The sequence below is a fragment of the Sceloporus occidentalis genome, unplaced genomic scaffold (assembly GCF_023333645.1).
Source record: "Sceloporus occidentalis isolate IW3139 unplaced genomic scaffold, rSceOcc1.0.p SCAF_311, whole genome shotgun sequence".
Taxonomy (NCBI): Eukaryota; Metazoa; Chordata; class Lepidosauria; order Squamata; family Phrynosomatidae; genus Sceloporus; species Sceloporus occidentalis.
Genome location: NW_028317291.1, coordinates 264553 through 336641, shown reverse-complemented (window position 1 = coordinate 336641; position 72089 = coordinate 264553). Strand labels below are relative to the sequence as shown.

At 41.1% G+C, this 72089-nt stretch overlaps 3 protein-coding genes across 4 annotated transcripts; 2 read left to right on the top strand and 1 right to left on the bottom strand.

Moving 5' to 3' along the window:
• The first annotated feature begins 4076 nt into the window (after positions 1-4076).
• Positions 4077-19922, top strand: LOC149274913 (lon protease homolog, mitochondrial). The gene is made up of 18 exons (XM_089505107.1): positions 4077-4181; positions 8635-8723; positions 9131-9250; positions 9829-10048; positions 11446-11507; positions 11651-11780; positions 12270-12353; positions 12435-12655; positions 12835-12973; positions 13715-13893; positions 14149-14236; positions 14511-14633; positions 15293-15409; positions 17098-17238; positions 17372-17537; positions 17682-17890; positions 18246-18410; positions 19773-19922. Exons 2-18 carry the CDS (start codon positions 8653-8655, stop codon positions 19920-19922), a joined length of 2385 nt encoding a protein of 794 aa, XP_089361233.1. The 5' UTR covers positions 4077-4181; positions 8635-8652.
• Positions 19923-26382: 6460 nt separating this feature from the next.
• Positions 26383-32379, bottom strand: LOC149274912 (large ribosomal subunit protein eL36). Its single transcript, XM_089505120.1, has 4 exons — positions 32367-32379; positions 31353-31446; positions 31015-31149; positions 26383-26473 (listed from the first exon to the last, which is right to left on the bottom strand). The coding sequence occupies exons 2-4, from the start codon at positions 31443-31445 to the stop codon at positions 26384-26386; spliced, it is 318 nt and encodes a 105-aa protein (XP_089361246.1). The 5' UTR covers position 31446; positions 32367-32379; the 3' UTR covers position 26383.
• Positions 32380-52608: 20229 nt separating this feature from the next.
• Positions 52609-71013, top strand: LOC149274911 (lamin-B2.L-like). Of its 2 annotated transcripts, XM_089505114.1 has the most exons (13): positions 52609-52839; positions 57229-57365; positions 60743-60899; positions 61167-61292; positions 61380-61550; positions 62962-63087; positions 63295-63515; positions 64513-64642; positions 64709-64849; positions 65200-65307; positions 67157-67276; positions 67673-67771; positions 70972-71013. In XM_089505114.1, the coding sequence occupies exons 1-13, from the start codon at positions 52609-52611 to the stop codon at positions 71011-71013; spliced, it is 1809 nt and encodes a 602-aa protein (XP_089361240.1). The 2 variants fall into 2 exon arrangements, with proteins under 2 accessions (XP_089361240.1, XP_089361239.1); XM_089505113.1 differs by having other exon boundaries at positions 64513-64849.
• Positions 71014-72089: the final 1076 nt, after the last annotated feature.

The following is a 72089-nucleotide window of genomic DNA, read 5'->3' as shown; positions in this document are numbered from 1 at the left end:
GAATAATGCATTTAAAATAAATTATGAATTGATTTGCATTTTACTCAGTGAAATAGGTATTTGACTCCTTTGCAAAACATGACTTAATACCTGGTGGCAAAACCCTTGTTGGCAATAACAGAGGTCAGACGTTTCTTGAAGTTGGCCACCAGGTTTGCACACATCTCAGGAGGGATTTTGTCCCACTCCTCTTTGCAGATCTTCTCCAAGTCATTAAGGTTTCAAGGCTGTCGTTTGGCAACTCGAACCTTCAGCTCCCTCCACAGAGTTTCTATGAGATTAAGGTCTGGAGGCTGCCTAGGCCACTCCAGGACCTTAATGTGCTTCTTCTTGAGCCACTCCTTTGTTGCCTTGGCTGTGTGTTTTGGGTCATTGTCATGCTGGAATACCTATCCATGACCCATTTTCAATGCCCTGGCTGAGAGAAGGCGGTTCTCACCCAAGATTTGACAGTACATGGCCCCATCCATCATCCCTTTGATGCAGTGAAGTTATCCTGTCCCCTTAGCAGAAAAACACCCCCAAAGCATAATGTTTCCACCTCCATGTTTGACGTTGGGGATGGTGTTCTTGGGGTCATAGGCAACATGGCGAGTTAAGTTGATGCCAAATAGCTCGATTTGGTTTTATCTGACTACAACACTTTCACCCAGTTTTCCTCTGAATCATTCAGATGTTAATTGGCAAACATCAGACAGCCTTGTACATGTGTTTTCTTGAGCAGGGGGACTTTGCAGGCGCTGCAGGATGTTAGTTCTTCACGGCATAGTGTGTTACCAATTGTTTTCTTGGTGACTATGGTCCCAGCTGCATTGAGATCATTGACAAGATCCTCCCACGTAGTTCTGGGCTGATTCCTCAAAGTTCCCGTGATCATTGTAACTCCACGAGGTGAGGTCTTCCATAGAAACCGAGGGAGATTGACAGTTATTTTGTGTTTCTTCTACTTGCGAATAATCGCACCAACTGTTGTCACCTTCTCACCAAGCTGTTTGGTGCCCATTCCAGCCGTGTGTAGGTCTACAATCTTGTCCCTGACATCCTTGGACAGCTCTTTGGTCTTGGCCGTGGTAGAGAGTTTGGAATCTGATTGATTGCGTCTGTGGACAGGTGTCTTTTATACAGGTAACACGCTGAGATTAGGAGCACTTGTTATCTGTATAAAAGACACCTGGGAGCCAGACATCTTGCTGATTGATAGGGGATCAAATACTTATTTCACTGAGTAAAATGCAAATCAATTTATAATTTATTTGAAATGCGTTATTCTGGATTTTTGTGTTTTTATTCTGTCTATCACTGTTCAAATAAGCCTAGCATTAAAATTATAGACTAATCATGTCTTTGTTAGTGGGCAAACATACTAAATCAGCAGGGGATCAAATATTTTTTCCTTCACTGTATGTCCAAATAGCACATTGGTGCTGACTACTGACAAGATGTAGAAATTAAACCCCTCCCAAACGTGGCTTTTAAGCCCCAAACAACCCGACAAACCTACGCGTGGGTGGTATCACTGTACTCAGAGTTGCTGATCACATATTGGAGTTAGTGATGGGAAGTTCGGATCATTAAAGTGAATCGGATCATTTCGATTCGTTCACTGAAATGATCCGATTCATGATCCGAATCTTCGGATCACTCAGTGTGACTCACAGGAGTTACTGTTTTCCAGTAACTCCGTGCAGGGACACTAACGATTGGCCCCGCCCCTTTCATTATGAATTCTCCCCCCTGCCTCCAGTGATGTCAATCATTGGGATTCGAATCAGTCAGATAATATTACCATACTGTTATAAATAATACATTAATAATCACTGCCCCCAGGATTTACATTCCCCTTTACCTGCAACTGCACCTTAAGCTAACTTTATTAAATTAATTAAATTAACCCTCACCATTAAATTAACCCTAAACACCCCATCAACCATGTCTGCCCCTAAAATTAACCCTTAACACCCCATCAACCATGACTGCCCCTAAAATTAACCCTTAACACCCTATTAAGCATACCTGCCCCCAAATTAACCCTAAACATCCCATTAAGCATAACTGCCCCCAAATTAACCCTAAACACCCCATTAAGCATAACTGCCCCCAAATTAACACTAAAGACCACATTAAGCATAACTGCCCCTAAATTAACCCTAAACACCCCATTAAGCATAACTGCCCCCAAATTAACCCTAAACACCCCATTAAGCATAACTGCCCCCAAATTAACACTAAAGACCCCATTAAGCATAACTGCCCCTAAATTAACACTAAAGACCCCATTAAGCATAACTGCCCCTAAATTAACACTAAAGACCCCATCAACCATACCAATTTATCAGGTAATTTATCTGGAGTGCATGCAATTAATTTAGGGGCAGTTATGGTTAATGGAGTATTTAGGGTTAATTTCAGGGGCCGTTATGGTTAATGGGGTCTTTAGGGTTAATTTCAGGGGCTGTTATGGTTAATGGGATCTTTACGGTTAATTTCAGGGGCAGTTATGGTTGATAAGGGTAAATTTTATGCTGATGACTGAGGGTTAATTTAATTAATTTAATAAAGTTAACTGTAGGTGCACTTATAGGTAAAGGGGGGCAAACTTATGGGAATCTAAATCCTGGGGGCAGTGTGAACATTCTTAATGTATTTATTTATAAAAGTATGGTATCAGTAATATTCTCTGTAAGATCCGGATCCCTGTAAGATTCGAATCATTTGAATCATTGAATCATTCGAGTCTTCGGATCATTCGAATCATTGAATGAGTCTCTAACTCTATGAGTCATCGTTCCTGTGTGAATTAATGAGCTGTAACCTGACCCCAGAGTCTGTGTCTGAGTGCTCTGCAGATGACTCACAGCTCTAGGATCAGGTTACAGCTGAATGATTCACAGACTGAACCCCTACAAATGAATCGTTCAGTCTACTGAACCGATTCATCCGGATCACTAAAAAGAACCGGATCAAATGAACGATTCGTTCATGATCCGGACATCACTAATTTGAGTGTTGCTTGACAGTGACATATACTAGGAGCTATGAATTCATACCTGACGTACAAAGTGTGCTAAAACAGAAAAAAAAACCATTACTGCCACAAACATTGACAAAGTCTGGTGGTAGAATTTGTGTGTGGAAAATACCACCATTTGAAATACCCAGGGGTGTTTAGTTTTCAAAAATAACTGGGTGGTGTTTGGCTGTGACATATCCCAGGAGCTGTAAAATTATACCCGAAGTACGATTTTTGTGTGTGTGTGGGGTGAACAACAAAAAATACTTCAATGATGCTTTCATACGCGAGTTTGTGACAAATTGCTAGGTATCTTGTTGGATTTGTTATTTAAATGCTTTGGTCCTGAAAAAAAGAGGCTTAAAACGTCATATCCCAGGGCAGGGTGGGAGGTGAAGGTCGCAGTTATTCAAAAACTGACACAAAATTACGGTGCTTACATAAAGCTGGCATTGCAAGGCCGTTGGAATTACATATTACCAGAACTTAACATGGCGACACAGGCTTCCGTTGAGCCAAGGCCTATGAGGAAACAGAGACTTTGGAATCAGATAGGCGAAGCAAGGGCAGAATTTGTGGCATCATCACAGTGCGACGGAAGCAGCGTGCTCGCAAAGCGGGGACGGGGAAGGAGAAGGATCGGGATTGGTGTTATACAATGACAGCTTATGTTTGGTTGGGGTGCTACAGCCGATGGCTGGGGGTTCATAGGTTAGGCATTGGCAGCGCTCGGGAGTGTCTTTCCAGTTGGACAGTCCCGAGAACTAGAAAGTCGTACACGGTAGTAAACCAGATAGGTTCTAGATCTTGTTACAACCAGGTTACATCAGCGAGGATATCGCTTAGCCGGAACCTCAGGGCAGCTACCACCTCTTTCTATTCGGTTCAGCGACACCAGCAAGCAGTGCGCAGCCGTGCCTTTCATGACTTCGGAAACCGTGGAAATAGTGCTTTTTCTGGGGACGATGGTGTGGAGAGCGGAGGCAGCGGGGAAGATGAAGGGGGTAGTGGAGGGGACGAGGGAGGCAGCAGTGGGGTAGAGAGCGCTGAGTACACTGCGCCCCTTGTGACAGCTCTTACCCCGTTGATTGTCCCAGAGGTCTTTCCTAATGTCCCTGTGATCGCTGTGTCCAGAAATCCAGTGTTTCCCCGTTTCGTCAAGATTATAGAGGTACGGTGTTATTAAATAGTATTATGATTCATAAGGTAATGGGAATGTTAATATTGGGCCAATGTTTGTTGAAACACTGATTTATGTTGTTTTCAATCATCGTGTTATGTAGGTGTTCAGAATCACCATACACTTTCCTATTGTGTCTTCACCCTTTTTGCATTTAGCTCTTTCCGGGCTTCAACTGATATGATGATGAAGTTCAAGACCCATGGGATCTGTTCACTAAACATGAACATTTTAACTTGCTGACTAAACTTCCCACGTGGGTAGGATGGGTAGTGCATAGTTGAATCAGTGTGGTCAACAATATGACACTCCAGCCACATATGCACTTTAAACCATGGTAGTCAAGTAGGCAGTCCCTTTTAAATGTCCATTGTTCCCACCTGCACACACATCAGGGAATTCTGCGTAATTGTCCCATATGCATTTGCTTCTTTCCTCAACCCCACAGCTTTTTGTGTATGCAACTGAATGCATCTCTAGACACATTATATTCTTGCCTCCAGTCAGCTGCAACGCTGGCTCGGTAATGCGTTCCGGGAGGTTCTAATGCACGTGCGTAGAAAGCGATCCCATAGATTTCACATGATATGTCGGAACTGGAATGTTCCTTTTAAAGGGATGCTTTGGTCGTTATATGATAACTGAGATCCCTTTAAATTGTCACCTTTAATATTATGATGTCTTATAAACCTCGACCAATGGAACAACAAATATGCCTTTTTTACGTATGCTCTGTGTCCAGGTGTAGATATTGGTCTGTTTCATCCAGACCATCATGGACATTTTGGTCAACTATGGCATTTACACAGAAGTAGCATTTCCCATTCATCAAAACTTTGTATCATTTGTATTTCTCTAGTCACATATTGTTCCAAGTTTTAATCATTAACATTAAGGGCATGCTGTTTCAACTGACCGACATACTATAGGTTATCCATAGCCAACCCTGACAAGTTTCACCTCCAAAGCAGAGTGAGCTAGGCCTTCATAATACAGTGAGGGGAGTGACTTTTAAGAAAATTCCCTGACTTGCCCATCCATTGTGCAGGGCCACTCAGTCTTTTCTTGCAGCCCACTGGCGTTGGACCTGATTTCTGGCATGTCAGGCATCCGCACCAGGCCATGTTATATGTGTGTGCCCACAGATTTTTTGAGTGCCACCACAGGCTCTCATTGCCACTGCCTCAAGTCATTCTGTTCAGGATTGAAGCTGGCAGCACCTCATACTGCTGATACACTAGCCCACGCTGCTTCAAACTTAAGGTCAGGGACCAAAAGAGGGTCACGAGATGCCGGTCACTATGCTCCTCTGCCCTTATTATACGGAGTACTGAATTGTGCAATAGCATTTAACACTGTGATGGCTGTTACAAAGAATCGCTGAGATAATGAAATACGAATAAGGATCATATGCCACTGTATGCTGGCACTGTCTCATGGGCCAGAAGTTGCCTGCCCATCCTGTAATCACACAAATAAGTGTGGAATGTATGTGTTAGTCCAATGGGTCACAAGATCAAACATTGGAAAAACACAGCAGTAGCCTACTAGACAACTGGGCTGTCTTTGCATGTGAAATGTAAAGGCTTAGAAGCTCTATAGAGCATTTCATATTGAATGAAAATGGTGGTCCCAGATAATAATTTTTTTTTAATGTACTTTAACGTGTGTGCAATTTTCAGAGCTTCCAATTGTTTCAGTGGAGCCCAAAATGTTATTTAATCATTACATGATGAGGTACTGGGTAGCCTCTGTCACTGTCCTATATACGGTTTCATGGCAGATTTTGGGCTCTGAATATTTACATGTGAACTGAGGCACCGCTTGATTTATGTGGAGTGGAAGCCGGTGTTCTGTTTAATATGACTACGTCCTTGGACTAATGGCTGTGTGCCAAGCCTCAAGACCTTGGATGGTGGAATAACATAGTGTTTGCATTGATATCCAGGCCTGCTCCTCATGCCTTTTACGTTAACAATTAACGACTAACAATTAACACATACATGATATGTAACACGTGATTTTGATTCAAGATTGATTTCTATCTAAAATACTTATTTTATATATATATATATATATATATATATATATATATTAAAGAGGAGCAACACTACCATTGACACTCCAGCCATCATATGTCTAGCAAAATACCCTTGTGTCAAAGTGCTCCCACTGGATTTATTAGGAGTGTCTGTTACTGTCCATATGTTTGTCTTTCACTTTCTTTGGACACCATTTTTTACTCCATTCTAGGAGTTCACTGGGGTGTTTTTCTTGATTAGTCTTTAGAAATAAGTAGGGCTGCAACTAACGATTATTTTAATAATCGATTAGTTGGCCGATTATTTTTTCGATTAATCGATTAATCGGATAAAAAAAAACAATATGCAAATTTTTTGTTTAAAATAATTTAATGAACTGGATGTTAAAAAACAACTTAAAATTTACATTAACATTCTTATTTTGTTATGATGTAATAAAAAAACAATATTTTCAAAGTACAAAAACCCAAACACAATATTTATGAAACAAAATAACCCCAAACATTCTGAAAAGAGGTGGACTATTACTGTTCAAGAAACTTTGCACCCAGCACTTTGCACCCGGCACTTTGCACCCAGCACTTTGTCCCACCCCTGGCACTTTGCACCCGGCACTTTGCCCCAGCCCTGGCACTTTGCCCCAGCCCTGGCACTTTGCCCCAGCCCTGGCACTTTGCCCCAGCCCTGGCACTTTGCCCCAGCCCTGGCACTTTGCCCCAGCCCTGGCACTTTGCACCCAGCACTTTGCACCCAGCCCTGGCACTTTGCACCCAGCACTTTGCACCCAGCCCTGGCACTTTGCACCCAGCCCTGGCACTTTGCACCCAGCCCTGGCACTTTGCACCCAGCCCTGGCACTTTGCACCCAGCCCTGGCACTTTGCACCCAGCACTTTGCACCCAGCCCTGGCACTTTGCACCCAGCACTTTGCACCCAGCACTTTGCACCCAGCCCTGGCACTTTGCACCCAGCCCTGGCACTTTGCACCCAGCCCTGGCACTTTGCACCCGGCCCTGGCACTTTGCACCCGGCCCTGGCACTTTGCACCCGGCACTTTGCACCCAGCCCTGGCACTTTGCACCCAGCCCTGGCACTTTGCACCCAGCCCTGGCACTTTGCACCCAGCCCTGGCACTTTGCACCCAGCCCTGGCACTTTGCACCCAGCCCTGGCACTTTGCACTGTGCCCCTGCACCCAGTCTCCAACTCTGCCCTGCACCCAGCCCTGCCCCCACATTCTGCCCTGCCCCCACATTCTGCCCTGCCCCCACACTCACACCCTGCACCCACTCTGCTCTGCACCCACACTCACACTCTGCCCTGCACCCAGTCTCCAACTCTGCCCTGCACCCCCACCCCCACTCTGCCCTGCACCCCCACCCCCACTCTGCCCTGCACCCAGTCTCCTGCCCTGCCCCCACACTCACACCCTGCCCTGCATCCCCACCCCCACCCTGCCCTGCACTCAGTCTCCTACCCTGGCCTGCCCCCCCCACCCCCACTCTGCCCCCCCCACCCCCACTCTGCCCTGCATCCCCTGAAACCCCACCCCCGCGAATCGCTCTGTGCGAATGGAGCCACTCGCACAGAGCGGTTCGCTCTGTGCGAATGGAGCCACTTGCACAGAGCGAACCGCTCTGTGCGAACGGAGCCACTCGCACAGAGCGAATCGCTCTGTGCGAACGGAGCCACTCGCACAGAGCGAATCGCTCTGTGCGAACGGAGCCACTCGCACAGAGCGAATCGCTCTGTGCGAACGGAGCCACTCGCACAGAGCGAACCACTCTGTGCGAACGGAGCCACTCGCACAGAGCGAACCGCAACTAAAAGAAGGCGCGTGTAGCGGAAGCAGGGAACGCTCGCGGAGGTAAGTAAAAGGAGCCGAGTGCTCCAACAACGAATTGATCACTCGATTAATCGATAACGGAAATCGTCGACAACGATTTCCGTTATCGATTATTATCGATTTTATCGATTCGTTGTTTCAGCCCTAGAAATAAGCAGTGGTGAAAACAACTGTGTATATCCTGCAAGATGTATGTTCAGTCACTTATTCTATCAGATGGCTTAACATGGCATTAAAAATACATAAGGGTTGTTTAGTTAAAGCGTAGGCAGTTTACAGGGTTGCCTCATACGGCTAAATCTAAAATATAAAAATTGAGTTTAGACCTAGTGGATTGGTTGTGGAGTATTGACAAATATTCCTCACATTTTAAATTACTTCTCGTACTCGGTGTTATTGATGACCGTATTCCCCTCTTGGAAAAGGTACCGTTAGAGGAAAAACAATTCCCAAGTTTGAGAAAACTATTTTAACGTAAGGGGTGATTGGCACTCGTCAAAGACCTAAATAAATGACTGCTTTTCGACAAATGAGACGTAACTGTTTCTTGCCTTCAAGGTCAAAAATCCAAATCTGATGGCAGTTTTAAGACGGAAAGTACGCTTGGCACAGCCATATGCTGGAGTATTTCTCAAAAAGGATGACAAGTAAGTTTTTAACAGATGACTGATGAACAAAATGAAAGTCTTACAGAACGTAAGCAATTAACTGACATTATGGTAGCTGCTAGTCAACCCAGCTTTGCCCACACATACTTACATATTCATTGTGGCTGTTCTTTTTTTCATGCATGTCTCCTGATGAAAAATGATTCTACTTAGATAAAGCATTACTTGCACTTTTACATTTTCTTATTTCTTCTGTAAGCTTAACGTCATAACAATCTTTGTAAGACCTCCATTACATTATATGGCAACCACCTATTAGTATCTTTTTTGTTGCTGGCAAAAAAAAGGCCAAATTTATAATTAAATAATTATTTTTTTTGGAAAGGTATTAAGCATGCAACAGTACTAGGAGTGATGTCTCTAGTCACCTTTTCTTTTCTCCCCAGTAATGAGTCAGATGTTGTTGGAAGCCTAGATGAAATCTATCAGACTGGAACCTTTGTTCAGATCCATGAGATGCAAGACATGGAGGACAAGCTGCGTATGATTGTCATGGGCCACAGGAGGTTGGTGCTTTCGACATGAGATTTCTGATTAGCTTGAGCTGAGAGGTCAAAAATATATGCAAATTTCTGGATTTCTCAATCATTTACAATTACGTACAAACAAAAAAAAAAACACATTTTAGAAGACATAATGACCCCTGCGAAATGTATGGTTTTGGAATCTGTGAGCACCAAGGCCATAGTACATTAAAATTGTAACGGGTCCTTTATTTCAAACATAGACTAAAAGAAATGGCCCGTATAGTTGTCCTTCTATCCTTCTTTGGTGCCCCTCTTTTTATAGGAGCTCAAAAGTGTTGTGTGTAACCGCACTAAAAGTTACATAAATAGCTGTCGATAGGTCACAAATGCACATAAAAATGTTAACTGAAACTCTGTCCCTAGCCAAACCCTTAATGACAACCCCAAAACAAAAATGTCCCTGTGTTCAGTTGAAGTGTTGTGAGGTGTGAAGGTGATCTTTATCATAGGTTTATATGTAGAAGAGCAGAGAAAGATGATTTGGGTATGGCTCATGGAATATTTTCAAGATATGTTTTTGCATGATAACAAAAGGTTGCTTTTGTTCTTACATTTAGAATACGTATCAACAAGGAGCTTGATGTGGAAGCAGATGGGGCCAAAAGTGAAGAAAAAGCAGAAGGGAAAAGGAAAGGACGTAATTCAGCATCACGGCTAATCAAGGAGATGGAGAAAAGGGAGCAGATGTTGATTGATCCAAATGTGCCCACAGGGGTACTGATGGTGGAAGTGGACAACGTGGTTCATGAGGAATTCCAGAACTCAGAGGAAGTCAAAGTATGTTAGGCCTTAATTATTTTTTGGTTTATACCAATAATTCCTTTAATTTGTATTTTTTTTGTGTGTCTTAAGGCAAGTAACTACCGTATTTGCTTGATTATAAGACGACCCCCCAAAATCAAAATATTAATTTAGGAAAAAAACAAAAAGCCTGAATATAAGACTACCCTATAGGAAAAAGTTTTACTAGTAAATATTAATTCATGTAAACTATTTTTTCATATTTCATAAAAGCTATGATTGAGAAAAATATATTTTTTTTTATTTCCTTTTATTTGCCAACCTGCCCCCTAGTTATGCACATCTGCCCCCAGGCTTGCCACTCTGCCCCCAGAAATGCCTTATACCCCCCTATTTGCCATTCTGCCCCATGATGTGCCTTTTAACCCTCTATATGCCACTCTGCCTCCAGAAATGTCTTATACCCTCCTATATGCCACTGTGCCCCATGATATGCCTTTTAACCCCCTATATGCCCCTCTGCCCCATGATATGCCTTTTAACCCCCTATATGCCCCTCTGCCCCATGATATGCCTTATACCCCTATATGCCACTCTGGCATATAGGGGGTTAAAAGGCATATCATGGGGCTGAGTGGCATATAGGGGGTTAAAATGCATTTCTGGAGATATATATATATAACTGCTAACAGCAATCACACTCCTATCAAGCCAAGGCAGCCAGTACATGCTGGAACCTGGGGATGATAGTAGTGTGATTACAGCCTCCCTATGCCATGCTACCACCCCCACCCCCCTTACACATCCATGCTATCACACACACACTCATTCACAAACATTTAAATACTCATTCATTCCATTAATCACACATACTTCACACATTAATCACAAAAACCCTCCCCCACCCCCTTACCTGAACTGCAGATCTCTCACTTGCAGACTTCTGCAGGGGTGTGGCTGTGCGAGCAACTTCTCTGGCCCCGCCCCCAGAGGAAGGGGGGGGGGGTAGAGTTATGTGAGGAGTTATGTGCTAGCTTCCTGTTCTCCTGCTTGTAGTAGCAGAGACGCTGCTCGCGACCAAAGCCCGGTAAGCAGCATGGCCCCAGCACATATTTTTTTGGGGGTCTGATTAGAAGACGACCTCTATTATAAGACGAGGGGTATTTTTCAGGGCATTTGCTCTGGAAAAAGCCTCGTCTTATAATCAAGCAAATATGGTACTTGTTAAGAACCAGATGATTCATTTGCTACATATACTTTGTGTTCAATAACTGAAGAATCATGTAACAATCTGTATAGGACATCATAGTTCCATGTACCTTTCTGTGTATGCCACACACTGTGCCTTTTTCACGTTTTACTTTCATATCCCTTCTTGTCAATGCTTCGTACACCTGAAGGATTTTTTTCTCCTTTTATTTTCTGTTGCTTAGGCTCTAACAGCTGAAATAGTGAAAACCATCCGTGATATCATAGCACTAAATCCTCTTTACAGGTTGGTTACAAACATCTGCTGTAACTTATCTTTTTAAATCATGTACTGCACAATTGCACCTTAGTTCATTTTAACATTTCCTGCTGGTATGATGAAATATTCTCTAGAAATATTTAATATATTTAACTATTTTTCCTGTACAGAGAGTCAGTCATGCAGATGATGCAGGCTGGTCAAAGAGTGGTGGACAATCCGATCTATTTAAGTGACATGGGGGCAGCACTGACTGGAGCCGAGTCCCAGGAGCTGCAAGATGTCTTGGAAGAGACAAATGTAAGTAGCACCATTAGGGAAAACGTACAGTTATTAAAAGCAGAAATGTGAGAGAGAAACGATTTGTGACCACTCATCATCCTCAATTACTTCTTATTTCTGGCTGTTTACCATCTTGAAAATGGGGCTTCGTGGGACACAACCACCTCTTACTAAATTACTTTCATGTGTTAACCTTATTTGCATGCGCCTACCCAGAATCCCCTGTGGCTGTGGCAGCACCATGAGATTTCTGAGGGAAAAAGACAAGCCTTCTGGCCTGTCTGGTGTCTGTAGATGAGTGTTTAATAATGCTTCTACTACCCCCTTAATTTTAAGTGGAAGGGTTTTCCATCACCTTTACCCACCACAACTTTTTGTTAATGTTTTTAAAACACGGAGATGTGGCCCAAGGTGTGTTCTTTAATTAAGGCAACATAAAACTGATAAACTAATTAGGAAATGGTTGTTCTAGCCTTCTATGACTTATATTATTTTATCCTTTTGAAGATACCAAAGAGGCTGTACAAATCACTTTCTTTGTTGAAGAAGGAATTTGAGCTAAGTAAACTTCAACAGAGACTTGGCCGTGAGGTGAGTGAATAACCTTAACCTTTCTAGGCCCCGCTTTGTTCTTGAATTAGATGGTGAATTCAGTTTCTGCCTGTCCTGCAGGTGGAGGAGAAAATAAAGCAAACGCACAGGAAGTACCTGCTGCAGGAGCAGCTGAAAATAATCAAGAAGGAACTCGGTTTAGAGAAGGAAGACAAGGATGCCATTGAGGAGAAATTCCGAGAGCGTTTAAAGGAGCTCACAGTTCCCAAGCATGTCATGGAGGTCATCGATGAAGAGCTTGGCAAGCTGGGTCTACTTGACAATCATTCCTCTGAATTTAAGTAAGAATCCTTTCAGTGACTTGATGCTCATATGGTTTAATACTAATTGGTAGTATTTGGATTCAGTAAGTGTCATGCTTACCTATGTGTGTCCATTGTTTGTCTTTTAAGTAGAATGCGTGTCTTTATATTGAATGTTCTCTCTTGCTTGATGGTACATTGTTGGTTTCTGTACACAGTGTCACACGAAATTACCTAGACTGGCTGACATCCATTCCCTGGGGCAAGTATAGCCAGGAAAATCTGGATCTGAAGAGGGCAGAGGAGGTTTTAGAGGAAGACCACTATGGAATGGAGGATGTGAAAAAGAGAATATTGGTACAGCAGCTCTCTCTGAGCCCTTTTTTCTGTTTCCCAAGAGTCAATGTTTCTCTTTGTAGGGGCGTTGGCCTCCAGTTATGTTTGTGCTTTACATTGTAGATACATTTGTTTAATAGCTTGACTAGAGTTAGTTGACCTCTGACTTTAACAGCCTTCCCTTCCATTAGTCTACTGGGCTACCGAACCATCTAGGCCAATAGATGTAGCATATTAACACCTTCATGACGTTTCATGACATTATGAAAGCAAGTACCTTCTGACCTGGAGGGAGTTTTTATTTTTATATATATATATATATATATATATATATATATATATACACACACACACACCTTTGAAACAGCAATGCATACATTCTAATATTTGCATTTTAATTGGCACAAAAATATAGTTTAGATTCCTTGTGTACATATAAGGTATTCCTAAACTCAAGACACCAAAGATAATGTAGTTTGGTTTACTCAGCTACTTTACCAAAATAATTGGTGCGTTTCTCATTTTTGTTCATCTTTTTTAGGCATAATATTCATACTAAATGTTAGGCTATACATATTAGTATGTTCATGTAGGTTAGAGAGCTTCAAATACAAGCACAGTGAAAACTGTTACAAAAATACAATTGTAATTGCTTTAATTGCATATCTATAATCATGTAACTGTTAAGTGGTCCTAATTGGTTGAAATTAAACCATCAAAAAGTTTTTTACATTTTTTTTTTTTTTAAATAATTTTATGCAGGAATTCATAGCCGTCAGCCAGCTACGTGGAAGCACCCAGGGAAAGATCCTTTGTTTCTATGGCCCTCCCGGAGTAGGAAAGACCAGCATTGCTCGCTCTATTGCTCGTGCACTGAGCAGGGAGTACTTTCGGTTCAGTGTGGGGGGTATGACAGATGTGGCTGAGATTAAGGGACACAGGTGGGTGTCTATACATTGGTTTCTGGTTTTCTCTGATAACTCACTCTTGTAATAGTGGATACTGCCCTCATATCTCATAATCTCTTCTGTTTTGGAGTAAGATGTGCATTAGACAATAATATGTAGCAGGAATTGATGATTTGCTAACTTGTTGAGTTTGGAATTACGCTCTCCAAATATTCTCAGTGTATAGTTTGTGGTTGAAGATATCCACCTATGAAGTTCAATGTTTTTGATTTGTTCGTGTATTTATAGGAGAACATATGTTGGGGCTATGCCTGGGAAAATTATTCAGTGCCTGAAGAAAACTAAAACTGAGAATCCCCTGATTCTTATTGATGAGGTAGGTTCTCCGGTGTATGCTGTATAAAAGAGGGACTGGTAGCTTCCACGTGAGCTACCTGCTGGCTACACCTAATCTATGTCTTATGCTAGCTAAGCTATATTTTAGATCCACAATGCTGATGGCAATCTGGGGAAAGCCACAGTTTCTCTATCATAATGCACTGTTTAAATAGCATCTTTCCTCCAGCCGGTGTTTTTGAATGTTTCTGTGTGTGTCTAGTATAAAATATGTGTATATATATATATGTGTGTATGACTATTTTTTCATGTAGGTGGATAAACTGGGCCGTGGTTATCAGGGGGATCCTTCCTCTGCACTTCTGGAACTCTTGGACCCGGAGCAAAACTCTAACTTTCTTGACCATTACTTGGATGTTCCCGTCGACTTATCTAAGGTGAGATTTACCATAGCCTATCAACTTAGACATAACAGGTAGGTTTCTATCTGTTGCGTACATATTGTCCTATTAGCTTCTACAGATACTACTTCACAGATAGCTATGGCATTTTTTTTGCCACGACTGTTGGACAATAAGAGTGCATCTATAATTAAAATAGTTTGTCCATGTGTTCCATGGGAAATGTTTGCGACCAACTGTAGAGAAATCTAGCAAACAGAGTGCCAGAAAACAATACTGTAGTAATATGAAGCTATATCTTTATGTAAGTGAAATATTTTGTATAGCTGGGTATATATAGTTGTATATCAACCGTGGATTGTAATCCATTGGCAACCTAAAAAAGACACATTGAACGTGATAGTATTTACGATCCAATCTGCCTACTTATTACCTACCCTAAGGCCTCAAACCTAATTTGCTCCTTGGCTTTAGTTGTGAGTAAGATTGTCCCATACTTGCTTACTTCTCCTTGCTATGGTGGTGCTGGTGGTCAATATCAGCCACTTTTACAATGTGTTTGTGTCATTTTCTCCAAGATAAACATGTTGAACTCCTTTATTGTTTTCTGAAATGTTTTCCCATTCAGTAGGCTTTTATCTTTTTTTTCAAAAGGAATAAAAGACTAACTCAGATATACGGCATTTTTTTGTTAGGTTCTCTTCATTTGCACAGCTAATGTCACAGAGACTATTCCGGAGCCTCTGCGGGATCGTATGGAGATGATCAATGTCTCTGGATACGTGGCCCAGGAGAAGCTGGCTATAGCTGAGGTGAGGCACTCGCTGTGGTTTTACTGTAAATAACTCGCCTCTTTTTAACCCCTTAAGGACAATGGGCTGTCCCTAAACCCATTGAAAACCATGCATTTTGAGCCCGTACATGTATGGGCTTTGTCATTAAGGGGTTAAACTTTTGCATAGTTTTAATGTACACATACTTGATTAAAATGTAGTGATTTTTTTATAGAGGTTTCCTTCACCTATTTATATTTTGTGTATGTCGGCAGTCGCAGTAAGTAAGCGTATTTCACTTAGACAAAACCGTTCTATTCTAGTATGTTAAGTAAATAAACCTTAGCAGATGCGTATTTTTTAACTCTTCAAATTTAATGAAATAAAACCGTGCAGACTTGCTTTCTCTCTTTTCATGGCAACAACATATCAGTTCCTGTGTTTGTGCCAAATGACAAGTTATCCCGTTATATGAACGAGGAGCTTGTGGAAATGGGGGTACACAGCTACAGTGTGAATGCTTGATCAGGCATTACCTTCTGGTAGGTGTCAACGCTGACACACTCCAGTATACTCTTGCTGGCTAATTGCACACACTGGTGATCGGAGATGAGATAGGGAGAAACAATATTTCTACCTTTTCCAAGAAATATATATTATGTGTGTGTATGTGTATATATATGTATGTATATATATGTGTGTGTGTGTATGTATGTATGTGTATATATATATATATATATATATATATATATATATATGTATAAAAAATATATACAAAATAATATATACAAAATAATAAACTACACATTGAGATTATTGACATCGTGGCATCACTGGCATCCATTAGTATTTGAGATCTATATCCATTTCTCACTGAAAATCATGCAAAAGAAAGAAAAAGAAAAAAATGCCCTGAAATCCTTTTGCCCTAGCACTTCAAGTAAAAAAAAAAAAATATATTTAAAAAAAAAAAACAAAAAACCTTCACTACCCCCAAACCCCTTAACCTAGTAGTAGTAAAAGTAATTCACCCTAATGTGATGTAAGGGATGGAGGTGGCCCTTTAGAACATAAAAAAATGTTTGTGGGGTGTTACTGTAATCAGTGCATGTTACTGAACGTAAATTGGGCATCGTTCAGCCGTGGTAACTACTGTGTAGAAGAAATCATAAGCAAAAGCAATTTAAAAAAAAAATGTATATCTTTTTTGGTTGCTTACATATTAGTATTCTTAATTATGTTTTCTGTGGTTTCAAAAGAAAGCCCTGCTTGTGCTATAAAAAAGGATGTGTAATTGGCGGAAAACAGGAACCTTAATTAAACGAACATATGGTAAAATGGCAAAAATTTGTCATCTGTACTTCAGTTCACTGCTTATTTCTTTACCTCCTAATATACCGGTTGCTTTTAATTGCTCACTTAAGTAATTAATGGTCCACTTCATACCTATTGTCATGTTGCATGCATACTGAAAACAACCTCACATGGCCCCCAATGCATTTTTCTACATGCAAATGACTTCCCGAGTCCAACATTCATTAAAAAAAATAAAAATGCATTTTGACCGTGTGAACACTACTGGTAATGGATGCAGAAAGAACAGAGCACTTTAAGTAAACATGTGCACGCCTCTTTAAACTGATAGCTAGTTTAGCTTTTCCCAACGTTTTCAGAGGTTTTATTACTAAAAAGTCGCACACTTATGCATCCTTGCTTCCTGTCCGCAGAGATACCTGGTACCACAGGCTCTAGCAATGTGTGGGTTGAATGAGCAGAAGACCAGGATTACATCAGAGGCACTGACCGTGCTAATCAAACAGTACTGCAGAGAGAGTGGTGTCCGAAACCTCCAGAAACAAGTGGAGAAGGTGAGAGCGAAGACTAAAAAAAGTAGGCCTTCTGAAGAAGGTTTCATAAAATGCATGCTCCATTATATACCAGGAATGAGGTTGTGTTTTAACGAAGCTCAGAAAGGTGCAATCTGTTTTTTGGGCTACCTAGGTACTGCGTAAGTCTGCCTTCAAGATTGTGAACGGAGAGGTTGAATTTGTTGAGGTGACGCCATCTAACCTGCAGGACTTTGTTGGAAAACCAATCTTCACTGTTGATAGGATGTACGATGTCACTCCACCTGGCGTAGTGATGGGCCTAGCATGGACTGCCATGGGTGAGGGCCGGAAAGAACAGCGCACTTTATTAGCTTTGTCACCGTACCGTTATTGTATTTTTTTCCAACATTTAGGTTATGTTTTAATATAAAGCCACAGTTACCGAGTCACATAATTTTCACTTACATTATTTCACATGTCAGGTGGCTCTACACTCTTCATTGAGACATCTCTTCGGCGTCCACTGGATAAGGACAGTAAGGATGGCTCCCTGGAAGTGACGGGTCAGCTTGGAGATGTCATGAAAGAGAGTGCAAAGATAGCCTACACTTTTGCTCGTGCCTTCCTGATGACTAAGAAAGCAGAAAATAATTTCTTGATGACGTCGCATATCCACTTGCACGTACCAGAGGTAAGAATGTCATAATTGCTAAGGGCCTATTTAGCTGTTTTTGTTACCAGATATTAATGCCTTGGTGGTTTATTTTCTCGTAGTAATTTCAAAAGTATTTGGTGGCGCAAACACATAAGAACAGTTCCTAAAATCATGCTTGCAATATTTGTAATAGGAATTAACCGCTGAAGACGCATTACCCCTGCTTGTGACACTTTAATGTTTATCCTGTGAAAACCTAATTCTTATTGGTCTTATTTTATGACTTTGTGTGCCTTTTGGTTAATATATCTGCTTTCTGGCGTTCTGTCACCACACTGTGTATTCATTGCTTACAGTATAGTATATAAAATGTTTTACCTGCCTTGTTTAGGGTGCCACGCCGAAGGATGGACCAAGTGCCGGTTGCACCATCGTCACTGCTCTGCTCTCGCTTGCATTAGGATGCCCGGCTCGCCAGAACCTGGCAATGACTGGAGAGGTTTCGTTGACAGGCAAAATCTTACCTGTAGGGGGCATCAAAGAGAAGACTATCGCTGTGAGTGATAAAATTGACTGCATGTGGTGGCAATCCATTGCAGAATAAAGATCATGGACACTTTCATGCAAGCTTTTACCCACCAACCAGTGTTGGAAAAACAAAGCTGTTTTTCACATATCCTTTACGGTTTTGCTTGGGGTTTTTGCCCCGGAAGAAGTGTTGAAGAAACTCAGTTTCTATTCATTAGCACTGTAGTTCAGTATTCACAGGGCCGGATAGCGGAAGAGCGCATGGACCTGTTGCTCCAGGGCCCCGGTGTTCTGAGGGGCCCCGGCATTCCGATCACCTGTCCCATAAAGTGCCGGCAATCCTCATCCCTCCCCAGTGGCAGAAGATGGAAAGCAGAGAAAAAGTTTGCTAAAGGCAGGAAATCCAGAGAAGGGGCCCTTCCTGTATAATTGCTCCATGGCCCAAAGTTCCTAAGGCAGTAGATCAGGGGTCCTCAAACTTTTTAAACAGGGGGCCAGTTCACGGTCCCTCAGACCGTTGGAGGGCCGGACTATAGTTAAAAAAACAAAACTATGAACAAATACCTATGCACACTGCATATATCTTATTTTGAAGTGAAGAAACAAAACGGGAATAAATACAATATTTAAAATGAAGAACAAGTAAAGTTAAATCAACAAATATACCCTACCCACTATATATCCCCCCACCCACTATATACCCTCTCCCCCCTAGCCACTATATATCCTCTCCCCCCTTACCCACTATATATCCTCCCCCCCCTTACCCACTATATATCCTTCCCCCCCACCCACTATATACCCTCTCCCCCCTAGCCATTATATACCCCCCCCCCACCTTGAAGTCCAGCGACGGGAGCACGATGCTTCTTTCTTCCTGCACCGCTCGCTGGTGCCCGCTGCTTCACTGCTGAGCGCAGTAATATGACGTCATATTTCGGCACCCAGCAGTGAAGCAGCGGGCACCAGCGAGCGGCTTTTAAAGGCTGCCTTTTTTTTGATGCGGGGGAGAACGCATCAGTGTTTAAAAGCCGCTTGCTGGTGCCGGCTGTTTCACTCGGTTGCCATGGGTGCACGCATGGGACGTCAGTGATGTCCCTGCGTGCGCCTGCTCCCAGCGGTCCCCGCGTTTTTAAAGTAAACGCGTGCCGCAGGGACTTCACAGAGGCATCCTTGTGTTCCGAAAGCATCTTTCGGAACACATGCATGTCCTCAGGCAAAATCACCCGGCGGGCCGTAGTTTGAGGACCCCTGCAGTAGATGCTGCTTGTGTATGATGTACCGATTTTAAAAATCTCTACATAATCTTTATTTCATTTGTAATTGTGTCTACTCTCTTAGTTCTTAGAGCTACTACATACTAATAACAAGCAATATCCTTTTCTTATAGGCTAAGAGAGCTGGGGTTACCTGTATCATACTTCCAGCAGAGAACAAGAAGGATTACTACGACCTGGCTTCATTCATCACCGAAGGGCTGGAAGTGCACTTTGTTGAGCATTATAAAGAGATTTATGACATTGTGTTTCCAGTACAGTGATGCCATTACCTTGTGCTCCACAAGGCGATCCCCAATTTCGGTGTCAGAGGGCCACTGGAATAGCGTGTTTGCTGCCACGCAGCCTCTCAAGATTTCATTATGGATTAACTTCCTATTTGGTTTAGTATATATGATATTTAATGACATTAAAATGTTTTTTAACTAGAAATGAGTGTTTGACATTTATGGCACGAGTCATCAAGTGGAATCTCTGCCATCCTTTCCTCGAGGCCTTTACTTAGCATATGATATTTGTAATATAAACCGGTAAACCCCCCCATATATTGTAAGATAAGCACATTCTCCCCTAACAGGACAATATTTTAAAGGTTTCTGCTTTAGGCTTTAGTTTACCCACCATAACTTATGTAATAGTATTTCTTAGCTACCCCAAGCCTCTGCTATTAAGCCAGTATCACAACCTCATGCTGACGAGTCCCATGAAGGACGAAACAGCTGTCCATGAGTGGTGATCTGGCTATTGCACCTCTTCCCGGGTTTTGTCTAAAGGCTGTCTTGTACAGCGGGCAATTACTTTCAAGGGATCCATGTATAAAGTGGATATAGAGGCAAAGGTGATAAATGTTAACCTTATTTGCATGTGCCTACCCAGAATCCCTTGTGGTTGTGGCAGCACCACGAGATTTGAGGGTCTGTAGATGAGTGTTTAATAATACTTCTACTACTGCTTTAGTATAAATACCCTGATGTAATCTAAATGTGAGGTTGAACAACTTGCATGTGTAAAGCAGAACGTGGGTGACAGACCCTGCAGGGGATATCCTGTCCTCCGATGACCTTCCGGGTGATGTCCCGATTTAAAAATGTAACAGTTTTTCGGCGTTTGCGCCGGAAGCCATTACATGAGATTGGGCAGCAGAAAGCCAGCAATGCTTTCAAACAAGGTCAGGACGTACCGCTGCGTCCATAGGGGTTTCTTAAGATGTGGGGGGGTTTTTTTGGATCTACTGGTACTCCCATAGGGGACAGAAGGGGTTAATATCCTTTGTTGATGTGTATATTAACATCTAAAAAGGACAGGATGAGTTCCAATTGGTGCTAAATATTTCTAGCTTTCAACATGTTTTGTTCAGGCTATCCAGTGACCTGCCAAATCAGGAAAACGGCTAGATTGTAAGCTTGCGAGCAGGGCCCCATGTACCTAATGTATCGGTTTAGCTTAGTTTGTAAATTCAAGTATTAGCATACCCCTTGAGTATATGTAAGAAGCGCTGTGTAAATTGCTGGCTTTACAGTCTTGTAGTCTTCCATGTATAAGTTAGTGTATGAAGGAGCAACACTACTTCCAATAGCAGTTTCCTTGTTTTGGAGGAATTGTCATATAAAACAAAATGTAACAACCGAGAAAAAAAAAAAAAAAAATTGCTATGGTCTCAAGACTTGCTCTATGACCTTAACCGCCTAATGACAAAGTGCATTGTTTTCAATGGGTTTTGGGACCGCCCATTGTATAATAACATGAACACGAGAAAAGTTTGAACCGACTAGTCATCCATCGAGAGTAGCTTTTGCTGGCATCTAGCGAGACAGCAGTTAATTTGTTCAACAAATCAAATGTCTTGAATAAAAGATTTTTGCAAAAGACATTTGTAGGACGTTATTTTGGGCTGAAGAGTGTGATTAAAGATTACTGCTCAACCAACCCTAAGGGATATTTAGGACATAGAATACTTGACACCGAGTCTTCCACTCCAAGGTACTGTTTTCCCAGTGTTATTTTCAAACACATTGAACAATAAATTGTTCTACTGAGAGTTCCACATAGAAACATTGCCAACGTAGTTAGGATTCGATGCTGAGCACTGCTGGGGAAGAATGCATAGGAGCTAGCTCATGTGCACTATTGCCTCCTTAGTGCAATTTGAAGGCCACTCGATTAAACGGGCATTAGCAAGTCAAACTGGTATACCCGGAAAATAAGCTGGCCATTTAAATACTGCTGGCATGTTCTCACCAGGTGCTTTAAAAGTCATGCCAATAGCTGAGGTATGAAAATGTTTGAGCATCCTTATTTGCTACAGATCGTTTCACAACCTAGTGTAAGTTTCACCTGTCATGGTAGTGATCTTCAAGGGATCACTGAGCTTTACCAAGATTGCTTACATAGCACAGAATAGCACAATGAGGATTATACACAAGTTGTTTGTCATGGATGCAAAAACTTGCTTTTTAGTAAAGTATATTTTTTGGTACAATATAACATATTACACCACGGCATCTTCATACACCTAGTTTCTGGTGACTGGAGCACTCTGGTTTAGTGATGTCCAGATCATGAACGAATCGTTCATTTGATCCGGATCTTTTTAGTGATCCGGACGAATCGGTTCAGTAGACTGAACGATTCATTTGTAGCAGTCCAGTCTGTGAATCATGCAGTTGTAACCTGATCCTAGAGCGAGTCATCGGCAGAGCACTCAGACACAGACTCTGGGATCAGGTTACAGCTCATTCATTCACAGAGCAACGATGACTCAGTCGTTCAATGATTCAAATCTTACAAGGATCCGGATCTTACAGGGATCCGAATCATTCAGAGAAGATCACCATACTTTTATAAATAAATACATTAATAATCACTGCCCCCGAGATTTACATTACCCTTTACCTCCAACTGCACCTTAAGTTAACTTTAAATTAACCCTAGACACCCCATCAACCATGACTGCCCCTAAATTTACCCTAAACACCCCATCAACCATAACTGCCCCTAAATTAACCCTAAACACCCCATTAACCATGGTTGATGGAGTGTTTAGGGTTAATTTAGGGGCAGTCATGGTTGATGGGGTGTTAAGGGTTAATTTAATGGTGAGGGTTAATTTAATAAAGTTAACTTAAGGTGCAGTTGCAGGTAAAGGGGAATGTAAATCCTGGGGGCAGTGAATAATGTATTTATTTATAAAACTATGGTGATATTCTCTGATGTTTGCAACTTTTAGGTCAGGTAGATGCTGTATTTTTGTTTCGGAAGAATACATATTAGAGTACCCTCCATCACAAGCACTTAAGGACACAGGGAGTAGGAAAGCTGGCACTTCAAGTGTTTGTATATATAATATAAAATACATAACCATTTTAGTCCCCTAAGGATGTACAGATGTCCTAAACACCAGTGGCAAGAAGCCCCAGGACATACAGGTCCATCCTGACTATTGCATGGACAGCCTGGATGTCGACAGCTTCCTGCTGACTGGCCTTGTGTAACCGTGTACTATGGTATACCGTCGTTAAAAGAAATGATCATGCATTTACTTTACATAAGTGTCACTGCCAACACCTGCTGGAAGTTCACTTGAGCCTGTTGGGCTCTTCTATCTGCTGTCTGATCACAATTGCAGATCAGGAGGAGAATTCACCCTACTGCACTGGGAACAATGCAAAAAACTAATTAAAAAGTGTCTATTGCCCTTCCCACTAATATTAACCCCTTCAGGACCGGGATTTTGATACTAACGTGTCGCTAAAGGACCGGAGCAGTTTTTGTGTTTTTGCCATGTCTTCAACTGTAATTTCTCTCTTATCAATTGGTGCACCCACACAAATCATATATTGTTTTTTTCAGCACAAGTAGGGCTTTCATTTGAAACCATATTAAGCTGGGTAGTACATTGTTTTGTTTGAAATAAACTGGAAAAAGTGGGGGGAAAATGAAAAACACATTTTTTTACAGTTTTGTATACATACAAATTGTACACACATTGAACCGATGGGAAAAAATTATCCCAAATATATTCATTAACTTGTCCTGATTTGGAAACCACCCAACATGGCCAGGATTTTTATCTATTTTGACCAGTATAGGGCAAATATTGCAAGGCATGCATCACGTTTTTGAAAAGTAATTTTTTTCTAATTTGGCATGGTAGTCTAATAACTCCAATAGTTGTCACAGATACTGATTATCCCCCCAAAATTATATGTTTATGAAAAGTAGATAAGTCAAGGTGTACAACTAGGGTCATTTTGACACTTTTCAAACAGGGATTTTATCGCCAATTGCTGCCAAATTTTGAGGTATTTTTTTTGTTTTTTTTGCATATGTTGCAATGTTGCTTTAGATTTTAAAACACCAAATTGTGTTCACCAACATCCCCCGGTTCCAACAAGGCCTCACACGCATGGTTCATGCATTTTTTGAGGAAGCTATGAGGGCAAAACTGGAACATGCGCATTTTCATTTTCACATTTGGAATTTTCAGAAATTGGTTTCCTGGGCCCCTATCCCATTTGGGACATTTTGGAAGCCCCCCACTGTAAATTACCCCATAAAAGTATATATTTATGAACAGTAGACAAGTCAAGGTGTTCAACTAAGGTAGTTTTGACAGTTTTCAGCTAGCCATTTCTTCACTGATGTATGCCAAAGTTCACAGAAAATGTATTTTATTGCGTTTCTAACAAATACATTTCAATGTTAAAATTTATTTCTTGCACAGCATATGTGCAACAGTGGAAGAAAGCACCACATTTTGTTCACCAACATCCCCCGGTTCCAACACGGCCTCACATGCATGGTTCATGCATTTTTTGAGGAAGCCATGAGGCCATAGCTGGAACATGCGCAAGTTTTCAGGAATTGGTTTACTGGGCCCATATCCCATTTGGGACATTTTGGAAGCCCCCCCACTGTAAAGTACCCCATAAAAGTATATATTTATGAACAGTAGACGAGTCAAGGTGTTCAACTAGGGTAGTTTTGACAGTTTTCAGCTAGCCATTTCTTCACTGATGTCTGCCAAACTTCACAGGGAAATTATTTTACTGCTTTTTTAACGCATACATTTCAATGTTCCACTGAATTTCTTGCACACCATAAGTGCAACAGTGGAAGAAAACACCACATTTTGTTCACCAAGATCCCCTGATTCCAATAAGACCTCACATGCATGGTTCATGCATTTTTTGAGGAAGCTATGAGGGCACAACTGGAACATGTGCATTTACATTTTTTATTAAATATTTTTTTTCATCAGATTACTTGTAAGTGACAGGTTTAGGCCGCTGACATCAATCAGGGAGACCGATCAATAATCAGCGACTTAAAATGTCACCGACAAGTGATCAGGTAATAATTATGATTATTTCATTTATTAATAATTTGTTTTTTCATAATTACCCTAGATGACCCCTCTCTCTTTGTAGAGCAGGGTCATCCGTGGGCTGCCATAATGATCCGATCACTCCTATTGGCCAGGAGCGATCTGATCAGCCCAGCCCAGCATTTGACCTGGAAGCACCCTGGACTTTCAGGTCAGTGCTGTTTTTTTTTAATTTTATTAATTTTTTAAAATTTATTTTTTAATTTTTATTTTTTTTATTATTATTTTTTACATTTTTTTTTTTAACTCTTTCAATGCTGATGCTCCATTGAAGCACAGCATTGACTGATATTTAGTCCCCACAAGCTTGTGGGGACTAATATTAACCCCTGCAAGGCTGCGATGGGGGTCATACACAATCGCAGCATTGAAGGGGTTAATTGAGGTAGAGGGGGGGTAGGGGTTAACTGAGGAAGGGTGGGGGGGTCTGGTCTCCACACTCATGTGGAGACCAAAGAACCCTGTCTCCCTGTCCCTGAAGCTGCCTCTGGCAGCTGGGACACAATCTCCAGAGGACTTCTGGGGGGTCGTTTTTGCTGTTGCTGCAGCAGAGCCCCTACAAAACGGGAATTAACCCCTTCAATGCCGTGATTGCGATCATGGAGCGATCAGGCAGCAGGGGGGTGTTGGATCAGGTCCCCACACTTGTGTGGGGACCCATTCAACACCCCCCCCCCCTTCCATGAAGCTGCCTGTGGCAGCTGAAACCGCGATTGCAGATTTTTCTACAATCGCAGTTTCTGCCTACAAAATCACTCCGTGGGGGTGATCGTGGGCTTGGGGGCGGGCTTAGACAGGCTGTGCTGTCTGCCCAGGAGTCCTGGGCAGGCAGCAGCGCCCCCACGATCACCGCGATTGTGGTGATGTGGGGGCGTTTTTTGGAGGAGACGTACCAGGTACGTCCCGGTACTGAAGGGGTTAAAAAACCTACCCCAAACACCTTAAGTCAATAGTATTATAAAATGTACTATCAGGTAAGATGTAAAGCATGGATGTGGCCCTCTAGAACAAAAATTATGTATGTGAGGTATGATTAATCAGATGTTGAACATAAAATGGATCATTGTTCAGAGCAAGCTTACAAAAGCTTTTTTTCCATTTTAGCATAGGATTATGTATTTCTATATTTTAAGAGGCCCTAATTATTCTGAACAAAATTTGTGCAGGTTCATGGAAAAGGCAAGTCATGGTATAACATGATAAAAATTTTGGCCCTTTGGTTATAAACTGTTTGGGGGGTCCATGACACTGGAGTGTCACTTTAATTGTCTGTCCAAACAAACAAGCAAACGATGTGCATATTTTTTGGAAACATTTAATTACGAGCAGTTGCACAATTTAATCTTTCTTAGCTGCGGCCTTTCTCATGGCTGCCAGCACGTTGCTTAGCTCTTCTCTCTTTCTCTTGGCGCGGATGTGTGTGCCAATCTACAAATGACAACAGAAGAGATATTAGAAGACATCGTTAAGTGACAGATGTTAAGTCAATAAGTGAAATTTTACAGATGTGAAGCGAGGTTAAAAAAACCAAAACATTTTGTACCGAAAGGTGCACCTTTAATAGGTTGTGTATTAAAGAGCCATCATTAATGTAACCAAGCTTGCTAACATTCATAAGATGCTACTGCATTCTGCAAGTTACATCAAATGCCACCATTTTATTAAAAGGACACTCCAGCCATATGTAATTAAATACATACAATAGCTGAAAGGTCCCTTTAAAATATATTGTTTTAGCAAGCCCCTGTAATGCATTTGCCCACCTTCAGTTTTCAGTGCAGGAGGTGTGTTCAGCCAAACAGCTCCTTGCACTGCAGCTTCTACCACAGTTATGTATGTTTTGTTTCTGAAGAATGCATATTAAAATACTTGGGAGTATTAATATGCATTCTTTAGTGAACTGTCCATTTAATATATCCATATCAACAGATAATGTAGAAAAGAAAGCTGTAAAACAAACCAAGCCTTGGAGTGGAAAGCTCTGGACATTTATCCTAGTGGCAGCAGGGAGAATTTTTGTAGGACAACCTTGTCAATAGCTTACAATTTAGATAGGGGAATCTATATTTATGCAGGTTACGCTATTTATGGAAAACCATGCATCACCTGACATTGGTACAAAAACAAAACATTACTCGATAAGGCTAAACAGATTTGTTTTTCTTTAAAGCTCTTCCTTGGCAAAAGTATCCAATATTAGGGGGTAAATACATGGACATAAAGCCCCCATAAGTGAAAGTACACCAACAGGCCCGACACAGGATGGGTGCTATATGCCATAATTAAATCGGGCATAAAATTGGTTCACTGGCTTTTGTGGGTTGCAACACAATATCCCTATAATCAGTTAGGTCATGGAAGTCATAGTACCTAAATACGATATATATACAAGCATATAACAGACGTTTTTCGTTTGTATGTTTAGTCAGGTGGCTTTGATAGGTGCAAAACTATGAAAATGTCAGATCCAAGCAAGGCGACAGGAATAGCCAAATAAACTTGTTTGTTATTCTGGAAACTAAGCATGAATTTGTCATTCCATAACACCAATCCCAGCAGATATGCAGTAACCGGAACTTTTGTTTAACCCCTTCGTGACAAAGGCTGATTTTACTTTTTGTACCCTTTGTGACAATGGCCGTTTTAACATTTCTGCGCTGCTCGTGTTTAGCTGTAATTTTCTTCTTTCCCGTTTACTGAACCCACACACATTAGATATTGTTTTTTTCAGGACAAGAAGGGCTTTCTTTAGATGACATTGTTTTGATTGTATCGCATTATTTACTATTAAAAAAAGTATAAAATATGGTGAAAAATTTAGAAAAAAATGACTGTTTCTAACTTTTAGTTGAAAAATCTTTTACTCATCTATAAAAGGTAATTAAAAAACCTGCTAAATAGATTCTACTATTTGTCCTGAGTTTAGAAATACCCAATGTTTTTATGTTTTTTTGCTTTTTTCTGCACGTTATGGAGCAATAAGTACAGGTAGCGTTTTGCTATTTCAAAGCCATTTTTTCCAAATCTGGTAATTCTTCCCCCCATGTGCCATTTCGGGTATCTTTGAAGCCGGCCAATGCAATTTACCCCATCAAGTCATATATTTTTGAAAACTAGACAGCCCAGGGTATTCCAAATGCTGGTATTTTAACCCTTTCCAAGCACTTATTCTACCATCAGCCTTTGTCAAACTTTATGGTAGTAATTTTTTTGCATTTGTTTTTTCACACACATTTTACTTTAGGTATAAATAAACAGGTTCTGGTATATGTCACTATCAAAAAACACCCCAATATGTGTTTAGCAACATCTCCTGAGTACAGCGATACCTCACATGAATGATTTTTCCTGGCTGTTTGGGGGCAAAAGGGCCACATTTGGGGCATGTACATTTTTCAATGTTGAACTTTGGCATTTGGGGATCCACTGCCCATGCCCTATTTGGTACATCTTTGAGCTGGGCCATTTCAGTATGCCCAATAAAGCTATATATTTTTGAAAACTAGACACCCCAGGGTATTTCAAATGCTAGTATTTTAACTCTTTCCATGCACCATATCTACCACCAGTCTTTGTCAAACTTTGTGATAGTCATTTTTTTCCATTTGTTTTGTCACACACATTTTACTTCAGGTATGAATTAAAAAGTTCTCGTATATGTCACTATCACAAAACACCCCAATATGTGTTCAGCAACATCTCCTGAGCGCAGTGATACCCCACATGAATGATTTTGCCACATTTGGGGCATGCACATTTTTCAATGTTGAACTTTGGCATTTGGGGATCCACTGCCCATGCCCTATTTGGTACATCTTTGAGCCGGGCCATTTCAGTGTGCCCAACAAAACCATATATTTTTGAAAACTAGACACCCCAGGGTATTTTAAATGCTGGTATTTTAACTCTTTGCATGCACACATTTTACCACCAGCATTTTTTTAAAGTTTGCAGTAGTATTTTTGTGTGTGTATTTTTCCCACACACACCTACTTTATGTATGAATTTACAGCTCCTGGTATATGCCGCTGTCACACGACACCCCAATATGTGTTCAGCAACATCTCCTGAGTACAGTGATACCCCACATGCATGGGTTTGTCATTTTTGGGGGGAACTAAAAGGCCACATTTGGTACGTGTGCATTTTTCTAATTGGAAATTAGATGTGTGGCCATCCTTCCCGCCGTGTTAATTGGGACCTTGTTGAACCCGGCCAATTCAATTTACCCCATCAAATCATACATTTTTTAAAAGTAGACACCCCATGGGCATTTAATATGCCAGTATTTTAACTCTTTCCATGCGAGAATTGTTTTAAGCTAATATGCTAATTTTAGGACTTGCTCACAAAAATATATTTTTTATATATATATATTTTTTTTCATTTTTTTTTTACATTTTTTTTCAACTTGAAGGTTCCCCTGATAGTGACATCAGTGGGAAATTATTTTTACATTTTACTGGTTTTTTACTATTTTTTTTCTAATTATTATTAATTTTATTTTATTTTTAATTTATTTTTTCTAATCACACTGTGATTAGAAAGCTGAGCTCCATTGACTTGCATGGTTGAATGCAGTACCTATATTCAACCTGCAAGTGGAGCCAGAGTTCTCTAGAGGGTCTGGAGACTGTCTAGCGAACTTTTTAGACTTTGTTTTTCTGTATTGAATTTTCCCGGACCGCCGCCATCTTGCAGATGGCGAAGATCACCGGCAGCTGCGGCTGTGACCGCTCTCCGGAGCGGTCACAGTCCATCCCCAGGTAAGTGTTTGGTGTCGCTGGATGCCTCCTGATCGAGGCATTCCAGCGACACCATTTAAGTTTAGGAGGCGATCGTTGATCGCCTCCTAAACGCTTTTAAAACGGGCGTCCGCCGCCATACAAAGTATGGCGGATGTTGACGCCCCGGGGAGGGGCCAGAGATGGCCCCTTTGTGCCGATAATGGCGTTGCTGAATGCCTCGAGGTCGAGGCATTACAGCAACGCCGTTTCGGTGCAGAAAGCGAAAATAGATCGCTTTCTGCACCCGTTTAATGACGTGCCGGTCCTGGCACGTCATTTGTCGTTATCGACATGAATTTCCGTGACGTGCCCGGACCGGCAATTGTCATCAAGGGGTTAAGGAGATGATGCTGAATGTTCACTGACCTGATCAGCAGTGTACTGCTTTCTACAAAAGCTCCCTCAGCACCTGATCTCAAAAGACCTCAACATGTATTGTAAACCTCCCTTAAGTGATCAGAGCAGACCTGCCTGCCGTGGACAGCAATGATGATTTTTTGATTTTGCATGTCAATATATATACACACACACACACATATATATATATACACACACACATATATATATATACACACACACATATATATATATACACACACACATATATATATATACACACACACACACATATATCCTAGGCCCACTAACCAAAAGTGTGGTTATGCTTAAGGAAACACTCCAGCCATTACATGCATTTTAACGCACAAGATAGCTATGTGGTCCTTTTAGAATTCTGTGGTGTTGCTTCTGCGCACGTTTGTGAGGATTCTGCAAGAGATCAGCCGAACACATCTCCATGCACGTGATATACTTGGAGCTTTAGCTGAGCCAGGGCTGGAGCTGGCGGCATACAAGGATAGGTTTGTTCAGGCTCCCATGTGCAGCAACTATTTCCACTGAATTGTCATTACTTCAAGCAGCCAATCAGCAACAAGGAATGTTGGACCGTGGAGGGTTTTTCAAAGGCAAATTTAAGAACTCAATGTAATATGCATTTAGTGTCAGGGAGAGTTAACCTACAACTACAAACCTAAACCCAATCACCTTGTAGCACATGACAACCAGGAACCAGTTTACCAAATGCTAAACTGAATAAAGTGAACCCAACTTGCATTAAGACCAAGAAAGTTTTGTACAGATTTTATAGACATTTTATAGAGTTGAGTGCATTGAAATGCTTACCCTTTTCTTAATGAACTTTAGAGCTCTCTTGTCCTTAGACACTTTAAGCAATTCCATGGCACGTCTCTCATAGGGAGCAAAGCCACAGACTTCACGGATCATGTCGCGGACAAACTTGGTGTGCTTGGTCAGGCGCTGTAGAAGAGGATTTGTTTATATCAATACTTTGACACTTAACTGCATGTTTCTTCACTTTCACAGAGAAAAAAAAAAAGATGAATTCATCCAAACAAGAGCTGAGTTTCTGAAGCAACACCGAGTAGGTTAAAGAAATGGTATAAAAATGTAGTGTATTTTATTTATAATAAGCGCTTTCACGCCATGTTTCAAATACTTACCCCTCTCCTACGGCAATGTCTGGGCTTTGCAACATTCTTGGTGACACGGTGGCCTTTGTTAAGGCCCACAGCCATAGGGTATCGGATAGCCATTCTGGAGAGACATTAAACGTCATTTTAGGGAGTTTTTGGTGCAACAAGTAATACATTAAGCTATTTAGCCACAATCCTGGGGAATCTCTACCCCTCCAGTCAAAAAATTACCTTATTTGTTTTTTTTAAGTGCAGATCACCTACCTATCACATTAACAAACCCTGAGCTATAGCTAGGCGTGCTGCTGGATACTCACTTCCAACAGCAAGCATCGCTATGGGGGCTGCTGTCAGCAGCCACCACTAGACACTGGCACAGAAAGCCCTGCAAAGAGGTGATCTGCAGAAGCCACGATACACTTTTCTGTTTAACAAGCTTAGGTAGTAACCTTGGTTTTTAACCCCCACATCTCAAAACTTCAAAGGCAAGTCAGTATACTCCTATTGGCTTAATACAATGACAGCTCTGTAAATGATCTTTTAGAGAGGAGCACCCAAGAGCTGGCAATTTAGTATGAACACAGATTTGTTGGCCGTCATTTGTGAAGCCGCTCAGCAGAGCTACCTTTCCTTAAGCGCTTGATTACTAAACCATCTTTCAACATAATCAAACCTTAAGTTCACACAAACATGAGGCCGACTTCTGTTTCTTCATAACCGTAAGGATTAATCCAGGTCAGAGTCTACACCTTACAACAGCACCAGACGAAACCAATGCAGCACTTATATGCAACACAATCTAAAACTTTCCGTCATGGAGTAAAAAAAAAAAATCCCACGTAAATTCTGGTGAATCCAGGCCCCTGTACACTAACGTAGCGATAGAACATACTTTAAAGTTTTGGCGGTTCTTCCCAGACAATATAACTCCGACCTGATCCCTTAACAACCACGTAACAGATTTCGGCAGATTTTCAGACCAACAACCATGGGATGGAGAAGATATTTTTAAGATTTAACATGCCGATTCAAACACCATACCTTCTCACCGTAATGGCAGACGCACCGGAAGGAAGGAGCTAGGCCGGAAGTACTGTATTTCATACCTCCGTCGAGTCATCCAAGGCTCGAAAGCCAGCAAGAAAGGTCCTGCCGATCTAGCCAATATGGTGAACTATAGAGTATAGTGATGTCATAAGCGTGCGACCTAAAATGCAAAACTTTGTTAGTAGGGAAGGTTTGTTGTGTTTTATGTTTTACGTAGGTTACGTTTGTTTATGCTTAGTTGAGGATAGGCGACAAATCAAACTAAGTAGTATAAACAGTAACCTGTATTACTAGTTACCGGCTACCCTGGTTTAGGTAAAATAAGTTCTGAAATTGGCTGTATACATTATTCACCCACTGCTTGGTTTTGTCGCTTTAAAAGGGATTGACGTCGCAGCACGTTCTGTATTGTCTGTATATTAGATATATCCCTAGTCTCCTTTTTTAGGTTGGCCTGTCACTTTTTGGGACCCAGTTTCTTTTTTTCCTTCCATAAGCTGATGAGGATGAATGTTTATTGTTCTACATCCCAAAACCCTCAATAATGAGTTAATTTATGGAATAAGAATACGTATTTTTTCTAAATGTCTTTTTTAATTGGCCACAATAAAGTCACACCTTTACCCACACCACCCTAACTAAAGTGACCTTCTTTCAAAACAGATTTCAAATATTGGGAGGTACACATTATTAGGTACTAGGGCTGAAACAAAAATCGATAAAATCGTTGTCAACGATTTTCATTATCGATTAGTCGAATCGATTTTTATCGATTTTATCCTTATATAATCCGACCTCAAACAGAGATCGGATTATAACACTAGAATCCAGGTTCAGCGTAAGTGAAGGGGAGTAACGGAGGCTGTCTCTGCGCATGGCGCAGACCCCCACCAGCTGACAGAGAGGATGATCCTCTGCAGGAGACCTCGATTCTCTGTCAGCCGGTGGGGGTCTGCACGATGTGCACAGACAGCCTCTGTTACTCCCCTTCACTTACGCTGAGGCTTCTATGAAGCTGCAGTGTAAGTGCCTGTCAGCAACGGAGGTTCACAAAACACCAGGGAGTCAGGAGAGAGGCAGAGTGGTGTATGGGAGGGGGGAGGAGTCAAAGTGGAGAATGGGAGGGGGGAGGAGTTATAGTGGTGTATGGGGGGTATAATGAATTTCAGGGAGGCAGAATGGCATATCTGGGGGAGTTAGAGTGGAGTATGGGGGGTATAATGAATTTCAGAGTGGCATATCTGGGGGAGGCAGAGTGGTGAATCAGGGAGTATAATGAATTTCAGGGTGGTGCAGGGCATTTATGGGGGGCGGAGTGCCATATAGGGAGGTATAAAGCATAAATGGGGGCGAGTGGCATATTGGAAGTTATAAGGCATATCAGGGGGGCATAAGACATATCTGGGGGTAAAAGGTATATCAGGGGGCTCAGTTGGATATCACTGGCATATAAGGAGTATAAGGCATATCAGGGGGCACAGTGGAATCTCTGGCATATAGGAGGTATAAGGCATATATATGGGGCAGAGTGGCAAGCTGGGGGTCAGATGTGCATAACTGGGGGCAGTTTGGTAAATAAAAGAAAATATAAACAAGGCTTTTTTCTCAGTTTTTATTAAATATGAAAAATAGTCAACATATGAATTAATATTTACTAATAACTTAGTTTAACCTAGTTTGAGAAACACTGTGTTTGGGTTCTTGTAGCTTTTATTATTATGTCAGTAAAATAAGAAGGTGAATAGAGAGAGGCCATTGTGATGAGATGAAAGTGCAAATTGTACTTTTTTATTACATTATTTGAAATTTAAAAAAATTGCATTTTTATCCGATTAATCGAAAAAATAATCGTTAGTTGCAGCCCTATTAGGTACACCTTGCTAGTACGGGGTTGGACCCCTTTTTGCCTTCAGAACTGCCTTCATTCATCGTGGCATACTTTCTACAAGGTGCTGGAAACATTCCTCAAAGATTTTGGTCTATATGGACACGATGGCATCACACAGTTGCTGGAGATTTGTTGGCTGCATATCCATGATGTGCATACCTGGGAACTCTCCGGGTTTGACCTGGAGATTACCGGGTGAGCACTGGTTCTCCGGGTCAAGACCCGAATCCTCCGGTTCGCGGTAGGGGGGTCTTGACACACCCCGCCCATTTTTCCTTTAAATGGGGGTGTTTCCCGCTGCCGTCAGCGGGAACACCGCTAATGTCAGTGTGCAGTCCTGGCTGTGTCCCGCAAGGCCCTGGGTAGCTGGAGCCCAGAAGTTCTCAGGTATGATGATGTGAATCTCCTGTTCCACCACATCCCACAGGTGCTACTGGATTGAGATCTGGTGACTGTGGAGGCCACTGGAGTACAGTGAACTCATTGTCGTGTTCAAGGAGCCAGTTTGAGATGTGAGCTTTGTGACATGGTGCATTATCCTGCTGGAAGTGGGTACTCTGTGGTCATAAAAGGATGGACATCGTCAGCAACAATACTCAAGTAGGCTATCGTGTTTAAAGATGCTCATTTGGTATTAAGGGGTCCAAAGTGTGCCAAGAAAGTGTCCCCCACACCATTACACCACCAGCAGCCTGAACTATTGATACAAGGCAGGCTGGATCTATGTTGTTTACGCCAAAGTCTGACCCTGCCATCTGAATGTCGCAGCTGGAATCGAGACTCAACGTGCTTCCAGTCTTCCATTGTGCAATTCTGGTGAACCTTTGTGAATTGTAGGCTCAGTTTCCTATTCTTAGCTGACAGGAGTGGCACCCGGTGTGGTATTCTGCTGCTGTAGCCCATCTGCTTCAAGGTTCTGTGTGTTGTTCGTTCAGAGATGGTATTCTGCGTACCTTGGTTGTAAATCAGCAGTTTCTAAATATTCAGACCAGTCTGTCTGGCACCAACAACCATGCTGCGTACAGTCACTTATATCCACTTTTTTCCCCATTCTAATGCTCGGTTTGAACTTCAGCAAGCTGTCTTTACACATCCACATGCCTATATGCATTGAGGTGCTGCCATGTGATTAGCTATTTGTGTTAAGCAATTGAACAGGTGTACATAATAAAGTGGCCAGTGAGCGTATGTGCTATAATTACATTACATTACATTTTATCTACAGAACAGCAGATGACTGTATTGCTATTAGGGATAAATGAACAATGCCATTAAAATCGACAGTATACAAAATTGATAAAACAATGGACATACATAAGACATACTACTACTGAAGCAAGAATGAATAGGAAAGCCAAGTGTCTAATTAATTATTTACGTACATAGTTGGAACATTAACCCCTTAAGGACCGGGCTCATTTTTCGTTTTGTACCCTGTGGGACCGAGGCTGTTTTGACACTTTTGTGGTGCTTGTGTTCAGTTGTAAGTTTCTCCTCACCCATTTAGTGTACCCACATAAGTTATATATTGTTTTTTTCAGGACAAGATGGGCTTTCTTCAGATACCATTATTTTGATCGTATCATCTTATTTACTATAAAAAAATTAAAAAAACATGGTGAAAAATTGAAAAAAAAACACATTTTATGACTTTTATTTGAAAAATCCTTTACTCACCTAAAAAAGCAAGTAAAAAAACTAGCTAAATAGATTCTACTACTTGTCCTGAGTTTAGAAATACCCAATGTTTTTATGTTTTTTTGCTGTTTTTTGTAAGTTATAGGGCAATAAGTACAAGCAGCGTTTTATGATTTCCAAATCTTTTTTAACAAATCTGGTCAGTCTGCCTCCATCTCCTCTTTGGAACATCTTTGAAGCCGGTTAACTCAATTTAACCCATTCAAACCATATATTTTTGAAAACTAGACACCCCAGGGTATTCCAAATGCTGTTATTTTAACCCTTTCCATGCACCAATTATACAACTACACTTTGTCAAACTTTGTAATAGTAATTTTTTTTATTTTTTTTCCCACACAAATTGTACTTTAGTTATAGATATACAGGTGCTGGTATATGTCACTGTCAAACAACACCCCAATATGTGTTCAGCAACATCTCCTGAGTACAGCGATACCCCACATGCATGGGTTTGTCAGATTGTTTGGCTGGTAAAAGGCTACTTTTGGGGCATGCGTAATTCAGGTGGTCATTTGGTCATTGTGCCTCCCTCTCCTCTTTGGAATATCTTTGAAGCCGGTTAACTCAATTTAACCCATTCAAACCATATATTTTTGAAAACTAGACACCCCAGGGTATTCCAAATATTTTAACCCTTTCCATGCACCAATTAGAGAACTACACTTTGTCAAACTTTGTAATAGTAATTTTTTTTATTTTTTTTTCACACAAATTGTACTTTAGTTATAGATATACAGGTCCTGGTATATGCCACTGTCAAACAACACGCCAATGTGTGTTCAGGAACATCTCCTGAGTGCAGTGATACCCGACATGCATGGGTTTGTCGGGTTGTTTCAGATTTAAAATGCCACATTTGGGAAGTGCGCTTTTTTTCTCCATTTTGGTCAGTCTGTACCTATGCCCTATCTTTGAGCTAGGCCACTCCAATTTACCCCATCAGCCATTTTTTTTATATATTAGACACCCCTTGGGTATTTGAAGTGCTTTTATTTTAACTCTTTGTTGAGATTTTTGAGAAATTTTAGCACTTGCTCAAAATAATAAACTTTATTTTTTAATTTAATTTTATTTTTTTAATACTTTTTTTATATTTTTTTTTACACATTTTGCTGGTACTGGATGGTTCATCTAGTGACATCACTGCATAATTATTTTTAAATGTTAGCACATTTTTTTGTAATTTTTTTTTCCATTTTTTATTTATTTTTATTTTTTTTGAATATTTTACTAATCACATAGTGATTAGAAAGCTGGGCTCCATTGACTTGCATGGTTGAATGCAGTACCTGTATTCAACCAGCAAGTGGAGCCAGTTCTCTAGAGGGTCTGGAGACCCTCTAGCGAACTTTTTCGTCTTTATTGTTTTATTTCCCGGGCCGCCGCCATCTTGCTTGATGGCGAAGATCACCGGCAGCGGCGGCTGTGACCGCTCTCCGGAGCGGTCACAGCCCACCCAGAGGTAAGTGTTTGGTGTCGCTGGATGCCTCCTGATCGAGGCATTCCAGCGACACCATTTAAGTTTATGGTTTAACACTTTTAAAACGGGCGTCCGCCGCCATACAATGTATGGCGGCTGTTGACGCCTCGGGGAGGGGCCAGACATGGCCCCCGATGCCGATCTCGGCCTTGCTGAATGCCTCGACATCGAGGCATTACAGTAACGCCGTTTAAGCGAAGAAAGTGATCGTTGATCACTTTCTAAGCTTATTTTACTTTTTGACGGTTCAGGACCGTCAAAGGTCATTTAGTGACCTTCATGTCATGACGGTCCTGAACCGGCAAAGGTCGCAAAGGGGTTAAAATGTATATTACCAAATGTATAATGTAAATCACTACAGGATTACCTAATACTGTCTGGAATTTCAGTTTTGTACAGTGGCTATAAAAAGTCTACACACCCCCATTAAAATGCCAGGTTCTTGTGATTTTAAAGAATGAGACAAAGATAACTCATGTCAGAACTTTTTCCACCTTTAATGTGACCTATAACGTGAACAATTCAATTGCAAAACAAGCTGAAATCTTTGAGGAGGGGGATAAAAAAAACCTCACAATAACATGGTCGCATAAGTGTTCACACCCTCTTATAACTGGGACTGTGATCAGAATTAACCAATCTCTTTTATGTATGAATTCATTGGAAAATAAAATTTCTGTCTCTCTTCTCTTCTGCTACTTTTACTGTAGTAGGCAGCAGTAAGGTACAATTTATATTAAAAAACTAATAAAGTCTTTTAACCTGTTAAAACCTTTATGACGTTCTATTCCATTACAAAAAATATTGATGGCATAAAGTAAATAGCGTTGCATGCTCCCATGTATATCGCTATCCACCGGTTGCTGCACACATGTCAGAAGGGATTTTGTCCCACTCCTCTGTGTTATTAATAACAAATTTTTTGTGTTGTATTTGTCCACATTCAAAAATGTATGTGAACCCTTAGGCTAATCACTTCAACAAAAGCTAATTGGAGTAAGGAGTTCGCAAACTTGCAGTCCAATCAATAAAACAGGATTGGAGGTGTGTTTTAGAGCTACTTTGACATAAAAAAAAAAAACCACGCAAACATTTTGAGTTTGCTATTTTCAAGAAGCATCTGCTCATGTGAGCCATGTCTTACAAAAAAGAAATCGCTGAAGACATACAATCAAGAATCATTAATTTGCATGAAGCAGGAAAGGTTTGTGTATGTAGTCCACGATTGTCAGGTACGGTGAGGCACCTGTAGTTTGTATGGAGGAGGAGCCCAATATGCAGGTGTGACGAGATAGTCCGTGGCAAACGGGGAAAGGCAAAAGTCACAGAGGCTAAGTCAAATAGGCAAGCCGGGCTCAGTAGGCAAGCAGCGTTACATAAAGCAAGGTCAATAGGCAATCCGAGGTCAGTAAACAGGCAGAAGAGAGAAAGGGGCAAAAACAGGTCACGAGATGGACAGGGCCCAGAGCAGGGGAATATCTGAACGCCGACATGAAGGAGCTCAGGGGTTTTATAGGGATCTCAGGTGTGACGTCATGCGTCACACCTGTAGATCCGCCCACCATATCTCCCCTCCTGCAGTCTATTGAAGGAGATAGCCCTGGAAGCTGAGGGGGGCGCGCCGGAGTTGCATACAGAAGCACCGCCTCTCCTGCTGGAATGTCCGCCGTCCCGCCGCCACTGTCCTCAGTTCCCCGCACGGACCAGAGGAGTGGAGAACTGGACGATGGAGACTGCAACGAATGCCGTTGCAGAGAGGATCGACACCCCACCGTGCACCCGCGCCGCCCTGTCGCAGGAGAGGAACGAGAACAGGCTGCGCCTGATATTGATACACAATGTCTGCATTGTGGCAAGGAAAAATGTAATTAAACCAAAGTGTATAGCAGGTTACTATAAGCACACAGGTGGTGTTGACTTGGCTAAAAACATATTTAGTTAACAGCAAAACCAAAATTTGTTATATGAAAGTTGCCATTTATCCAATACAAATGGCAATGTTCAATTATTTTGTATTACATAAAAAGGCAGGTACAAGGGATGAATATACCTTCCTTCCGTTCCAGCTGAAGGTCATCCAAGATCCCTTTTTTTAACAACCCTTTAACCTTGCACTTCTGGAGCCTGAAGATATTGCCAGACTTTGCCGCAATTTCCCAGGAAGGATTCCACCAACAGCCTCCAAAAATAGGCCACAGGGAGTTGTATATGCCACACCAGTTTGTATATTAAATACATTTTGTACCTGGGAGAGATGGTATGGCCAATTTCACGGTGAGAGGGGTTAATTTGATTGTATAGAAATGTGGTGCCAAATTTTGTTACAGATGAATTGCCTCTAAGTCTAGCTTCAATGTAAACTGTCTGGCTAATATATCATATATATGCCCAGTGATGTCGGCAGGGGGGGCCATGGCCTCCCCTACATGATATATGGACTTTTTTGTGACAGTGGGGGGTTATTTTTACATGTTACAATTTAATTTTTTTATTTTTATTTTAGTAATCACATTGTGATTAGTGAGGTGGCCTTTATTGACCTGCATGGTTGAATGCAGTACCAGCATAGACCCTCTGTGAACTCTGACATTTGACAGTTAGCGCCACCATCTTGTGAGTGGCAGCAATGCCATTCACTGATGGCGCCTGCGGTTGCTCATCGAAACAATCACAAGGCGATTGGGGTAGGGGGTTGTGTTACTGACATGCCTCGATATTGAGGTATGTCAGCAACACCGATTATACATAGGAAGCGATTGCTGATCCCTTCCTAAGCTCTATTTTAGCTGGTGCAATTTTTTTCGGGGGAAGGCTTTCCTCCCATGATCCACGGCCATCCTCACTTGTGACGCTTCCGTGGGTGCTGCAAAGCCGCCGATCACGGCAAAAATGCCACAATTGAGGCGATGCAGGTATTTGACAGAAGTCTGTACATGGACGGGCATTGTCACAAATGCATTGCACCGTGAGCCTGTACATGTACAGCTTTGTCGTGAAGGGGTTAATACTCATGCTTCCTTTTCTGCATTTGTAGAACAGGGAAAACACACCCTACAAAAGAGTACAAATACGACAAGCGCAACTTAAGCTGTTTGGAAGGAATTGTGAAGTCCATGGAACTGAGTCATAAGAAGAAAGTGTGACATATCTATGGGCTTCATAAACTGTAAAAAACAAATTATAGATGTGAGAATTATCTCCATGGCAAGCACAAAATCAAAATTCCCTATTTGGACTGGTCTGCACTGTTCCAAAACACATGGGGATGGGTCACTTATGGTCCCTATAGGTATGTCTATACCATCTCTGGGCCGGCTTAAAAACTTGAGATGAACTAAGAAAGTATAAATCTAATGATCGGGAAAATGGTGTGCTTACTAGGGCCAAGATCTAATTTTAAGTAAGTTGCCATATTTCATTGAGAGAGCGCTACAGACTTCAAGTTAGTAGTTTTCTGTTAATTTTTCCTTTTTATCTGGTGTAATCTGTTTGTTATCTATATGCCTTATGTCTATTGTTTGTTCATAATAAATATTCCTTTTATTAAGTTCTGCCTTTATCTGGTAAAGACTCACGTCACCCGACTAATGTATTGGTGATTTGAACTCACATAGATCTTGTGTTAAAGCGTACTTTGTGGGTTTTTGGTCTCATTTGGACCAATGCACCCTAAATTGTCTTGGTGGTGACAGCGTTATGCTATTAGTTAAAACGTAAAGTGTGGGTGATATTAAGGAGGAATTTTCATCATTATTTCTGTTCTAAGGCAGACAGATAGTGAACGGGTACGCCCGTGATGGTATAGATTTTTTTTATTGATGCCCCGAGGTTCAGCGGCTCTGTTGTGGAAAAACAAACAAACAAAAAAGGTGCTCTGTGCCAGAAGGCCATGGTGGACACCAGGTTTGTTCTTCATTTTCTTCTGGGCTGCACTCCCCAACAACATATGAGCATACCTGGGAACTCTCCGGGTTTGACCCTGAGATTGTCGGGTGAAGCACCGCTTCTCCGGTTCAAGACCCGAATCCTCCGAGTCTCGGGAGCGGGATCTTGACACGCCCCGCTCCCCGCCCATTTTTCCTTTAAATGGGGGTGTTTCGGGAACGCCCCGTCAGCAGGACCTTCCACCGATTTCAGCGGGACGTCCCACTGACGTCAGTGGGCAGTCCTGGTCGTGTCCCGCATAAGTTCCCGGGTATGCATATGAGGCCCCTTTCTTCCCTCCCCAGCTGGAAGGCCGCACAAGGGGCAGGGCAGCTAAAAAATCACATTGGGGACCCAGCTCCACCATGGCATTTTCAGTGTCAGGTCAAGTCCTGTGCTCTGTATGCATTCTTCTGTGTTTCTGAGCTTTTCGTGATGTGTATTTCACTCCAAAAAGTGCTCCTTTTAGAAGCCCCAGCCTTTTAGGCTAGGGTGATAAAAATTTGAGTATTATGGTTATTCTCACCAACTTATACAAAACCTACACATGTTGAGTATTTTCAAAATCAAGACACATTAATACCATATTTGCTCGATTATAAGACAATATATTTTTTTCAGAGCAAATGCTCTGAAAAATACCCTACGTCTTATATTCAAGGTCATCTTTTAATAAGACCTCAAATAGAGGTCTGACTACAAGACAAAGATCCAGATCCCCTGCAGCGCTGCCACAGGATACTCCTCTCTGGCAGCTGGTGAACCTCTGCCCGATGCTGCCGGCACTTCTTCCGGGGCTCCACCATAGAAGCCCCAACGGAAGTCCCGGGTAGCAGCAGAGGTTGTCTGGAGCACGGGGGGCAAGTCTAGGGATGCATCGGTAATTCGATAGGGGGGTATAAGGCATATCTGGGGGAAGAGTGGCATACAGGGGGTATAAGGTATATCAGGGGGGCAGAGTGGCATATAGGGGGTATAAGGCATATCTGGGGGCAGAGTGGCATAAAGGGGGTATAAGGCATATCAGGGGGGAAGAGTGGCATATAGGGGGTATAAGGCATAGTAGCAAGCCATGGGGCAGATGTGCAGAAATAGGGGCAGTTTTGTCCTTGAAAAAACAATAAGTAATTTGTGTGTGCACGGAAAATTAAAAAGTATAAAGGTTTTTGAGCACAAAATACCCTTGGTAAAAAAAAATGATACTATGTATTCTATTTTGGTGAGGCAACCAGGGGCATTATACCGTCCCTTTTTGTTTCCCAGGTTTCTGAACCTGCATGAAACAAATTTATCAATATTTCAATCTTACCAATAGATGGCGACATATTAGTAGAAGTGTGTAACATTTTTTTACGTCAGCAACTTACAAATCATGGCAGGGTTAGCCTAAAAAACAATCCACCGAAAAATTGTCTTCTGTACAGAAATACACTAACCATGAAAACCTTAGACATGATGTATCCAGTAGTTGAATTGCAGCTTTCATGTTGATCTCCCCTTTTTTTTTAATAAATTTACCGTAGATGCATTGCATTCTCCATCATGGTCATCAGTGCATAGTGTTCTTGTCTCTATTGGTCTCCTCTAACTGAATCTTGGGTATCATCATCATCGGACTGCTTCCCCTGCTGCTCTTTCCTGAGGTTGCCTTCATCTTTCTTTCCCAGACCTGGTGACAGAAAGAGTAGGCTTGGTACTTCTTCCAACATGCAACCTTAAACCTATGCCCCTTTCCACCCTCATTCTTTTTCACTTTGGAGATTCATGCTAAACAGCTATTCAAACCTCTATCATTACACATTGCTGTTGTGTACTGTCCCCATAGTCCTTTTAATATCTTTCTTGATCACTTCTCAGCATGGCTCACGCACAGGGCCGGCCCAAGGCAAAATGCCGCCTGGGGCGAATTTTAAAATGCCGCCCCCCCCTTATCTACCCTTCCTCTCCCTCCGTCCCTGCGCCCCCCCCCATTATCTACCCTTCCTCTCCCTCCGTGTCCCCCCCCCCGTACTTACCTTTCAGCAGTCCTGCGGCGAGTCTCCCTGTTCGGTCTCGGTGCCGGCTTGTAATGCTGAGCGCCGGAAATCTTCCGGCACTCAGCATTACAAGCCGGCACCGAGACCGAACAGGGAGACTCGCCGCAGAGGATAGAGAGAGGGGCGCCGAGCGGGTACTGACAGCTTGGTAAGCGAAAACCACTCGGCGCCCCTTTCTCTCTTTCGCTTTTTAAAAAAAAAAAAAGGGCTTGGGGCGGCAAAGTGCCCCCCCTTCAAAAGTGCCGCCTGGAGCGGTTGCCCCACTTGGCTCCATTGTCAGGCCGGCCCTGCTCACGCACTTCCTCTCTACTGTGTAGATTTCGGATTTTCCCCATGCCTACTAACTGGTACTAAAATCATCTCTATGACTGAAATGGGTAAATCACACTTTTAGCGTTATGTTTCAATACATAAAATCAGTTTACATTAGTGTATCATGTTACCTAGCAACATTCTACACACAAAGGGGAAGTTTGCAACGCAAAAGAAGCTATACCACAAGCCATCCTCGTGATTAATGTCAACCACAGCAGTGTCAGACTTGTAAATTTGTGGTTTCATGACTAATCGAAACAAGAAATGTTTAATCTACACATAGATGTACACATTATGGGGGAACACCTTCAATGTAGATGCCTGTAACATTATACAGATTGAAATCACTGCATTCATTTTGCCAAATATATGACTGATGTCAGTTAATTTATTTCTCTAAATTCCAGTGTTTTTAGATGGCAATAAGGGTTAAGAAGATGGGAGTCATTAATATATTGTAAATTCTGGATATCCCTGCTTCAGCACAGGTATCTCATATAAAATGACTGAACCACTCTCAATCTAGCAATGGAATATAACAATGATAGTTTGCAAAAAAAAAGGGAACCGCTTCATTTATATGCCTTTTGGTTCTGCCTTGGATCTTATACAGAATAGATTGTTTCATTCTGATAAACCAGTTATTTTATGTAGATTCCATTCTCAATAAGTATTTATTTTTCTCTGCTGTGACTACGTTTACACTAGCAGTTTCAAACGTCTGAAAACATTAAAAACTGAAAGTGTTTTTTTTCTCCGTTCCTTAAGACAGTTTTGGTTGAACAAGTGCTTTGTGCCGAAGACAAACTATATGCATCTGTTGAGCAGAAGACAGATGTCCAGGAATTCAGGGGCCCTTTTAGGGAGTACTGCCAGACAAAGTATACAATATCCATATTTCCTGTAGAAAAAAAGCAGACCATGTTTAGATGGCTACAGGGGTCTGAGTGTACACATTTAATATTACCATGCAAGATGATCTCAAATACATCTGTATTTAAAGAAAAAAAAAAAGTGTCTTATGCAGTTTAGGGAATTGTGATGACACAAGAACAGATGAGTCAAAATGTTTTCATTTTCATGTGAGGCCTTCATTGGCTACAATCGTGTTAGTTCTTTCCATCGAGTACAGCCCTGACAGCGATATATGAAGAGATGTCACGCGCAACACTCACTGTGTGTACTTTTCGAGGCACAGAAAACATATACACTGCTGAGCCTGAGAAACCATATTAAACACAACAGGAAATGTAGTCTATGGTCAACGGTGATACCTTTTATGACGTTAACTTTACAAACGTCGCTTCTACAGACAGAAGAACCATGTATTGTCTAAGTTCTCGATGTCTTGAAAAGAACATGCCCTGCAAGGTGGCCCTTGCCTCACCCAAACAATACTGAGGTGGGTGTGTTAGTGGGCAGCAACATACCTGCACACGTGCATTATTAATATTAATATTTATTAGTGAGGTAAAATATAGCAATCGAATCTGGGAAGGTGACATAGCAGAGACATAGTTTGCCCGGGGTGCTACAAACCCAACCATTCTTCCTACACATAACATATAACAGAACTTGAACGCAGAGCTGCTCAAGCTGTGGTCTGGTGACACACGGTAAAGTGATCACATATCCCCTTTAACTATGGAAGCCATTTGGTGCTGAAATGGTTAAAACAAATTCCTGTGCAGCCTTTGGCTGATCCACTGCACCACGCCCCCCAATCCTGCAGCTGCTTGTTCATATCGTAACCGTGTAACCCGCCAAGATTCAAATTTCATGAGTGACACCCATCCACATGAGGCATCTCAAGAGTTTGAAAAGTCAGCTTTGCAAGGGGATGCTGGGATCTGTAGTTTTTTTTTCCTACAGGAGCTGCGCCCACAGCAGAGGTGTGTCTTGATGTCCTGACATCAAACTGCATTTTTTAAACCCATGTGATGGAATTCCTAAAGCCAGCCAATTGAGAGTTCGCAAAACATACAGCTACAAAATAACAGAACATAACGTACAAGTATCTAATTTACTTAAAACAATTAGACGCTTTAAGGGAAATGTTTGGCTGCTTTGAGAAATTCCTATTTGTTGACGATGTTGTGAACTTTCTATAATGTTGCACTAAAGGAACTGAGAATACATGGATTTTTCTACAAAAGCCTACTTTTTTTGTGGTGGAAAATATTAATATACAATCAACTATATTTTTGTAGCTGACAAAATTACGCATTCAATGAAAAATTGAATTTTTGCAAAAAAGATTTTGGAATGTAATGCATATATTGTTAACTAAAATGAATAATTTTAAACCCTAATATTAACAAATGTACTATGTAATGTGTTACAGATTGCTCAATTTATGTTAAATGTATACATTTGACACAACAGTGTATTTAAAACATCTAAAAATAATCATCCACCGAATCGACGAGGACCACTCAGTCATCCATTATTTGCAGGGGCTGGTTCTGTCTGGGTGCACAGGTGGCTGATGAGGCCATTCCTTGCACAGAAATGAGACACGTGATGAAGAGGACATCTCTACTTTGCCTCTTTTTTGTTCTGCAGCCATCCCTTTGCCCTCACTTGTTTCAGCACCTTCATACACAGTGCTTTGTTCCCAAGAGTCAGGATTGATGTTGAACGCTTTGAGAGGAGGACCGCTGTCCTTGCTGCAACTCACCATAAAACAGTTTCTTTGGTAGCCGATGGTCGGCATGAAGTAAATGATCTGCACAGCGTGACAGAGTCAAGATGGTGAAGATGCCTACTTGGGCAAGTACCTCATTGTCCAGGATCTTGTGCCTGCCACTTGATGTTGAGGATTTTCCTGAAGCTTGTTTTGTGGAATTGGTTTAGCATCTTGTCTGAACACAGCCCATGTTTTATTGGTATAGAGTTGTGAACTACATTTCCCTTGATGCTTTGCCAGCATTATGACTGTAAGAGCATTACGGGAGATGTAGTCCAAAACATCAGGAGTGCCGAAGATTGCCTACCCCTGGTATAGAGCAGTGTGGGAAGAACGACCGCCCTTTACACTTTCAGTTTGGTCTGGGTGGTGATAACTCTTCTATTCCAGACATTGGCATGTAATCTGCCAAAAGTTGCCCTGGTTCTAGCTATCATGATGTTAACCTCATCATCTATAGTGGCGTTATGGGACAGGGTACTGCGTAGGTATGTAAATTTGTTCACTACATTTAATCTCTGGCCCTCAACAGTTATGTTAGGCTCAACATTGGGCTTCTCTGGGGCCAGCTGATCCAAAACTTCAGTCTTTTTTGTACTGATAATATTGGAAAAACTTGTCTACGCTGCATTGCATGTCAGCTTCTGGACCAGCATTGAGTATACAGTCAAGAGAGCCATTCACAGGTACAGGTGAGAACACATGGCATCAGGATGCATCCATGGAGGCTCCACCTCTCAACTTGTGTTGGTGCCAGATACCGCAGCATACCTTCAGAGGTCTAGTGAAGTCCATGCCTCGATTGGTCGTGGGTGGTTTGGCGGCAAAAGAGAGACCTACACAATATTAGGCAGGTGGTCATAATGTTATGGCTGATTGGTGTGTGTGTATAGTGTTATAGTAAATGTCTGTTGTTGGGCAGCGTGTTAATGTATAAGTATATGGTGTTTGAGTGTGTGCATATGTATTAGAGTGTGTTGTTAGCGTGTTGAGGGGGTGGTACTGTATGGCGTTAGCAAAGGTGTGTATGTCAGCATAGCCTGTGCTATTGTAAGGTGTTAGTGTTTGGGAGCATATGGTGTTAGCCTCTGTGTGTCTATTACTGTATGGTCACAAAAAGAAAGGTTGGAATGCAGCACTCAGTAGTGAGATGGTGCACGAGCCAGGGTACCACCAAGTCCAAAATAAATCCAAAATAAAGAAGCAGAGGCTCAGCACTCAAATGATAAGGTGAGTTTATTTCACGCAGGCAACGTTTCGACGCACAGGTCTTTCTCAAGCCTTCAGAAGTTTGAATGAGTATGCGTGATTGAGGGAATTAATCTGTGAATGAATGAGTATATGATTGTGTGTGTGATAGCATGGATGTGTAAGTGCTGGAACCTAGGCATGATGGGACTGTGATTGCTGTTAGCAATCACACTCCTATCATGCCAAGTCAGCCAGCACATGCTGAAACCTGGCTAGCTGCCCCCCTTGTGTATTGATGCTGCCAGCAGTATGGGGTCTGCACATCACTTACAGCCACCCTGTACCAGCATGTACTGGCTGACTTGGCATGATAGGAGTGTGATTACTAACAGCAATCACAGTCCCATCATGCCTAGGTTCTAGCATTTACTGGTTGGATGTGTAAGTGCTGGAACCTAGGCATGATGGGACTATGATTGCTGTTAGCAATCACACTCTTATCATGCCAAGTCAGCCAGTACATGCTGAAACCTAGCTAGCTGCCCCCCTTGTGTATTGATGCTGCTAGTATGGGGTCTGCACATCACTTACAGCCACCCTGTACCAGCATGTACTGGCTGACTTGGCATGATAGGAGTGTGATTGCTAACAGCAAGCACAGTCCATCATGCCTAGGTACCAGCATTTACTGGTTGCCTGGGTATGATAGGAGTATGATTGCTGTTAGCAATCACACTCCTATCATGCCAAGTCATATTGCTAATTTTTTTTGTCCAGTTGTAGTGTGTTACCTACTTTTATTAAAAATGTGAGTTTTTATTATTATTTTTAAAGGTGGGGGTCATTTTCGGTTTTGGCTAAGTGAACCGTGAATGTTTTGGTCCAGAATTTCCATTTTGGTGCATCCCTAGAATAAATAGAACTATTTCATTTTTAATTATCCTGAATTTGTAGTCTCAACACTTTCTAGGCCCAGAAATCAGTGAGAGGAAAAGTAAAGGTTTTGTGTCATTTACTTTATTTTAATCTGCATATTTTATTAAAGGCCATATATTCTCACAGTGAAAAATAAGTGCGGCCCGCGCACATATACAATTCTGATGAAGTGGCCCACTGCAGAAAAAACTTGGACACCCCTGCTGTATGGTGTTAGATTGTGTTCTAGTGTATGGTGTAAGTGTGCTTAAGTGCAAGGATGAGCCTAAAGAGTTGTGCCACGCAAACATGCTAACCCCATACACTAACATACACACCATATACAAAACTAATGCTGACAGCATACATTCATACATGCTAACACGTGACGGGTGGTATGGTTCTACGGGAGACCCTTTTTTCGTAGGAGTAGCAAGTTTACTCCAAGAACCAGAGCAGCTAACCATCTTGTAATGGCTCTTGCTACAAGGAAGACGGTAATGACAGCTAGGAACATCCTGGTAAACCCAATTTCCAATTACAGATACACTTACAAATGCATACTGTGGCAAGGTAACGGAGTCTGTCTATATCAGTGGCAGGTTGGAGCGCTCTATACTCCCAGCATGAGGGGGTTAATTGCTGGAAGTCAGCAGGTGGATCCAATTAACCTGCACTGAGTTGCTTAAAGGGCGGCCGTTAGAGCCATTAGTTGTCTGAAAACAGAGAGAAAGTGGCAGTTAAGCCAGAGGCCCTAAGACTTTATCAAAAAGGTACGGTCCAAACAAACTTGTGTTGTGCAATAAACCACATTTTGCATTTATTCTGCTGGTGTTTTGAGTTTCTTGTTTGTAACCGGGCCATCCTACCACAATACACACACCAACTCAAACACAATACACTATTGCATACGTATATGCAACAACTCGAACATCACACGCTTGCACATACATATATACACCTCAACTTGCCTCATGCACAGAAGCCTGGAGGTTTCTCCTATTTGTCTGATGCTTGTTAATGCACTCCTCCTCCTCCCCTTTTTAGACCCCTGGCTATGTAACCCTTGGCTTGTTCTATGTGCCTGTGATTCTTTCCCGCCTGCCCCGAACTTGGACCACTTGACCACAATTCTGCTTGACGCCTTTGGACGTTGTTGCCCTCTGCCATAGGTTTCCAGACCCATCTAGTGGAAGCCGTCCCTTACACCTGACACAGTTCACCCTCCCTCTTACCTTGCTGCTGCCTTACCACAGGGTCACATAATGAATAGTCTATAGTAGTGTATGGTGTTAGCACAAGTAGGTGTGTCTGTTACTATTCAGTGTTAGCATGTGTGTATAGGTGTCAGTGTATGGTGTCTGAGTGCGAAGGGTGAGTCTTGGCACGATTATTGCCAGTCCTGCTGAATGGAGACATCAATTAAATAGAACCTGTTTTGCAAAGTGAAGTATTCTGAAAGGTCTCAAAAAGCATTAGTGTTCTAGATTCTACAATAAGAAAATGGCATCAGTAGGAGAGTTGCAAGGTGAAAACCAATGCTGAACAAAAAGAACACAAAGACTTGTCTCACATTTGCCAAAAAACATCTTTTTTGTTCCCAAAGACTTTTGGGATAATATTCTGTGGACTGATGAGTCAAAAGTGAAACCTTTTGGAAGACATGGGTCCCATTATATCTGGTATAAAGCCAACACAGCATTTCACAATAAGAAAATACCAGCAGTCAAATGCATTGGCACTAGTGTTATGGTCTGGGGCTGCTTTGCTCCTTCATGACCTGGGCATCTTATCATAATTAATGGAACCTTGACTTATGCTCTCTACCAAGAAATCCTGAAGGAGAATGTCTCTTGGAGCCTTTTTAATCTCATTGGTCCAGGACACTGCCATCTGTGTAAAGACATGCTGCCTTCCAAAATGGATATCGAGTTATTTCAGCAACACTGGTTGATCACTTCCCAAAGTCTTTCCAGCAGCGGGGGACATTGTAAAAACCGAAGAGAGAGCTTGAAGAAATTAGGTTGGTTATGCAACTGTAGATTAAATGTTATCTGAGGGCCAGATGGAGAAGGGAGACTGAATTGTAGTTAGATGGAGATCTAGGTACATTTCTTACAGGGTGATGGGTGGACATGATGATATCAGAAACCATGCCAGGACTGAAGCAGCTGAGGGTGATTCTGTTTTGTTTGTTTTTTAACTGGGTAGCAACATCCTGATCAGAAAAGTTGTAAGTGGTGGGAGGAGATGGAAGATTGAGAAGGTTTTTAAAAGTAAGAAACATTTAAGGCATATTACGGTATATGGAAGATTATATTAAAACAAAGTAAATTTTGGAAGGTGGAGAGCAGAAATATAGGAACAGATCATGGATGTCTTCTCCACCGTTGAAGTTCATAAGTAGTGGTTTCAGGAATGAAAATATGCTTACATGATGTGGTAAGATGAGGAGGGCTGTGGATTATAGTGGGCTGTTATGAGGGTAGGGGTAAACAGTAGCTTTAAGGGCCCCGGAAATCAACAGACATTAGCATAAAAGCTGGTAATTGTGGTTTAGACATATTCATATGGATCAACTGCTAATATTCTTCTTGCCTGTATTATGTGCTTATGGTGTGTTTATAAAACAGCCTCCACTGTCTCCCTGTAAAACAAGCAGCATTTCACCAGCTGCCTTCAAATGTCAGACAACATTGATGGGCTTGTGCGCACACACAATACATATACCTTTCCTCAACATCTGTTCAATACGCATGCTACCCTGACTGACAGGCAACAGGAGGGGCCAAGCAGTTCTTCATAGTGGCTTGCAGAGCAAAGGGGGGGCACTAGGGAAGGGGACTAGATAGCTCCAGGGGACAGCCCCTGATTGACACTTGGAATTGTGACCTGAAAAAACCTTTTTAAGTCTAAATATAAATTGCATTTCAAAAGCAACTGTTTGTTGTTTTTTTTGCTGTAAAAGCCAAGACCTTCACAAAAATCTCCTGACACTGAATTTGATTTATGTTTCAATGAAAAAAAAAATGATTTATGATTACACTTCCTTTGTTACGAAATCATTTTTCTTTTTTAACCCACCAAACACAGTGTATCAACAAAGCATTAAAAATGTCTCCAAATATTCCAGTACACTAAGATGCTTCCGAACAATTTAATTATTCATATGTTCCTTTTAAATGTAGTACACCTTTAGAGGAATAGTGATCACAGTATGCAATCAAAATACTGTATGTTTATTATTATTATTTATTGTTTTAAATAGCGCCATCATATTCCATAGCGCTGCACAATCTATGTATATTAAGCATTAGTTTAAATTTGGTAGTCATAATTGAATGGCCCCATTATAAAATCCATGCAAAAATAAACATAGCCATTTTTGGCAATATAAACTTAAAATATATTTCCTAATATATATTCATTTACGGTTTCATTCCAAACAAAGATATTATAACATGATGCTGTTTAATGGATATTTTGTTTATAATCTAAATACATTATGGTATTTATTCACATAACGTTGGCTAAGAAAATATAAATTACCTCAGTGTCCACAGACAAAATGACAACAAAAAATATCACAATACTAATTAGGAAAACAGATTGTTCCCACAAGCTAGCAGCATGCCAACCCTAGACACTACAACTCCCGGAATCCCCCTCCCTGTCTATGGTTAATCAGCGGACAGCTATAAGCTTGCCCGCCATTTTGTTATCGGGCACTGACTTAATTTGCAAAACTAAACAAAAATAAAAAATATAACAAATGCCCTCTATGAGCAACCACGAGAACGCAGCTATTTACTCCAATATACGTTTGAAAACCCACGTGAACAAAATAACAGAGTAGGCTTCTCGAGGGTTAACGAGAGGACGGGAAAGACATAGGACTGATTTGCCCAGAATGCACATGGCTGCTGAAGGCATTGTGATCGCTCAGTGGTGATGACGTCACCACGGCGCTCCTGTTCTATTGGTTGGCATAGGCGTCTCCCGCCGTTGAATGAAACTGACCGTTGCTCGAGGAGAAAGGCTCAGCTAGGCGTACTCTGTGTGTTATCTTTACTAGTGTTTATCGGAAACCTTACAACATGGCTACTTCTACCCCGAGTCGCTCAGCGGCCTCCGCTTTCCAGTCTCCGTCCAGGGGATCCTCCACTCCTCTCTCGCCAACTCGTATCACTCGTCTGCAGGAGAAGGAGGAGCTGCGGCACCTCAATGACCGCCTGGCCGTCTACATAGACCGGGTGCGATCCCTGGAGCTGGAGAATGACCGGCTGATGCTAAAGATCTCCGAAAAAGAGGAGGTCACCACTAAGGAGGTAAGAAGAGAGTTGAGGCTTAATAGAAAGCAATCAGTGGGCAATACGGGGTCGGGGTGGCGTGGTAGGTTGTCTCAGATGTCTGTTGGCGAAGTTAGGGAAGAGTCGCGGCGGAGACCATCGGAAAGAGGATGTTGACAGGTACTCCTGCGGTCCTTTGTCTAATCACGTGACGGCCTTGGGCCGGCATCGGTTTCGGTACCGCAGGGGGGTGAGCGGTGGTGGCACACAGCCCCGGCACTCCGAGGGTTACGAGGAGTCTGTCGGTGTGTTTCGTATTGTCTGGCCTGAGGTCAGTGTATCCTTCAGCGGAAGGCTATAGTATATTGATGCGATATTGATGCGGGAAGAGTCGGCTTCTACATAAACACGGTGGTCTGTTCAGCGAGGGGTTATTTGAGGTAGTAATTGCCCCCGATTTTATGCGCCCATTCAGACGTTTTAGGGACAATACGGCCGGATTTTGGCTCGTGTCATAGTTGCCGCCTTATTAGGAACTGATTTTGGATTTGAAGTTGTTTTAAGCCATTCACTTCATGTTTTTATTCGTGAGGAAACATGCTAACTACTACAAGTGAAACGTCCACGTGGTTACAGTGTGACAAGCAGCATAGTTTTTTTGTAGCTGTCTCTTGGGGGGGGGGTAATTTATAGTGCGAGTTGGTGTGAAAAGTGCTTTTTCAGCAGTCCAATTAAACAATGCATTACGCAGGGCCATAACCTTAGTAACTTTCACCTTTTGGTTTCCTTTATGCTGGGGCGGCTGAGCCTTGTTAATGACTCGGTGACGGGTCACTGGCTGCCATTCTCAGTGCTGAATAAAGTGAGGAAGCTGGGAATACAAACTCTTTAGGCTGATATTGGTTACATATCCATTATGCATATTCTATACCAAATAATTATACATTATAGATGATTAATCCGGTAAACCATGGCTCTGTCAATAAACCCGAAAAACTTTTTTTTTTCCCCCCTGATGTTCTCACCTCCTGTAATAGGGTGATAGTGTTGAATAGACAGCGGTCTGTCAGGTATTGCTAGCCTCAGCATGACAAACATTTAAGGTCTTCTGTTCTTTTAAAGAACAAAGGAAGAACTAAAGCTCTTAATGTATATTTTTTCCTTTTGTCTTTAATCTGTGTGGATATTTATTTTTTTTTACGTAAGAATATAGGATAGTTTAGAGATTCTATTCTCCTGTCAGCTGTCATCCACTGTGTTTGTATCGCTTACACAACCAATTTACTGTTGTCGGGTTAAGTCTGTGTCGCACTTTTGTTTCCAGTTTTCCAAATAAACAGCTGGCTTTACCTAAATATTATCATTGGCCAAACCGTGGTCATATACATTGTTTCGTATCAATTTTGAGAATTGTTTTTGTATAGTTTTATAGCATGTTAACAGGCCTCACCAGCAAAGAATACATACTAAAGTACTTAAATATGCATTCTTTAACCTGTTTAAAAAATAAATAAATAATAATAATTAAAAAAAAAAAAAATAGTTACCTTTAGGAGAAGCTCCAGTCGCAGAAAAGAATAAACATCTCCTGCAAGCTAAAGGAAAAAGAGCAAATGCATATGGGAGAGTTTCCAGAATCCCTCAATGCATTTGCAAAGAATAATAATATATATATATATATATATATATATATATATATATATATATATATATATATATATATATATATATATATATATATATATCTCTATCCCACTCGGCTATTATTTGCAAGTTTTATTCAGACTTCTTCAAGCTCTTGCTGTAGAGGTTCACTGGAGTCTCTTGTTAAAGTAATAAGAGAGATCCAAGAGAGGAAAGTAGTTTAAATATCTTTTTTTAACATCCGTTCTTCCACCTTATTATGTGATGACATTACTTATTACTTAACTGCAGTCACATATCTTTCTAGTCTTTCAAAACACTCCTATACTTGTGCCTATAGAACGGTTAAAGTTGCCACATATTCCCATTGTACAACTCTGCATAATATGATGGTGCTATATATATATACACAAAAAAGCCCATCTGAGCGTGTTTTGACATTATATTACTATTTAACGATGAAAGATGCTGTTCCACCTTCTTTCCTCAGATCAACACTTTTCTTTACCAAATCCTTCCCAGAAGCCATGCTTTAATGACTTTACTTGCCTTATTCTCCCCCCTCGTCCAGGGAATACTTATTTGGCATGTGACACGTGTCTGATGTCTGGCTTTGCCTCAATGTTATCACTGGTGGGCCTTCGCAATGCAGATTGTGTTGAGAATGCAATCTCTGACTTCATTTTTTACTAGTTACACAGTTATGCATTAGCGTATGCAACTTCCTATACATTAATTACTCTAAAACGAAATCTCTCCCTTTCATCCCCCATTTCATCTAAGCCTCTCACCCTTGTTTGAGTTATGTCCCATTTCACAAGCATTTCTTCTTCGCCTTACTTTTGAGACCTTTTGTAACTAACCGCACAATAATTTTTTTTGTTTTTTAAAGTGTCATACGTTAGATCCCTTAGGTTGTAGTTAATGGTGGCAAGTGGAGTGCCTATCTCCTGTCAGTCAGACTCTTCAATTTTCAAATCTTGCATGTTGTTTATGTTCACATACCATAGGAACTGATTCTTTCCTCTGACATGTTTCCCCCACCGACAGTAAGACTTATTGTTCTTACTGCTCTTCCATAACGGCCTGTGGAATGTCCCCGCTAACTTGCCTGGGAATTTGTATAATGTACCTAAATCCAAAACCTTTACACTTTTTTTTTTACAATACAAATAATGGGGATACTATCAGACTTACTGTAAATCAGTTTAATTGCACATTGATAGAGAGTTAAAGGTGTCTCAGTAATTTGGCTGGTCTGTAGTTGGCCATTTGTGTGATCTATAGTATCAAACTAATTAACAGAAAGTAGACTATTTTTGGCCTAAATAGTACTCTAAACATAATTTCACTTTCATGGTTCCAAAAGAGTACGAAGAGGTTTACAGCAAAATAAGAGGTGATACAGTACAGTACAGTACCATCATAAGCACAACAGTCGCACACCTGATGTACCAGATGTTATGGGTATGAATACATTGGGGAAAGCCAACCAGGCAGGATACAGGTGTGTGTGTAATATATGTTTATAACAATGTTGTATAGAAAGCAATTCCATCATTTTTCTACCATCAATTGATCTTATACTTTTTATTTCCAAATTGTGAGCTCTTTATAAAACAAAGGTTGTGGTTTCAAAACTGTTCAATGACAGCTTGTTCAGACCCATGCTGACACACACAGCATCTCCTGCCATCTGCTGTTGAGATTGAGAAATACATTTATTCTCCATAATTGTTGTAGGCACATAACTTTTTACAAGTTTCTTACTATTACAGCGGGTTACATTTACCCAGTCCGACAGAAACCAAATGTTGGAAACCTAAAAAAAACATTCTTGTAGGAAAAAAAAAGTACTTTTGTATGATATGCACCAATAATTCTAGCTTCACAGTTAGCTTTGCACACACACATATGCTAACACTTACATATTCAAACTCCATGCATCACACATCTACATATAGGATCCCCTCTCAGCTTAACTACATTTGCAGGCTCTGGAGGAGATGCTTCCATTGTGGCCCAGCAGCAGGTGGCAGGCCTGCTTTCTCCCTCTTCTCACACGCCTGCAGGCTTGCAGCTCTTCTCTCCTGACCACACTGTAGGATGTGATCAGTAGCAGAGAAACCTACTCGGAGACCTGTGTGAGGGGATCCCCAGTGATGTCATCGCTGAAATTCTTCAGCAGAAGTTTGGGCATTTAAAACCACTTAATGTGAAAGTGCTCATTTTGAGCGCTCTCACATTAGCATCACTAAGCTTGAGGCCATAAATTTTGGCCCCGACTAGCAAGGGCATGGCCAGGCTGACCTTCATGCACCAGCAGCTTGCAAGCACTATCTTTGTGTCTCTGTTCTCTCTCTCCTTCTCACTGTGATCAAGAGCTCAAGAGACAGTATGTAAGAAACAGGGATTCACTGATCCCCCAAGACCCTGGTTTATTTATTTTTTCTAATTTTAATATTTTTACGTTTATTTTTTTATTATATACTTTTAAGTTACTATTTGGTAGTTTGTGTTGTGAGTGTGGGTTAGTGGAGCATTAGATAAGATTAGGTAGGGGATACAAAATGAAAACTATATACGCATCTAAATCAGGGCTGGTTAATGAAAATGTAAATATTTCTCATTTATTAGTTGTGTATAATTTACAAAAATGTTCATATAATGTGCAGATATAATTCAGGTATATTCTGATTGCCATTATTGAAATGCCTGTTCATTCCCACGCTTCCTAATGTCGGTAAGATTACTTGATTTACTATTATATCGAATGCATTTCAGGTTAGCGGCATTAAACATCTGTACGAGGCAGAACTTGCTGATGCTCGAAGAGTCTTGGATGAAACCGCAAGAGAGAGAGCCAAACTGCAGATTGAACTGGGGAAATACTGTTCAGACCTTGAAGAGTTAACCAAGAAGTAAGTCAGTTGTCACTTAATTTGTGTATATTTTATACTTAAATTTTCTAGCTTTTTATTTTACCTAAATTTTAGGGATTTCTTTTTTCTTTTTCATAACTTCTGGCTTACAATATATAGATATAGCCGGTAGCTCATCTTAATGACTATCCATTTTGTTTAACCCCTTGATGACAATTGCCGGTCCGGGCACGTCACGGAAAAACAAGTCGTTAGCGACAAATGACGTGCCAGGACCGTCATTTGTTAAAACGGGTGAAAAAAATCGATCCGTGACCTCGAGGCATTCAGCAACGCCACGATCGGCACCAAGGGCCATGTCTGGCCCCTCCCCGGGGCGTCAACATCCGCCATACAATGTATGGCGGTGGACACCCGTTTTAAAAGCGTTTAGGAGGCGATCAACGATCACCTCCTAAACTTAAATGGTGTCGCTGGAATGCCTCGATCAGGAGGCATCCAGCGACACCAAACACTTACCCTAGGATGGACTGTGACCGCTCTGGAGAGCGGTCACAGCCGCAGCTGCACGCAGTCTTCACCATCCGCGAGATGGCGGTGACCCGGGAAAAAAAACAATAAAGATGCAAAAGTTCGCTAGAAGGTCTCCAGACCCTCTAGAGAACTCTGGCTCCACTTGCAGGTGGAATACAGGTACTGCATTCAACCATGCAAGTCAATGGAGCCCAGCTTTCTAATCACAGTGTGATTAGTAAAAATAAATTAAAAAATTAAATTAATAGAAAAAAATAGTAAAAAAAACAGTAAAATGAAAAAATCATTTCCCTCTGATGTCACTATCAGGGGAACCTTCAAGTTGAAATTTTTTTTTTAAAATGTTTTAAAAAAGGCAAAAAAAAATTTACAATATATATATAAAAAATATATTTTTGTGAGCAAGTCCTAAAATTAGCTTAAAATAATTCTCGCATGGAAAGAGTTAAAATACTGGCATATTAAATGCCCATGGGGTGTCTACTTTAAAAAAATGTATGATTTGATGGGGTAAATTGAATTGGCCGCATTCAACAATGTCCCAATTAACACGGGGGGGAGGATGGCCACACATCTAATTTCCAATTAGAAAAATGCACACGTACCAAATGTGGCCTTTTAGTTCCCCCCAAAAATGAGAAACCCATGCATGTGGGGTATCGCTGTACTCAGGAGATGTTGCTGAACACATATTGGGGTGTCGTGTGACAGCGGCATATGCCAGGATCTGTAAATTCATACATAACATAGGTGTGTGGGGGAAAAATACACACAAAAGAATACTACTGCAAACTTTGAAAAAATTCTGGTGGTAAAATGTGTGCATGCAAAGAGTTAAAATACCAGCATTTAAAATATCCTGGGGTGTCTTGTTTTCAAAAATATATGGTTTTATTGGGCACACTGAAATGGCCTGGCTCAAAGATGTACCAAATAGGGCATGGGCAGTGGATCCCCAAATGCCAAAGTTCAACGTTGAGAAATGCGCATGCCCCAAATGTGGCCCTTTTGCCCCCAAACAGCCAGGCAAAATCATTCATGTGAGGTATCACTGTACTCGGGAGATGTTGCTGAACACATATTGGGGTGTTTTATGACAGTGACATATACGAGAACCTTTTAATTCATACCTGAAGTAAAATGTGTGTGAAAAAACAAATGCAAAAAAATGACTACACAAAGTTTGACAAAGACTGGTGGTAGATATGGTGCATAGAAAGAGTTAAAATACTAGCATTTGAAATACCCTGGGGTGTCTAGTTTTCAAAAATATATGGCTTTATTGGGCATACTGAAATGGCCTGGCTCAAACATGTACCAAATAGGACATGGGCAGTGGATCCCCAAATGCCAAAATTCAACATTGAAAATGCGCATGCCCCAAATGTGGCCCTTTTGCCCCCAAACAGCCAGGCAAAATCATTCATGTGAGGTATCGCTGTACTCAGGGGATGTTGCTAAACACATATTGGGGTGTTTTATGATTGTGACATATACCAGAACCTGTTTATTCATACCTGAAGTAAAATGTGTGTGAAAAAACAAATGCAAAAAAAATGACTAACATAAAGTTTGACAAAGGCTGATGGTAGAATTAGTGCTTGTAAAGGGTTAAAATACTAGCATTTGGAATACCCTGGGCTGTCTAGTTTTCTAAAATATATGATGGGGTAAATTGCGTGGGCCATTTTTTTTCTAAATTTTTCACCGTATTTTATACTTTTTTTAATAGTAAATAATATGATACAATCAAAACAATGTAATCTAAAGAAAGCCCTTCTTGTCCTGAAAAAAACAATATCTAATGTGTGTGGGTTCAGTAAACGGGAAAGAAGAAAATTACAGCTAAACACGAGCAGCGCAGAAATGTTAAAGCGGCCATTGTCACGAAGGGTACAAAAAGTAAAATCAGCCTTTGTCACGAAGGGGTTAAAAGTAAGATTAAAAGTTCATGTTTGGTGTTCATATTTTGTTTATTGATTACCATAAACCTTCATAATAAAGAATGGCTGTCTGATGTTTAGCTTGTCGTGACAACTGGAGAAAGATTGACAAGACAACTGCGAATTTTTAAAGTGGGCCTGCCTCATAAAGATAGAATTGTGTGAATGAATGGTGGCTTGTAGATCAACAAATGTAGTCTTGTCTTCAGCTGGCCCCAGTTTAATCAGAGATACGTTGTATACGGATGTATTGGTTGTGCACCGTGCCTTTTTATTTTGTCACCGTGTATTACTCGTAACTACCACAGCATTAGAGAATCAAATTCCTCCCCGAGCCGGTGGACCTAGGAGTTTTATTTTGTTTGTTTTAGAAAAGCAAGACTTGTCATTGTTCTCAATATTTTGCCTGGAAGGGTTTGGTGTGTGTTTCGCCACCATAATTGACTCCTTTTCAGGAGTGGTTTCCTGGCAGGAAATTAGTTTGCATTTAAAAAAAAAAAATTCTATTTTACACTGTGAGACCTTTTTTCACAGGCAATTATGGTATCTTTATGCAACGGCTTCTGTTATATATACCCAATACTGCAGTCTCTGTATACTTCACCATGAAGTGTTTCTAATACATCAATACAAAAGTAAAATAAGGAATTAAAAAAAACAAAACCAAAAAAAACAAACTGATTACAGATAAGCCAGTCACCAGTAAATATGCATACAGCTAAACTACACTGTTAACAGTTAAATGTTTTGTCAATAGTATTTAATGGCATTCTTTAAATATGAATTTACACTTTTTTGCTATGATGTGCCTCAAGGTATTGAAAATGTGTTTGATTCCCTTCCTGTGTGCTGAAAGACTTCTTATTGTGCCAATAGTTATAAAACAGTTTTTTTCGGTATCTGTTTTGGTGGTAACTGTATTTTAATTGAAATCTGCAGCTACAAGAAGAAAGATGCCGATCTGGCTGCTGCACAGGGGCGCATCAAGGACCTGGAAGGATTATTTCACCGGAGTGAGGCAGAACTTAGTGCAGCCCTCAGTGACAGGAGGAATCTGGAAGCAAATTTGGCAGACTTGCAGGCTCAGCTTGCGAAGGTATTAAATCAATAGTGAATTTTGCTAGGGACATGCTACTAACACGCATTTGATCATGAATCTTTGGTGCAAAGTAGTGTTTTTGTGACCTTATAAGTTTATTGCTACTTTTATTAATGGTTACTGTGGCATACAGATGGTAACAGTTGGCTTCAATGATCTTAAGATTTTTTTTTTTCTTTTTATTATTCACTTATACTGCTTGTAGGTCTTAGTCTGCAATAATTCTTATGTGGATGTTAATTACACACAACTTGTTGTTTCTAGGTTGAAGATGCTCACAGTGTTGCTAAAAAACAGCTGGAAAAAGAAACCCTGATGCGTGTTGATTTGGAGAATCGCTGCCAAAGTCTTCAGGAGGAGTTAGCCTTCAGGAAGAATGTATACGAGGAGGTATATCGACACTGTAATGTCATCACAGGTAGTGATGTGACCGATTGGATTTATTTACTCACTCTTCGTGTTTCATTTGCCCCACAGGAGTCCCGGGAGACAAGGAAGCGACATGAGCGTCGTGTAGTAGAAGTGGACAGGGGACAGCAGTATGAGTTTGAGTCAAAATTGGCCCAGGCCCTTGATGAGCTTAGAAAACAGCATGATGAACAAGTGAGGATGTACAAGGAGGAACTGGAGCAAACATACCAGGCAAAGGTACTAAACTGTTCTAAGACTTTTCTGTGTCATCCTTGTGCATATATATATATATATATCTCTCTATCTATCGTATTGGCTCGAATATAGGCCGCACTTTTCCCCCCACTTTAAGTCTTTAAAGTGGGGGTGCGGCCTATATTCGGGGTCTAGTGCCCGGGCAGGCAGCGGGGTTAGGATACAGATCCCCCGCAGCGGTCCAGGGGACCTGTATCCTACGGGGGGGGGGTGCCGGCACGGGAGGTTGTCTAAGCGTGTCGTGCGGATGGTCACCGGCTGCGGCGATGCGGGTAAACAGCCTCCGCTGCCGGCACGTCTGCACGATGTGCTTTAACAATCTCCCTTGCCGGGAATCTGCCCCGGAGACTTACCAGAGAAGAGTGGCGGCACCGGAAGTTGTATACGCGTATTGCGTAGATGTCCCCCGCCAGCCCCGCAAGACACCCGGGAGTCTGCTCTGGTAAGTCGGGGGGGGGGCGGCAGAGTGGCAGCATATCTCGGGCGGGGGGGGGGGAGAGACGACAGTGGCAGCATATCTCGGGGGGGGGAGACAGAGTGGCAGCATGTTTTTTTTTGGTGCTTTTTTAAAGAAAAAAACTTTCTTTAAAAAAGCACCAAACTTTTAGGGTGCGGCCTATATACGGGGGCGGCCTATATTCGAGCCAATACGGTGTATGTATATGTATATATATATATGTATGTATGTATGTATATGTATATGTATATATATGTATGCGTATGTATGTATATGTATATAACATCCAAAAATAGTTACCTGCACTCCAGGGACTTCTTTAAATAATCATTCGAGAAACTGCAGTTTTCTAGTCAACGTTTCAGTCTGTTTATTAGACTTTCATCATGTCCTGATGAAAGTCTAATAAACAGACTGAAACGTTGATTAGAAAACTGCAGTTTCTCGAATGATTTAAAGAATTCCCTGGAGTGCCGGTAACTATTTTTGGATGTTTTATGATTTGCTGTTGCAGCTACTTGGCGCCGGGCTAAAAAAGTGGTAACTGGTGTGCAATTGTTAATTTTGGATATATATATATATATCCAGTGCTCTCTCCACCTAATGTATCGGTTTGTCTTAATCTGTCAATTCTTGTCTTGTCATACCCCTTGAATTTATGTATTGTATTAAGCGCTGCGTAAACTGTTGGCGCTATACGCTATATAAATAAAAGAGTAATAATATATATATATCAATCAAAGTGTTTCATTAGAATACTGAGACATTACCCAACTTCTTGGATGTGCCAGCCATCTCTTGGTTGAATTGTTTTATTTTAAGAGTAAACTCTTTTTTTCAGCATGAAATCTTGCTAGATCACTTGGTGTTACTCAAGTTTCTCTACGTCTTCTTTTTTACACATTTGTAACTCCACCAATAATTTGGTCTTTGCAGTTGGACAACATCAGACTTTCCTCTGACCATAATGACAAAGCTGCCAACACGGCACGTGAGGAGCTTTCTGAAGCACGTATGAGGATTGAGACACTAAGTTACCAGCTGTCAGGCCTACAGAAACAGGTATGTTGAGCACCATAATCGCTGCTGTTTAAACAGTGGCCTTCCTAAAAGTTTGATTTTGAAGTTTATTAATCTATTTTTTACAGTTTGGAAATGTCTGGCTCTTTTGTAAATATGTTGCTTATTAAAATAATGGTAAACCAGTGTACCTACTGAGAATACAACCCAGAACTACGTTTTATTAAGAAATGCATTGTTCGACTCTAGGCCAATGCTGCAGAGGAGCGTATCCGCGAGCTAGAGGACTTGCTAGCAAGTGACCGTGATAAGTTCAGGAAACTGTTGGACGCTAAAGAGCGAGAGATGGCAGATATGCGTGACCAGATGCAGCAGCAGTTGACTGAATATCAAGAACTGCTGGATGTCAAGCTTGCTTTGGACATGGAGATAAACGCATACCGTAAACTGCTGGAAGGCGAGGAGGAGCGGTAATGGTGTTTTAATTCCACAGTACAGTAAAGAATTTTTTTTTTTTTGTTCTTCTACACCAGTACACTAAATGAGCATTTGTTTTAAACGGAACGGCAGTTTAGCATGAAAACAGGTATTGGTGTAGAAATCCCTTTTACCAATTTGTGAAAAAAAATGTGTAACCATTGCTGTCCCTTTTTTTTCTTAGGAACCCATCAAATCTTTATTACTGCATTTTGGTCTGTAAATGCCCCTAAATTTTGCAGTGCTGCTATTTTGGTCGTCTTTGACTGCACTTTACAAGAACTCCCACCAAATGAATTTAGTCTAAGTATCATCTGGTCAAAATATATATTTTAAACAGTTCTAGAGTTCTGCTGCCCATTTGTATGTGTTCTAGCTCTTTTATCTTGGACCAATGTACTTGACAAACACGTTTTGTGCTCAAGTTGAAAAAATATCCCTTTTGAAGAAAGAGTCTTGGCTACACTAATTTCAATCGAAATCAATTAACTCTACATGTAGTGGTTGCTTCTTGTTTTTGCAATAGTTGGAATTGCTTTGGCGTTTGGTTTAACCTCGCTGCGAGTAATGTGACCGGCCCACCACAGAGATTGTTTAAAGAGTGCCGCTGTATCTGTTTGTCTGTGCTGTAATCACACGAACAAGACTGCCTGACAGCCTGGGCTGCTTTCTAAGCAGGTTCCAGAATAATGGGAATTCTTTTTGTTGTCACAGCCTAATCCACATTGAGTAAACATCAAATTATTTAAAACTGATTATAAAACCTCTTTACAGCATAATTTACTGTTCAGTAATATGAGCCAGTTTGAATTATGCTGGTCTGTGCTAATGATCTCTCTCATACAAACTAAACAAACATTACATCGAAATTTTAAAAACAAACAAAAAAACTACGGGTATTCTGCATTGAAATGATTTTGTTTAGAGAAGTCTAACAAGAAACATCCCTTTTAAGCCGGTCCACTTGAGCATATGAATCTTGCCTTGTAGGTTGAAGCTATCGCCTAGTCCACAATCACGTGTTACAGTATCGCGAGCCACTTCCAGCAGCAGCGCCTCGGCAGCCCGGTCTTCTCGGAGCAAGCGAAAACGCATCGAAACAGAAGAAGTGGAAGAGGGTGCGGAGATTTACGGCTCTGCAGGCGGAGCAACCTTCAGAGCTACTGCCGGTGCTTCAGGCGCTGAGGGCTCCAGTAGCATAGTGACCAGTGGTGCTCGCAGCAGCAGATTTCATTTGTCCCAGCAGGCAACGGCAACCGGAAACATCAGCATTGAGGAGGTTGACCTTGAGGGGAAGTTTGTCCACCTGAAAAATAATTCTGACAAGGTAGTTCTGGAAAATGATATTGTTGAGAAATCTGCAGCCTTCCTATGGAATATCTAGTGGTTACAGTGAACATCGTCATGTTATGGTGACCGGTTTCAGAGAAAACAATACAATTTTGGTCCTGAAATGTGAAATGTAGTGCATGTGCACATTTAGATTCCCACTTTAAATGGTTATAACCTTGTGTATAGTTTCATAATTTAGTTCACTAATGATGACTCTTACAGAAAATACATCAGTAATGTGGGTGAATTTTAACAAGCGTACCTTATGTCTAAATGTCACCTGTTTCCAGTGCTGCATAACCTGTTTATGTTAAATACCTAGTTTTATCTTTTTTGTTCCCTTAGGATCAGTCGCTAGGAAACTGGAGGCTAAAGAGCAAAATTGGAGATGAAGAAGAAATAGTTTACAAATTCACCCCAAAGTATGTGCTGAAAGCAGGTCAATCTGTTAAGGTTAGTTCTATAAATTCATACTTTTACTGAATGGTGGTAAATTAGAAAAGGTAGTTACACTTGATACTAAACGGTCAAACCCTCCCATGATGCTTTGATGCATAGACATGTGATGTCATTTTTCCTGTAATTCCACAACCCCTGGACAGCTGAACAAGAATGATGTGGCTTTACAGACTTGGAGATTAAATGTATCTCGGTAGTTAGGGGTGTAAACAGAACCAAGAATCGATATGTGTGTGTGTGTGTAATATATAAGGACATACCGTATTATAAGACGATCCCCCAAAATCTAAATATTAATTTAGGAAAAAAAGAGAGCCTGAATATAAGACGACCCTATAGGAAAAAAGTTTTACCAGTAAATGTTAATTCATGTAACATAGTAACATAGTTCATAAGGTTGCAAAAAGACCAAAGTCCATCAAGTTCAACCTATATACATATTGTGTCCCTACTGTGTTGATCCAGAGGAAGGCAAAAAAACCCTTATGAAGCAGATGCCAATTGCCCCATACCAGGGGGAAAATTCCTTCCCGACTCCAAATATGGCAATCAGAATAAATCCCTGGATCAACGTTCTGTCCCTATTAATCTAATATCCATAACTTGTAATATTATTGCTTTCAAGAAACACGTCCAGGCTCCTTTTGAACTCTTTTATTGAGTTTACCATCACCACTTCCTCTGGCAGAGAGTTCCATAATCTCACCGCTCTTACTGTAAAGAACCCCCGTCTGTGCTGGTGTAGAAACCTTCTTTCCTCCAACCGTAGAGGATGTCCCCTTGTTATAGATACAGTCCTGGGTATAAATAGGTCCTGGGAGTGATCTTTGTACTGTCCCCTTATATATTTACATGTAAACTATTACATTTTTTAATAAAAGCTATGATTGAGAAAAATATTTTTTTTGTTTTTATTTCCTTGTATTTTCCAACCTGCCCCCCAGTTACGCACATCTGCCCCCAGGCTTGCCACACCAATATGGCACTGTGGCCCATGATATGCCTTTTAACCCTCTATATGCCACTGTGCCCCATGATATGCCTTTTAACCCCCTATGTGCCACTCTGCCTCCAGAAATGCCTTATACCCCTATATGCCACTCTGGCATTTAGGGGGTTAAAAGGCATATTATGAGGTAGAGTGGCATATAGGGAGGTATAAGGCATTTCAGGAGGCAGAGTGGCGTTCAGGGGGTTAAAAGGCATTTCATAGAGCACTCTGCCTCCAGAAATGCCCTATGCCCCCATTTAACACTTATACACACACACACACACGCTTCCAATTTCCTGCTGTATACCGGGCAGCAGTCTTCCTTACGCTGCAGCCGGATGGAGGTGTGGCTAGCAGCGGTGGTTGTCTGCGTCCATCGCGCAGACCTTCCCCGGCTGTCAGAGGTCAGAGTTCCCCGCACCGGTGCGGGGAACTCTGATCTCTGACAATCGGGAAAGGTCTGCGCAATGGACGCAGACAACCCCCGCTGCTAGCCACACCTCCATCCGGTTGCAGCGGAAGTTGTCTACACAGATCGCGTGGACGTCAACCCGCTGCCCCGGTATACAGCAGGATTGGAAGCACCGGTAAGTGTGTGTGTATGGGGGGGAGACAGAAGGATCCAGGTCCCCTGCAGCGGTGAGGTCTGATTATAGCACGACCCCGATTAGAAGACGAGGGGTACTTTTCAGAGCATTTGCTCTGAAAAAAAACCTTGTCTTATAATCGAGCAAATACGGTACTTTTTTAATCTGCACTACATGTATTTTGTCCTAGGAAATTATCAGATGTGGAAGCTTGCACTGGTGCTAGGCCTTTGCCTCTAATGTTTTTTTCTTTTCTCTTATTTAGATCTATGGTGCTGATGCAGGTGTTTCTCATAGCCCTCCTGCGGTCTTGCTTTGGAAGACTCAGGGCTCCTGGGGAACGGGTAGCAACATCAGAACCTACTTGGTTAACACAGATGAGGAGGTTTGTTCACGTTTCTGACCATTCCTCAACATGAGGATTTTTTTTTTATTTTTATGAACAATGATCATTGAAAAAGTCTGACAATGTATTGCATCTGGGGAGCACCATGCGAGTCTGAATAATGCAGTTAACGCAAAAGGTTCTCAGACAATAAAGGATTTGAAGGAATGTTGTACGGTAGAAGCTGACATACTTTACTATACAGTTCTGAAAGCCATTGGAAAACCATCCTTTTGCACTATTTTACATGATGGATAACGAAGCCACAAAGATAACCTTTGCTTCTTAATAGCTCTTTCAAATGCTATTTAGTGAACCATGCTATGTGGAGCTTGAGTCAGAATATTCTCTTCTCTGGCATCAATTCAATCTGTCAACTTTTCATTGCACCCATAGGAAGTGGCAGTGAGAACAATCGCAAAGTCTGTATTGACAGATGTAGATGAAGAAGAGGAGGAAGCAGACTTTGGTGAGGAAGATCTTTTCCACCAGCAGGTAAATAACAACCATACTGAACTGGATAGTACGTAAGTTGTCAAACCACTTTACCCAACTTTTTTACTCAGGGGTATATAAAGAAGTATGATGATTAGCAACAGGGACATTCATTGGATACCAAATATTTTATAGACCAACTCTCACAATTTTTTTATTACTACTTAAAATCCCAAAACAAATATTGGTGAGAATTTATTTTAACCCCTTGGTGACAATGGCTGTTTTAACATTTGTGTGTTGCTCGTGTTTAGGTGTAATTATCTTTCTCATTTACTAAACCCACAGAAATTACATATAATCTCTTCAGAAAAAGAAAGGCTTTCTTTAGATGCCATTACTTTAATTGTATCATATTACTTACTAAAAAGTATAAAATGGGGACAATTAAGAAAAAATGACTTTTACTCCTCTATAAAGCTCGTTAACAAACCTGCTAAATAGAATCTACTATTTGTCCTGATTTTTTCTTTTTTTTGCAAATTGTAGGGCAATAAGTATACGTATCATTTTGCTATTTCAAAACCATTTTTCTTTTTAAATCTGGTGATTCTGCCCCCATGTGTTTTTTGGGACAACTTTGAAACGGGCCAATGCTATTTACCCCATGAAACCGTATACCAAAATTAGATACATCATGCTCTAATTCTACCATCGGCCATTGTCAAACTTTATGCTAGTAAAAAAAATTTGTGGGGGGGTTCCTCCACACACATTTTACTTCAGGTATAAATCAACATCTGATTACGGTGATACCACCCATTCATGGGTTTGTTGGGTTATTTGGGAGATAAAGGGCCACATTTGGGAAATGTGCATTTTTAAAAATGGGATTTTGACAGGTGTTCATCCTGCCCCCATGTGTTAATTGGGCCAGTTCAATTTACCCCATCACACCATATATGTTTGAAAACCAGACACCCCGGGGTATTTAAAATGTCAGTATTTTAACCCTTTCTATGCACTAATTTACCACCAGCATTTGTTGGTGGTATTTTTGTTCTCCGTATACACATTTTACTTCAGACAACACCCCAATATGTGTTCAGCAACATCTCGTGAGTACAGTTAAGCCCCCCATGTATGGGTTTGTCGGGTTATTTGGGAGGTAAAACAAATTTGGAATTTTGATATATGGTCACTCCTATATGTGTCCTATTTTGGGGACATCTTTGAACCCAACCAATTCGATTTACCTTATCAAATGATACATTTTTTTTTTTTAAACTGACCAACCCTGGACAAATACAGGTTTCTGGATTTTCAGATGCAAATCACCCCAAAAATGCCCCAGAAGAGGTGTAGAGTTTGCTACAAAAGCAGGATAAGAAGTGATTCATCATACTGCTGCCCTGACTGCCCATCTAAGCCTGGCCTCTGTTTTGGGGAATGCTATATGCTATACTGTGACGGATCGTCCTGTGCCCCAGACTGGACACATCCGCCCGTCAGCTCCTTCCCTCTCCCAGTAGGCGGACAGGCTGTGGCTGTCCGAAGAAAGCAGTCACAGACCAGCACTTCCCTCAATCATGAGACAGGACTTCATGCTTTGAGGTTAAAACAGAACTCTCTTTATTACAAACACACTGAATTTATATACAATCTCCATTCACTGTGCACCGAACCCAACCCCCAATCCTATCAACCACATCCCATCGCAAATCCCATCAACCACATCCCCTCACAAATCCCATCGGTATACAGGGGGATGTATCAGGTGAGGGGATTAAGGGATACAATGGGTTCCCCCACCTGTGTTATCCCCCCTGTAGTGCGGGTGCCGTCTGGGCAGACAGGGCTGTGCTGGCTGATTAGGAGCCCCAGACAGATTAAAGGATCGTCTCTTTGAAGGCTGGAGCTGCAGCCACATTCAAACGAGGTACACATAAATATTATTATTATTATTATTATTATAACAGTGAAGATCAGACATGGTTCTTCACATATACCATACAACATACAAACACTGAGAAATCCTGTAACATGGGAATTTGTCTACTTTTGAAAAATATATACATGTGCGTAGTTTTTCAGGGGATTCATGACAGATATCAGTGTTAGTGTCGCAATCGCAAAAAAAAAAGTTTTTTGTAATAGTAATATGCTACTTGTACATATTGCCCTATAACTTGCAAAAAACAATGTTACAGAAAGACACGTGAACATTGGGTATTTTAAAACTCAGGACAAATAGAGTGTATTTAGCAGGTTTTTTTATTAGCGTTTGTAGATGAGTAAAATATTTGAAAAAGTGTTTTGTTTTTCACTATTTTCTTTTTTTCGAACACATTACATGATATGATCAATATAATCTAAAGAAAGCCCTTGATATCTGAGAAAAAAACCAATATATAACATGTGTGGGTCCAGTAAATGAGAAAAAAAGAAAATGACAGCTAAACACAAACACAGCAGAAATGTAAGAACAGTCTGTGTCTTGAACGGTACAACATTCTAAAAACAGTCATGTCCTCAAAAGGTTAAAGCAGTGAAAAGGCATGTAACCATCTAACGTGTGCATAATTATAAGACGACCCCTCCAAAATTTAAATATTAATTTAGGAAACATAGACTGAATATAAGACTGCCCTATAACAAGTCATATTTAATAAAAACTGATTGAGAAAAAAAATCTAATTTAATTTGCCAACCTGCCTCCCAGTTATGCCTTATGCCCCCAGATATGCCACTCTGCCTCCCTGATATTCCTTTTAACCCCCTATATGCCACTCTGCCTCCCTGATATTCCTTTTAACTCCCTATATGCCACTCTGCCTCCCTGATATTCCTTTTAACTCCCTATATGCCACTCTGCCTCCCTGATGTTCCTTTTAACCCCATATATCCCACTCTGCCTCCCTGATACTCATTTAAACCCTCTATATGCCACTCTTACCCTCCCCCGACTTAAAACTGCTTCCTTAGACTTCTATATATAATATAATAGATATATATATATATATATATATATATATATATATATATATATCTCACACATGTATAGTGCCACTGAAATGATTACTAATATGTAGCAAAACTGATATTGCATTATATAAAGGCCACCTTGACATTTTCTTTTTGTGTAATTTGAGACACTAGTATGCATCACTATTGTGCGATTGTTTTTATGAATAGAGTGTGGAGACTATTTTGCACAATCATCATTCCGCCATTAAAATAACTATTTTCTTATTTTATAGGGTGATCCCAGGACAACATCTAGAGGCTGTTTAGTCATGTAGTGTGGGATCTCTTCGACTTTCTTTTATTTACTGCCAGAGCCACTGAAATCTATTTTTTATATACAGAATCAGGTTCTTTTGATTTTGTTAATGTAAACATTGCTTAGACACGCGGAAGACAAAAGCAATCCACTGCCAGAAATATATGCTAATGTTTTGTTTTTCAATACTACTGGAGTGTGTACTTTTAGGGCTTTAATGGCGCAAATGTTAGTGTCCCCACTAGCCCCCTTTTCATAAATCTGGTGTAGTTGGTTTGCACATGGCTTGTTCCAATTTACACGCTATGTAAACCCATGTATATTCCTGTCAGAGAACCGAGCCATATTTTAACTGTGCTAACTTTGATTTATAATGGCAGGTTTTTTCCTTGGTTGTATTAAGGATTTTATTAAGGTTTTCACTATGTTTCTAGAATTTGCGGGGGGGGGAATGGCTCTAATTATTGGCCAATAACACTAAGGTTTGTTTTGGCATTGACATTTTAAAATGCAAAGCAAAACAGAGAGCTAGTGCCTCGGATGTCGTATAAAAATAGTACATATTTATTTTTCAAGAAAAACTAATACTAATAGGAAGTTTTATAAAGCCAGCTGTATAATTGTGCCACAATCATAATGCATGAAATTCAAGTTGAGTAAACTATTCCTTGCAAGCGCTCTTCCCGTGAGACAGGAATGCTACAGGCGTCAGGTTGTGACATGTGATTTTATATTATATATATATATATATATATATATATATATATATATATATATATATATATATATATATAATTATAGGTGGCCTGTGTAGGTTTTTACCCCTATAACCTTTGCTTTTGGAGTTCACCTTATCATGATGTTTAATCGCATAAATTGGGTGATCATAACTCATGTCATTCTATGAACAATGAAAGTGTTAATATACATTCTAATCGAGAAATGTGCACCCTCTTCGCTTTACAATGAAAAGCACCTGTTAAGCTTCTAATAAGAACACATGGTGTTTATCTTTTGTTAGAAAACTATTTTTGATAATGGATATCTGGTGACTTGGCACCGCAGTAACAATAACTGACAGTAGCTTGTAAAAGA

What these genes read in the sequence shown, in the direction of transcription:
- LOC149274912 (XM_089505120.1), bottom strand. Translation starts at nt 31,445, where the DNA reads ATGGCTATCCGATACCCTATGGCTGTGGGCCTTAACAAAGGCCACCGT. An exon ending in GACATTGCCGTAGGAGAGGG is followed by an intron (nt 31,150 to 31,352) that starts GTAAGTATTTGA and finishes CCTCTTCTACAG; the next exon opens with CGCCTGACCAAGCACACCAA. An exon ending in TAAAGTTCATTAAGAAAAGG is followed by an intron (nt 26,474 to 31,014) that starts GTAAGCATTTCA and finishes TGTCATTTGTAG; the next exon opens with ATTGGCACACACATCCGCGC.
- LOC149274911 (XM_089505113.1), top strand. Translation starts at nt 52,609, where the DNA reads ATGGCTACTTCTACCCCGAGTCGCTCAGCGGCCTCCGCTTTCCAGTCT. An exon ending in AGGAGGTCACCACTAAGGAG is followed by an intron (nt 52,840 to 57,228) that starts GTAAGAAGAGAG and finishes AATGCATTTCAG; the next exon opens with GTTAGCGGCATTAAACATCT. An exon ending in AAGCAGGTCAATCTGTTAAG is followed by an intron (nt 65,308 to 67,156) that starts GTTAGTTCTATA and finishes TCTCTTATTTAG; the next exon opens with ATCTATGGTGCTGATGCAGG.
- LOC149274913 (XM_089505107.1), top strand. Translation starts at nt 8,653, where the DNA reads ATGGCAGTTTTAAGACGGAAAGTACGCTTGGCACAGCCATATGCTGGA. An exon ending in TTTCTCAAAAAGGATGACAA is followed by an intron (nt 8,724 to 9,130) that starts GTAAGTTTTTAA and finishes TTTTCTCCCCAG; the next exon opens with TAATGAGTCAGATGTTGTTG. An exon ending in AATCATTCCTCTGAATTTAA is followed by an intron (nt 12,656 to 12,834) that starts GTAAGAATCCTT and finishes TTCTGTACACAG; the next exon opens with TGTCACACGAAATTACCTAG.